The sequence below is a fragment of the Phascolarctos cinereus genome, unplaced genomic scaffold, assembly GCF_003287225.1.
Source record: "Phascolarctos cinereus isolate Bilbo 61053 unplaced genomic scaffold, phaCin_HiC Scaffold_9;HRSCAF=440, whole genome shotgun sequence".
NCBI lineage: Eukaryota > Metazoa > Chordata > Mammalia > Diprotodontia > Phascolarctidae > Phascolarctos > Phascolarctos cinereus.
Window position 1 is genome coordinate 257,847,313 of NW_027556402.1, and position 60,948 is coordinate 257,908,260.

The 60,948-nt window shown below is 55.5% G+C and overlaps 3 protein-coding genes and 1 long non-coding RNA gene across 4 annotated transcripts; 3 read left to right on the top strand and 1 right to left on the bottom strand.

Moving 5' to 3' along the window:
• The first annotated feature begins 5,198 nt into the window (after positions 1 to 5,198).
• On the top strand, positions 5,199 to 29,671 carry GRK2 (G protein-coupled receptor kinase 2). The gene is given in 22 exon segments (XM_020968170.2): positions 5,199 to 5,381; positions 5,383 to 5,885; positions 20,839 to 20,915; positions 22,257 to 22,330; positions 22,644 to 22,745; positions 22,954 to 23,028; positions 23,317 to 23,378; positions 23,958 to 24,009; positions 24,460 to 24,551; positions 24,662 to 24,761; positions 24,852 to 24,930; positions 25,016 to 25,146; positions 25,446 to 25,540; positions 25,638 to 25,745; positions 26,126 to 26,192; positions 26,462 to 26,562; positions 26,680 to 26,746; positions 26,830 to 26,925; positions 27,128 to 27,290; positions 27,383 to 27,519; positions 27,705 to 27,818; positions 28,053 to 29,671. Coding segments are annotated over 22 exon segments (2,643 nt in total). The 3' UTR covers positions 28,218 to 29,671.
• LOC144455402 (uncharacterized) lies at positions 20,578 to 24,529 on the bottom strand. The gene is made up of 2 exons (XR_013484149.1): positions 24,441 to 24,529; positions 20,578 to 24,284 (listed from the first exon to the last, which is right to left on the bottom strand). It is a non-coding gene; the product is annotated as an uncharacterized LOC144455402 (long non-coding RNA).
• A 9,487-nt stretch (positions 29,672 to 39,158) lies between the features above and the next one.
• Positions 39,159 to 49,166, top strand: ANKRD13D (ankyrin repeat domain 13D). The gene is made up of 15 exons (XM_078148733.1): positions 39,159 to 39,510; positions 40,079 to 40,214; positions 40,996 to 41,120; positions 41,874 to 41,919; positions 42,035 to 42,178; positions 42,332 to 42,521; positions 43,520 to 43,586; positions 44,154 to 44,235; positions 44,997 to 45,058; positions 45,220 to 45,350; positions 45,671 to 45,828; positions 46,492 to 46,628; positions 46,720 to 46,884; positions 48,055 to 48,146; positions 48,790 to 49,166. The coding sequence occupies exons 1-15, from the start codon at positions 39,421 to 39,423 to the stop codon at positions 49,001 to 49,003; spliced, it is 1,839 nt and encodes a 612-aa protein (XP_078004859.1). The 5' UTR covers positions 39,159 to 39,420; the 3' UTR covers positions 49,004 to 49,166.
• Positions 49,167 to 49,990: 824 nt separating this feature from the next.
• Positions 49,991 to 59,786, top strand: SSH3 (slingshot protein phosphatase 3). Its single transcript, XM_020968239.2, has 14 exons — positions 49,991 to 50,258; positions 50,882 to 50,919; positions 51,225 to 51,465; positions 53,233 to 53,351; positions 53,435 to 53,506; positions 53,945 to 54,010; positions 54,719 to 54,913; positions 55,033 to 55,126; positions 55,449 to 55,577; positions 55,672 to 55,718; positions 56,833 to 56,979; positions 57,250 to 57,450; positions 57,542 to 57,830; positions 58,430 to 59,786. The coding sequence occupies exons 1-14, from the start codon at positions 50,193 to 50,195 to the stop codon at positions 58,679 to 58,681; spliced, it is 1,956 nt and encodes a 651-aa protein (XP_020823898.1). The 5' UTR covers positions 49,991 to 50,192; the 3' UTR covers positions 58,682 to 59,786.
• The last annotated feature ends 1,162 nt before the right edge of the window (positions 59,787 to 60,948 follow it).

Here is a 60,948-nt window from a genome sequence, read left to right on the forward strand (position 1 = left end):
GTGGATCCTGGACTAGCATTGAGAGCTGTACCCATTGGGCAGCTCTTCACACATTACTCAGATTTGGGCCACAGTTCCAGGATGGAGAGGAGTGGTCAAAGTTGTGAGGGAGCAGAGGTCCTATCTGGGTAAGGACCAGAGTGCAAGATGGCAGTGAGGAGACCTTTCTTCAGATTATATCACTTATAGGCCCCCAGCCCAAGCTATGAAAGCAGCAAAAGGACATAAAAGTCAGACTATCAAATCAGACATATACAAGTCAGAATATTTAAACAGACATACCCCCATCCCCACAGATAAGCAGAGTCCCACTCTAATAAAAAGTCCAAAGTCAAAAAGTAAATTAGAAAAATTAGCGAACAACAACAACAAAAGGACCTGACCATAAAAATCTACTATGGTGACAAGGAAGCGTAAGAGACAAACTCAGAAGATGACACTGGAGTGAAAACAGCTATAAGCAAAGCATCACAGAAAAATGCAGATTGGACACAAGCTTGATAAGAATTTCTAGAAGAGTTAAAGCGATTTCTAGAAGAGCAAAAGGAGTTTAAAAATAAAATAAAGAGTGGTAGAGGGAAAGTTGGGAAAAAATGAGCAATGTATGACAATAAATGAAAGAGAATCAACAGCATGATAAAAAAAAGCACAAAAATCACTGAGAAAAATAACTCCTTAAAAATGAGAATTGGCTGAATAGTTAAAGAGGTATAAAACGTCACTGAAGAGAATAACTCCTTAAAAATTAGAACTAGTCAAGTGGTAGTTAATAACTCCAGAAGACATCAAGAAATAATAAAACAAAATCCAAAGACTAAAAAAAATAGAGAAAAGTGTGAAATATCTCATTGGAAAAACAACTGACTTAGAAAACAGATTGAGGAGAGATCACTTAGGAATTACTGGACTACTTGAAGACCATGATAAAAAAAAAGAGCCTAGACATCATATTTGAAGATGTCATAAAAGGAAACTGCTCAGATATCACTAGAAGGCAAAGTAGAAATTGAAAGAGTTCACTGTTGACCTCCTGAAAGAAATCTCAAAATGAAAACTGCCAGGAGTATTATAGCCAAATTCAAGCGCTCCCAGTTCAAAGAGAAAATACTGAAAGCAGCCAGAAAGAAACAATTCAAATATCATGGAGCCACAGTCAGGATCACATAAGATTCAGCAGCTTCCATGTTAAAGAAGTGGAGGACTCAGAATATAATATTCCAGAAGGCAAAGGCACTAGGATTGCAACCAAGAATAACCTACCCAGCAAAACTGAGCGCAATCTTTCAGTGCAATAAATGGATATTTGATGAAATAGAGGACTTTCAAGCATTCCTAAAGAAAAGATCAGGAGCAGCTATAGAGCACCGGCCCTGAAGTCAGGAGGACCTGAGTTCAAATCCAGCCTCAGACACTTGGTATTTACTAGCTAGGTGACCCTGGGCAAGTCCCTTAACCCCACTGTCTAGCCAAAAAAAAAAAAAAAAGACCAGAGCTGAATAGAAAATTTGACATTGAAACAGAAGACTCAAAAGAAGTATAAAAAGGTAAAGATGAGTGAAAAATCATAAGGAACAAACAAAGGTTAAACTGTTTCTATTCCTATATGGGAGAGAATGATACACATAACCTCTAAGAAGTTCATCATCGGTAGGGCAGTTAGGAGTCTACTTTGACAGAGGATAGAGGCATGAGCCTACTCTTCAAAAGAAGAATGGAAAGGTGAGAAAGAGGGATGAACTGGGAGAAAGGGGAGGAGAGAGGAAGAATGGAGAAATGATCTTAAGTAAAAGAGGCAGACAAGGAAGAGTTTTTACAATGGAGGGGGAAATGGGAGTTGGGGAGTGGGCTATGGTTAAATATCATTCTCATCTGATCTGGTTCAAAAAGAGAAAGATGGTGTATGTGTGTTTAGTATATGTGTGTGTGTGTGTGTGTGTGTGTAATATATATGTATATATACATACACACATACGTATATGTTCGTTTTTATACACACATAGTTGGGTATAGAAATTCATCTTCCCAATAAGGAAGTAGCAGTGGAAAGGGGAGGTAATAAGAAAGAGGATAGATGAAGGTAGGCAGTGACTAGAAGCAAAATGGACTTTTGATGAGGGGACAGGGGAAAAAGAGAAGGATAAAAAGAAGAAAATAGGATGGAGTGAAATACACAGTTAGCAATTATAACTGTGAATGTGAATAGGAAGAACTCACCTACAAAATGGAAGAGGACAGCAGAACGGATTAGAAACCAGAATCCAACAATATGTTGTTTACAAGAAACACACTTGAAACAGAAAGACACACATACAGATTTAAAATTAGAGGCTAGAGCAGACTCTACTATGCTTTGGTTGAAGTGGGAAAAAAAAGGCAAGGGTAGCAATATCACGATCTTAGAAAAAGCAAAAGTATGGGGCAGCTAGATGGCGCAGTGGATCGAGCACCGGCCCTGGATTCAGGAAGACCTGAGTGCAAATCTGGCCTCAGATACTTGACCTTTACTAGCTGGGTGACCCCCTTACCTCACCAAAAAAAAGAAAAAGCAAGAATAGATAATCTAAATCTATCTAATACATACTGTGTTAATAATAGCATACAATAGATAATAGCTAATCATCTAATTAAATAGACCTGAAGAGATAATCAGAGAAACTACATTTTACTAAAAGTTACATAGACAATGAATTATAACAATACTGAACATATATGCAGTAAATAGCAAAGAATCCATATTCTTTTTTTATTTTTGGTTTGTTTTTCGAAGGATCCAAATTCTTGAAGGAACAGCTCAGTAACTTACAGGAGGAAACAGTAAAACTGTACTAATGGGGGACTTTTTGTATCCCCAGTACCTAGCACACACATGAGCCGATGAGTGGTCCCGAGGACTTTTAGGACCAAATCCAAACCCCTCTGTTTGGCGTTTAAAACCCTCACAGGCTCATTTTAACCTACCTTTCCACATTCTTCAGTCCAGACAAACAGGCTGTCTTTCTGCTCTTCATGAACGACATTCTTTCCTGCCTGTCCCTTTACATGGGGAGGCTTCTATGCCTGGAATGCTCTCCCCCGCCTCCCCACGTTCTCTTAGAATCTCTGGTTCTCCTCAGAGCTCAGCTCAAGCAGGACCTTTAACATTAAGCCTACCTGGATCCATATTCCACCCCATCCCACTCCCCAGCCAGGAAGATCGACTTTGCAGTTACTTTGTAGGTGTTTCTACTATCATCTCCCCTGATGAATAGAAACTCCCTGAGGGGAGGGATTGCTTCATTTCTGCCTTTGTTTTCCCAGGGTCCAGCACTAGGCTGGCACACAGCAAATGCCTTATAATTGAATCAACAAATATTTATTAAGTTTCTACCATGTGCCAGGCCCTGGAGCGCAAGCTAGCAGATGAAACATTCTCTGTTCTCGACAGGAATATTCTCATTCTCTCTGGTTGTCTTGAAGGCCTGTCCTGGTGATCAAGGATTATACTTCTTCTCCTTGGCTCCAGAAGGCAGAAGAAGGTCAGGATGTGAGATCTAGGTTTGATGTCAGGGAAGAGGAGAAGGGACTCAGCATTTATTACTCACCTACTACATACACTGTGCTAAATACACTGTTCCCTCCTCATAACAACCCTTCAACGCAGGTGCTATCGCAAGGCCCATTTTACAGGATAAATTGTCAGGAAGAGTCCTACTACTACGGTGCCTGACCATGGTGTGGCGGCGACAGGAGCAGAACACAAACGAAGGAAGGCTGTCCCACACTTGAAAGCCTTCAGATAACATCCCCCTGACACAAACACAGGTCGGTTCTCTGAGGGTCTCCACCAGGTCCCCCCATTAGAGCAGGTCTGACAATCGCGGGTTGGCCTCTGCCGTGGCAACGCGCTGCACACAGATCAAGGTGGCCTAGCTTAGGGGTCAGGCAGCACCCTCCGGCTCCTGACAGTGCTGCTGGTCCCTCACCCATTGGCACCGTTTCTGGTTTCTCCTGCCTGTGTCTTGTCTACACCTGGTTGTATCTCCCAGGCGGGGAAGGAGCTCCTTTAGAGCAGAGGCTGCCTTTGCCCTTCTTTGAGTCCCTAGCACTCAGCCTTTTGCCTGGCACACAGTAGGTTAGTTTGTGGACTTCAGAGGGTGCCAGGGTGCACAGAGTTTTTCAGACTGCCTGTAAACATTCATCAGCCCCTGGTTCCATTTTAAATGTGATACCCTTGTCTACTGACCCACAGGGTGACAAATTGCAGGGATGCTGGAAACCCCTTCTCCCCCTCAATCCCTAGTGTAGTATACTCTCCTGCTCCCACTGCCTGTCTTCCCTAAGAGAATGGAAGCTCCTCGAGGGCAGGCTGCTCTCTTTCTATGCATTTCCGATTCCCAGAACAGAAGAACTTAAACCGAGGTTTGTGGAACTGAAAGCGGATGGATTGAGGCCAGGCCATGCGAAGGGCAGGGCAGCGTGTCAGTGGGCATCATGGCAGAGACGGTGGGGCCAGTCTGGGAGCAGGGGAGATGGCCAGGGTGGGGGAGGCGGGAGTCTTGATCCCCAGGGCACAGAATGGGGGAGGGGTCGGGGGAAGGTCAGGGCTCCCGGTGAAGGGGTAACATGGGGGGGTCAGGGGAAGATGGGGGCTCCTGGACCAGGCAGGCGGTCAGACGGCGGAGGGCAAGCACGGGCCGCCAGTAGCTAAGGAACGTCTGTGAAGCGCCCACTATGTGCCAGGCAGGGCCAAGTTCCAGTGACCAGCTCCGACAGGCAGGGGCAAGGTCTCGGAGCTTCGAAGTCAGAATGGGGGGCTCATGGAGGGCGGGGGGCAATGGTGAAAGGGGGTGAAAGCTGATTGACCTGGCGGCGGGAAGGCGTACACTGGGCACTGAGGACGAGTGGGGAAGTGCTGAGGGGCGGGGGTGCCTGAGAGGGGGCTGGGGTCTAGTGACCAGCGCCTGGAACGTGGGGGGACATGGGGGGGCGCATCTGCACAAGGAGGCACTCGGGTGACACCCCCCCCACACTCCGGGCATCATTGGGCAGGTCCAGGGCACAGAGGAAGAGGCGTTCTGGGGGCGGGGCTTACCCTGAAGAGGGAGCTGGGGGAGGGGCCGAGGCGCTGTAGGGGGCGCTGTGGGGCAGCTCAAGGCCCTGTGGGGAGGGCGCCATGGGGGGGCGGAGGGCTGGGGGCGGGGCTTAGCCTGTAGCTGGCGATGCGAGTCAGACCTACGGCAGTAGGTAGGGGGCGCAACTCTGGCTCTGCGCGCCCCCGCCCCTCCACAGCCGCCCCAGCGCGGACGCCGCGGACCCCGCCGGCAGGGGGCGCGGCGGCGCCCAGCGGGGGGCCGCGGCGGCGCACGACCTCGGCCGGCAGGGGGCGCAGCTCCTCCTCGGTGCGTTCCTCTTTCTGGGCGCCGGTCGGGCCCCCCCCAGTCGCCGCCCCCCCTCGCCCCGTGGCTGCTGCGGCGGCCGGGTCTGACGGGCGGGTGGTGCTCGGCTGCGCAGGCGGGGCCCGGGACCGGAGCCGGAGCGGGGCCGGGGCGGGAGCGGGGGCCGCGGCGGGGCCGGAGCGGGAGCCGGAGGAGGCGGAGCGGCGGGCGCGGGCGTCATGGGGCGGCGCCGCCGCGTGTAGGCCGGGGCCGGGGCCGGGGCCGGGGCCGAGGCCGGGGCCGGGGAGGCCGGGCCGGGCCGCGGCGGGTGGAAGGCCTCGCCGTGCGGGACGTGGAGGTCCACGAGCGCCAGGGCGGCGGCGGCCGAGACGGCCAGGGCGGCGAAGGGGGCTACAAGATGGCGGACCTGGAGGCCGTGCTGGCCGACGTGAGCTACCTGATGGCCATGGAGAAGAGCAAGGCCACGCCGGCGGCGCGGGCCAGCAAGAAGATCCTGCTGCCCGAGCCCAGGTGAGAGGCGCGCCCCGAAACCCGCTCCGAAAGGGACCCCGGGGGAAGCCCCCCTGAAACGACCCTGAAACTGGCCCTACCCGAAACTGACCCCGAAACTGGCCCTGCCTGAAATTGACCCTGCCTGAAATTGACCCTGCAACTTCCCCCAGCCTGAAACTGAGCCTAAGCTTGATCCCAGACCCTAGGCTCAAGGCTGACCCTGACCCTGACCCTAAACTCGGGACAGCCCTCACACCTCTCCCCCTCTCTCCCTCCGTCCCTGACTGTCACCCCGAGCACCCCAGTGGCCATGGCCCCCATACTTGTTTCCTTCGCCGGTCCTTCTCAGCCCTTTCTTCTTCTTCATGCCGGCCAGCCCATACTGTCCATTTTGCGCTGCCCACAGTCCGTGCTGGCTGTCAGGCCACATCCTTTACTCCTCACACCTCCCCCGTGTCCACTTCAAACTTCTCATTGCCTAGCAACCCTCATCCATCCTCAGCCCTTTATTTCACCCCATAGACTCACCTAACCCCCCACCCTCCCCTACAAGCCCCTTACAAATCGGGCTTCTTACCTCTCATCCCCTCCCACACACGTCTTACCTCCAACCTCCCCCCAAATGCTCACTCTATCTGCTACTCAGCCTTCTTTCTCCTCCTCTACTATAACTGTGTGATTTCTCCTTCTTAGACCTCCCTCTTTAACCTACTCTCTACCCTTTTACTATCAGTGATAAGCATTTATTAAGTGCTTACTCTGCAATAGGCACTGTGATAAACATTGGCGATACAAAGACAAAAATAGTACCAATTCCTGCCCTCAAGGAGCTTACATTCTAATCAAGAGAGAGTTTCCTATTGGCCTGGCCCTGAACCTGTTTAGTTTCCCCTGCCTTCCTCAATAATACCAACTCACATCATTGACTAGGACTTTCTCCTAATTCCTGCCTCTCCCTTCCCCACTAACCTTCGGCCAAAGATGGCATTTCAGGCAGTACCTGTCCTGAGGGATGACATGAAGGGGAGAAGGCACACGTTTAGTGGCCTCCTGGGGTACTTTATACCCTTGGAGTTGGGTTTGAGGAGTCTCTGTCTTTCAACCAGAGGTGAAAGCCCAAGAAAGGGGAATCTGTAGGGGATGGGGTGAGGGGATGGATGTGGCCGATGTAAATAGCACCCCCAGACTGCTGGAGGGAAAACCTCTTCCACTCGGGTGCCAGCAGGGAGTGTATGAATGCATTAGTGTGGACCCAGATGCCATATATTTGTTACACTTGGAAGAAACACCTGTGACGTCAGGCCTTCCCGTACACCTTTTGGCCTGGCTCCCCAGGGGTACCTGGAAAGGCTGGAGGCCTTCCTCCCCCTCCCTCCTGGGCCGTGTTTACAGTAGGACGGCTATTGCCTGATGATTCCATGTAGCAGCTGGGACACGGGTGCCCCAGGGGTGGCAGGTCCCTGCTGTCATTTGTAAACTGAGAGCTTGGTCTGGCCCTTTGAGAGCCCATCCCAGATAATGGGGTGTCAGGCCCAGCAGGTTCCCTGGACGCATGGTGTGTGCCTGGGTCAGGATTCTGAGGCGTGAGCTCACTCTGGGTGTGACTGTGTTTTGCCTGGACCCTTGAGCGGGCTGGCTGGGTCAAAGGGAGAGTCGTGGGTGCCGGAGTTGGCCAGTGATGAACAGTGAGCCCCTGAGGCTGGCCTGGGGTGCCCATAAGTGTGCTGGGGCGTACTCTCCTCTGCTCACAGGCATCTCCAGTCACTGGGTTTCAGATTGACTGAGCGTGAGGGACCAGAGAGGGGAATTTGCCCTCCCTTGGGGGCCCCTTTCTTTTCTGACTCTGGTGATCAGATTTCTCAAAACAGGAACTGGGGCTTACTGTGAGCACGGGGCGGCCCAGGGAACAAGGACAAGATGGGGCCCAGCAAGTTCAGAAATTGCCAAGCTGGGGAAGGAGGAAGCTGGGGACGCAGCTGTCACTTGGACCTCTGGGTGGGGACCTCTGGGATCTGATGGGATGCTGCTCAAGTGTCAGGAGCATGGGGGGGCCGCTCACTCCCCCTTGGCCTGGCTTCCCCTCTCCTTGGGCAGGTCACTTCCCTTAACTGTCTCAGTTTCCTCCTCTGTGAATGAGTGAGGGCTTGGTCGTGTCTCAGGTCCCAGCTTTAAAGCCATGCTCCTGTTCTCTCCATTGAGATGACTGAAACAGGACAGGGAAGGGAGCGATGGAGGCAGGGGGCAGGTTGGCCTCAGGGGCCTTTGAGACCCCGTCCTGCTCTGTGTCTGGGGTCCTGGGACAAGACCAACGTCTCCTGGATGCCTCTTTATATGCCTCTTGTCTCCTCTCATCCTAAAACAACCATGTGAGAGAGACAGGAATACTTTGGGAAATGCTTGTCAAGTGTCTTGTGCCTGTTTTACAGGTGAGAAAAACTGAGGCTCAGGAGCAAGTCCCACCCAGGGCCACACAGGCAGTGGCAGAGCCCCAGCCTCCGCCCTTCCAGGGTTCAGGATCCTTTCCCTCAGACACTGTGGTCTCCCTGTGCCTGGCAGACGGAGTTGTGCCCTCATCCCCCCGTCCAGACAGTGCAGCTGGCTGTTCCAGCCATGAGGGCAGCTGGCTGGAGTCCTCATTTCTTCCCCTGGATGGGCCAGCTTGCCCTGGGATTCTAGATCTCTGGGCCTGCCCTTAAACAGGGGAGTGAATGATGGTATCCTTTGCCCCTTCTTGGTATGGGCAGGGGCAGAGAGAAAGAGGCCCAGCAGCCAACCTGCATTCTCCCTCACCACTGCCTTAAGCTCCTTAGGCTCACACCTGTATGGTAGGCAGGTGCAAAATGCTGGAGACATGGGCAGAAAGGCAGCTGGAGGAGGTGGGGTCATGGATCCAGAGAGGTGCTTTCAGGAGGAAGAGGAGGGAAAGGCCACAGGAAGGAGCTCTGATCTCCATCTGTCCCTGTCTGGTGGGGACTGAGGGAATAGCTCAGCTCAGGGGGCAGCCTGGAGTGCCAGGGGCCTGGCAGAGCACCCTCTCGGTCACCTCTCTTGGACTCTGGTGACCCAGCCCACCTGGTCCCACCAGTGCTCCTCCTCTTCCTCAGAAGCTTCAGCAATCGAATTCTTGTCAGTGGCCCCCTACACGGCTCTGGAACTGAGGAGCCCGAGGGTTGCCGTCCCTTCCCTTCCCTTCCTGCTGATGTTGTTGGGACATTGCTCATGCTGTTGGCCACGACGGGCTTCCCTGGCCTTCCTTCGTCTTGGGCACTTCCTGGTCTCTCCTCCCATTTATTTCCTCCTCCTGACCTTTTCTCTATTTCCTGTCCCTCTTTTCCCTCAGTGCCTTCTCTCCTGTTAACTCTTCGCTACCTCCCAAGCTTCTGCCTCTCCCCTTTTGCCCCTGCTGGGGTGCTTTCCAGCGTCGTTCTCACCTCGGGCTCCTTCAGCAGAAGCCCAGATGTTTCCAGGCATTGTCTCCCCCCTGCCTGAGTCAGGAGTCCCTGGACCCCACCTGCCCTGGGAGGTTCTCCTTGCCACTGAGGGTGCCTCTGGTGGGCCTCGAGGGTCTGGACGGGGGCTCTTGGCAGCCCTCAGTTCTAGGAAGTTGATGTCATGGCTCCCCAATGGCAGGGGGTTGAAGATGCTCGGCAGGCTCCTGGACTTCCAGGCCTGGCTGAAATCCTGATCCATTAGTGAGCATTTATTAAATGCCTCCTGCCTGTGTAGCAGGCACTTTGCCAGGCCCTGGGGTATGGCGACTACGGAGGGGTCCTAGATCGGGGCCTTCCCACAAGAGGTTTGGTACCTTCTCTGATGCTGCACAGAGAGTCTGAGCCACTTGTCCAACATCGCCCAGCCACCGTGTCCTGGGGAGGGCCCTGCTTCTCAGCTCACTGGAGGTGTACCCCAGATAAAAGCCAGGTGTTTTGGTGGGAGGCCCAGCCGTCTCCCCCTCACTGACTGGGCAGGTAGCATTGCCCCTCTGGCCTCGTTCCCCACCCATGTGATCACCACGTGTTTCCTGCATCTGATCTTTTGCCTCTCCCCTGGACTCCTGCATAGCCCCTCCTTCATCCCCTCACTCTACCCAGTGGCATCAGATGTGGGCTCCTGTTTGCCAGCCTGGCCTAGTCCATCTTTCCACATCTTACGCTTTCCATCTCCACACCTTTGCACTGGCTGTGATCCACGCCTAGCATGCTCTACCTTCAAGACCGGGTCATCTCCTGCGTGGGCCTTGTCCTGTAGCTATGGTGCTTTCTCTTCCTAAGCGGGACTTGGTGTCTACATATGTGCGTGTATGTATTTATATGTTTGTGCTGTCTTCCCCATTAGAATGTAAGCTCCGTGTGGGCAGGAACTCTCATTTTGGCTTTGTTGCCACAAAGCTTGGTGCGTAGAAGCGCTTAATAAATGCTGGCTGGTTGGGTGAGGAGGTTTGGGCGGCCTTAGAGGTACAGTGAAGAGACAGGGAATTCTCTCCTGAAGGCAACGCAGGGAAGGATGGGACGTGGAAGGCCTTGTTTGACTGGGAAGGACAGGAGGGTGGAAAAAGGCTGCCCAGGCAGGTGGGGTCCTGTGGTTGTGATGGACGTTGTGTTTGGTCTAGAGGTACTAGGGAGCCCCAGGCGTTTAGTGGGGGACACACCTGACACGGTCAGAGCTGCGCTTCAATTGACCAAGGGCCTATCCTGTGGGGAGTTCCAAGTCTGGCCCCTGCCCCTGCAAGGAGCAGGACATTGCCTGGGAGGACGCAAGGAAGTGGTTAAGGCTGCGGGTGGCCCGGGGCAGCGGGGAGCAGTGGCGAGCAGTGGGCATGCCATTGGAGCCTTGCTTTCAGGAGAGTGATTGGAGCAGGAATTGAAAGACAGAGAGGAAAGAGACAGGAGCAGAGGGAGGGGAGATGGAGGAGAGCAGACGCCGCTTTGGTGCGGCTAGCCAGGCTCCACGTCAGGGCGACGGGCCCCAGAGAGAAGGGGAGGGCCGGGGGGCCCATGGAAAGAGCCTTGGAGCAGGGCTCAGCTCCCGCGGGAACCTTTCAGGCCTCTTTCATCCCTCTCTGAGGAGGTTGGATGACATGTAGCAGTCCCTTTTCGCACCTTCTTTCAGCCTCAGTTTCTCTTTCTGTAAAAGGAAGGCCTCTTAGTCGATGCTTAGAAGCTTTGGGTAGCTCCCCCCCCATTTTCTGCTTCCTTATCTCAATGTCTCAGGTCCCTTTTGGCTCTCAGCCTCAGTTTCCTTATCTGTAAAATGAAGCCAGACCAGCTGGTCCAGGCCTCGTCTGGAAGAGGAGAGGTTTAAAGTGGAGGACCTCTGAGGAGTGTCTCAGCCGAGGATGGCCGAGCATGGGGAAGGTTCTGGAGGCAGAGGCTCCAGGTGGAGTGGGCGTGGCTCTTGTCTCCTCTCCTGTTGCCTCCAGGGCAGGCCACCTGACTCCATCCTCCCCTCGGTGGGGAGCGCACCAGGCACCTGTGCCCTGGCTTCTCCATCTGCTGTAGCCAGGGAGAGGGCTGCCTTTCCTTCACAGTCCAGATAAATTGGGCTATGTCGGTGAGTTATTGTTCTTCTATTTTCAGTCCACACTGCCCTAAAAATGAGACGAATGGGGTGTAGCACTGATAATGTCGCCTGTCAGGCTCTGACATAGCAAGGAGTCACCTCTTTCCACAAGTGGATTTTTCTCACGTGGAAGTCTTCACGTGGCCCGGACCCAGGAAGCAGGGCTGCCTGGGAAGGGGCTTAGATTTGGAGGCGCCCCAGAAGTGGTTTTTATACCGTGTTGGACTGCAGCCGTCGGTCTTCTCTGGGCCTTGTGTCCTCGTGTTCCTGGCTCTGCCCTCTGGCCTCGGCATCTCTAGTTCAGCGAAGGCTCTCCGCGTCGCGGCCTGTGGCCCAGCTCGATGCGCTGGTGGTTTTGGGCCAGGCTGACGCCCTGCTCCCGGAATAGTACCTGGAGACTCTGCTTGTGAAAGCACCAGGGATGGAGACAGCGCCACCCCTGACGTGGGAACACGGGGTGCGTGGGCACGGGGCTGGCTTGACCCCGGATGGGGAGAGGGCTAGCCTTTCCAGGCTTCTCTTCCCCTCTGCCCGATGCCCTTTTGTTCAGATTTGTAGCCACAAGGGACCTGCAGCTGTCGAGACCAACCGTCTCATTTTACAGAGGAGGAAACTGAGGCCCACAGAGGCTAAGAGATGCACTTGCCCAGGTCGCACTAGGTGCATCTGGGCAGGATTGGAACCCAAGTCCTCTCCACGCTTTAGAGCCTCAGTTTGCTTGTCTGGAAAATGAGACACTTGGACTCCCAAGGCCCTTTTTGCTCCAAATCCCCTCATCTCCAAAATGGGAATGATCGGCCTCCAGGGTGTTTGTGAGACCTGCGAGGTGTGCGGGTCATCCTGAAGAAGGGTGCAAGGGAGTTATCCCAAGGTCTCAGGAACCATCCGACCGAGACCGCAGGGCTGGGGCCATTCTCCCTACCCAGCCAAGGAAGGCTCCTGGGAGATTCCGTCAGTCCTGAGGAGAGTCACTGAGAAATATTAATAAGCTGCCCCAGAAGATGTGGTGCTTCTGAGGAGGCGGGGTCCGGGGGGGCCCCTGGATGAAGGCAGCAGCCGTGAAGCTCCCTGGCCTTTTCTGCAGCTCTTCAGGCAGAATCCCTTGAGGTGGAGAGTCAGCCCAGATGTGAGAAGCCTGAAGGAGACTCGGGGAGCCTGGCCTGGGACGCTGCTGGGAGCTGGCTGCTGCCCAGCCCGGGGAGCACCAGAGCCACAGCCTTGGGGCAGGGAATAGCAGATCCTGAATTTGGGTTCTGGAGCCCAAAGCTGAGAAGAGGCTCTGGGTGTCGCACCTTTACACCACAGCCAGCTCATCCTTCCAGGCCAGACTGTGGGACAAGATGGCCAGAAACAATCAGGACCTCCCCCTCTTATTAAAAAAGTCAGTTTGACTTTATTTTCAGTTCCGAATTTTGTCCCTTCCACCCATTGAGAAGGCAAGGAGAAAACCATCCCAAATATGTGTAATCATGCAAAACAAATTCCTACATTAGCCATATCAAAAAAAAAAAGGAAAAAGAGAAAGCGTGCTTCAGTCTGTCCTCCGAGGCCATCCGTTCTCTCATCTGGAGGTGGGGGCTGTTCCATCGTGGGGCCTTTGGAATTTGGAATCGTGGTCGGTCATTGTGCTGACCAGAGTTACTGAGCATGATTTCAGAGTTGGCTGTCTTCCGGTATGGTTGTTGAAATTATTCTCCTGGTTCTGCTCACTTCACCTTGCATCGGTTCGTATAAGTCTTTCCAAGTCTTGTCATTTCTCATAGCACAATAATGATCTCACACTGCAGCTTGCTTAGCCATTTCCCGGTTGATGAGCATTGCCTCAGTTTCCAACTTTTTGCCACCACAGAAAGAGCTGCAGTAGATAACATTGTACCCCTTTCCTTTGCTCTCTGAGATATGGGCCTGGTAGCAGTGTTGTGGGACAAAGAGTATGCCCAGTCTGGTGGCTTTTTGGCCGCAGTTCCACATGTCTTTCTAGAGTGGCTGCACTCATTCACAGCCTCACCAGTGGTGAGCAGTGTGCCTGCTTTCCCATAGCTCCTCCACCATCTGTCCTGTTCTTTTTCGGTCACTTTAACTGGAGTTGTTCTAATGCGTATTTCTCTAATTGTTAGTGATTTAAAGCAGTCGTATCAAATCCAACGTTTCCCAGTTCCTGCCTCACTCAAGAGTTTTGCTCCTCAGGCCATTGGGCTGCAAGTTTGACACCTCTGAGTTAGAGCATTTTTAAAAAACATAGCTATTGATCGTTTGGCCTTCTGCTTCTGTAAACTGTCTGTTCCTATCTTTGGACCATTTATCAATTAGAGAATGACTCTTTTCTTGGAAATTTGACTCAGTTCCTTTTATATCTTAGAAATGAGACCTTTTTCAGAGAAACTTGTTGCAAAGTTTTCCCCCCAGTTTCCTGCTTTTCTTCTCATTTTAGCTGTATTGGTTTTCTTTGTGCAAAACCTTTTTAATTTTGTATAATCAGAACGATCCTGTTTTCCTTCCTTTGAGCCTTTTTCCCTTGTTTGGTCATGACCTCTTCCCTTCTCCGGAGACACGCCAGGCAGTTTCTTGCCCACTCCTCTGATTTGCTTCTTTCACCCTTCATGTCTAAATCACGCCCCCGTTTGGAGCTCATCTTGGTACATGGTGGGGAGTGGTGGTCTCTACCTCGTTTCTCCCAGACTGCTGCCCGGTTTCCCCAATGGTTTTTGTCAAATGGCGAGCGCCTGCTTCGGTAGCTGGGATCATTGAGTTTATCGCACACTGGGCTGCTGTGCCCGTTTGCTCCTGGGGCCCCGCGCCCCCCCATCCATCAGCTTCTCTGCTGCCGCCCAGGACCGGGTCGTTTTGATGACTAATGGATTGTAGTATAGTTTGACATCTGATAATGCGAGGTTCTCTTTCTTCCTCTTAAAAAAAAAATGACTCATTTCTTCTCGACCATTTGTTGCTCCAGATGAATTTTATGTTGTTGTTTCTAGCTCTGTAAAGTAATCCTTTAGTGGTTTGATTGGTGTGGCATTGAATCAGTAAATTAATTTATGCAGTAGTGTCATTTTTATTATGTTGGCTTGGCCTATCCATGAGCAATGACTATTTCTCCATTTATTTTGGATCCGTCTTTTATTTGTAATTGTGTTCATCTTATTCCTGTGTGTGTCTTGACAGGTAGACCCCCAAGTCTTTTATAGCATCTGCAGTTATTTTCAATGGAATTTCTCTTTCTATCTCTTCCTGCTGGGTTTTGTTGGTAATGTGCAGAAATGCTGATGATGGATGTGGGTTTATTTTGTGTATCCTGCAACTTTGCTTAAGTCCTTTTTTAAGTTGACTCTCTGGGGTTCTCTAAGTGAACCGTCATGTCATCTGCAAAAAGTCGTAGGCTTGTTTTTTCCTCTTTGCTGATGCTTGTTCCGGCCATTTCTTTTTCTTGTCTTATTGCTGTAGATAGCATTTTCTAGGACAGTATTGAGTCGTAATGGGGATAATGGAGATCCTTGCTTCCCCCCTGATCTTATTGGGAAGGCTTCTAGCTTCCTGGGGATCCCCTTCTCAGCTGCCCTCAGCCTCATAGGGCCACCTGCTTTGCAGTAGTAAGGCCTTCTTTTCCTCTTTGAGACAGAGGACAGGAAGTGCTCCTTCTTCCTCTCCCTTCCCCACCTCCGCCCACAATGGTCCCCCAAGCCCTCCTCCCCCAGTCAGTTTAACCACACACTGGGCTGGGGAGGGAGGAAGTAGTCTTTTCCCACACAGGGCAGTGCTGTGAGCTATGGGCTGTTCTCTCTCTGTGCCCCACAGCCGTGTGGGGCAGGACAGACCCCCCCAGGGGTCATGAAGAGCTGGAAGGGAGCTTGGGGTTCATTTTATGGGTGGCGAGATGTTTTATCCTAGGCTGTGGAGGGGGAGGGATCCTGACCCTGCCTCTTTCTGGAGGGGAGGGGGGATGTCTGCCTGTCACTCAGACCAGGATCCCCTACAGTAGCATAGAATATGAGGGGGACCCGAGAGGAGGGAGCAGAGTCACAGAATCTCATCCACTCCAGGCCCCACATTCTGGCCTCAGGAGCCGAAATGTCCCAGGGTCCTATGGTCGAGTCCTAGCTGGCCGAAGGAAGACGAGTGTTAGGGAGCAGGCCAGTGACCTCATGCCTGGCTTAGGTTTGAGCCGAGTGTCTGATTCTCACTCAGCCCTTATTGATTGCTGGCCTCAGGACAGGCCTTGGAAGGATGGTGTGGGAAAAATGACAAAGGCCCCTTCACTCGCCTTTGTGACAGCCCTAGAACACCACTGGGATACCAGCCTCCTCGCTGGGGGGGGGGGGTTCTCTGTGTCAAGGGGTTGATGAGAGTTCTAACCAAATGAGTGTTTTCCCGGGTTCCCAGAAGGCCCCAGCATGCTTGGGTGTGATAGGGATATGCCAGAAGGTAGGTTAGACCATGTGCTTTCTGGGAATTTGGGGAGAAGGTCTTTATTTCGTTAATCTTCTCTCTGTTTCACTTGATTCCCCCCCCCGGTATTTTTTTCTTAATTTCAGGTAAAACATTTTTAACATAATTTTTTTTTAATTTTCTGTTCCAAATTGCCTCTCTCCCTCCCTCCCTGCCTCCCATTCCTCTTCCTTGAGAAAGCAAGCAGTTTGCTATAGATTCTACGCGTGCCATCACGCAAAGCATTTCCATCCTCCCCATCCCCCGGTTTGCATCAGATGACCTCACACCCCAGAAGGGTATGGCGAAACATGAGGAAGTGTGTGAAGCCTGGGGAAGGGCCCAGGCAGGGCCCAGGGCAAAAGAGAAGAGCTCCCGCATATGCTAGAAAGAGTGGCATCGAGACTCCTCAGTTCCCTTCAGTCCAGTGCGCCCCCCCCACACACACACTAAGAATTTAAGTGCTGCAGTTATGGTGCCTCATATACTGTTCTAGGTTCTAAGCGGGCAAAGGCAGAAATGGCCCTGGCCTCAGAGAGCTTACTTTCTATCCCAGGAGACAAAATGTGCATCAGTAAGCACATACAAAGAAGGTAGAAGGCAGCGGGGGAGTGTGGGGAGCGGACCAGGAGAAGCTTCCCAGAGCCCAGCCTGGGAAGAAGCTCAAGATTCCCAGAGGCTGAGGTGAAGAGGGACTGTATCCGACCTGGACTTGTCAGCCTGTGGAGGATGGGCTGAAGAGCAGGGTGAGGGTGCTCAGGGAAGATGGAGCCGGGTGGAGCTGTGTGAGTGGGGAGCAGGGGCCAGGCCGAGCCCCAGTGACGTGAAGGATGGGGGAGCCCCTGGCACAGGAGAGCCTGGAAGAACATAACCTAGGGGGAGATGGGGAGCTTGGAGAGGCCTTTGGGACATCTCGGCACTGTGGGGCTGCACTCAGGAGAGGGTCTGGTGTTGGAAGTGTTGAACCCCTGTGAGGGTAAGAAAGGGTCTAGAGAGGGGAAAGTAGACAGACATCCACGGGCAGGCCGGAAAAGGGAGAAGGAGGAGGGGCAGTGGCCAGCAGTGTTGTGAAGGCCCAGAGAAGGAGGCTGTGCCAAGTAAAGTGAGGGAGAGTGTCAAGCGAGGCCTCATGTAGGCCACCATCACATTCCCTGCATGACCCAGAGCGCACAGCTCTTGTCATTTCCAAGTGTAGAAGAGAAATTGAGTCATCTGGATTCAACCCCCTTTTATGAAGTCCCTACCTGTAAAGCTGTGTGCCGAGGCTGGGTGGTAGAGAAGGATAGAAGGTTGCGCCATCCCTGCCCTCAAGTATCTCCTAGTCTGCTAGCGCGGGAGAAGAAATGTGCACGAATAGAACAGGTTAAGGAACAAAATGCTCTGAGAGATGGAAGGGATTGTGTCTGGCTGGAAGGCTTCAGGGCAGAGGCAGAGGAGAGGGGAGTGTGGCTCAGGCAGGGAAGCCAGCCTGACAGAGGAGACTGAAATCATTCTGAAGGTGTTTACTGAAAAAAATTATGTGAAAAGGCACGGAAGGAACTGGGCTACGAACAGCCTCCATTAGCAAATCGTCCAAGCAATTGGAGATCCATTGTGCTGGTCTAGAGAGGCAGAATTTAAGAGAGATGAATGTCAAATTCTCCAGTTGGGTTTAAGAAATCAACAGTGTGAATACAGCATGAAGAAGACACGGCTAGACAACACTGTGCTTGGAAAGGGACAAGCCCGGGTGTCCAGAGCGGCATGGCACTCGTCAGAGACTTCCTGGGGCCAGAGTCAGTAAACAGAGACCAAGTGGGTGCTGTGTGCCAGGCATGGTGCCGAGTGCCGGGCTGCCCCTGCCGCGGGGAGCACCAAGGGGCTTTTAGACGCGTGTAGGCCAGCCAAGACTTGAGATGACCTGGGGAGGGGTCGCTGAGCTGGCTGCATCTTACGGGGTGAGCCGTTCTGGCGGCAGGTGAGAAATAACGATGCAGCCTTAGTCCACACCGGGTGAACAGGTCGACTTCTGGGTGCCATTATCAGGAAGCGTTGACCAGCCTGAATGTCCAGCGAAAGGCAGCTGAGATAGCGAGGGGACTAGAGGCCGAGTCACATGAGGATGAAGAGTGGGGGCTGTGAGCTGGTGTTCTAGGGTTCAAGGAAGGCACAAAGTGGGTCAGACTCGAGCCATGTGGAAGGAACAACTTGGTTGTGCTCAGGGCTGTCCAGAAGTCAGCCATGGCTTTTAGTGGGTCTCTGAGCCTCGGCCAGGTGACCACATATGCTGTCGATCCCTATTCACGTGTGGCTTCTGAAGGGCCTTCCAGCCCTGAGGGTTTGTGAGCTACTGAAGGCGTTGGAGCAAGAAGGGGATGTGATGAGATCGGTGCATTAGGAAGGTGTTTTTGGCAGTTCTGTCAGAATAGAGACAGAGAGGCCAGCCAGGAGGCCGGACGGTAGCACGGCAGGGTGACAGGCCACAAGGGCCTGGCTTAGGGTGGCAGAGGCGCTGAGGAGGAGAGGAGAGGACAGGACAGGTGGCGTGGCAGCTGATTGCATATGGGGATGAGCAGGAGGCGGGGCTGAGCGTGACTGGCAGGATAAGGATGCTGACATTGGAGTGGGTGAGGTCACCTCGGGGAGAGTGGTGGGGGAAGCAGGTATGGGGATGTGCCAGGAGGAGCGGGTACCCTGAGAAGGCATGAGCAGCAACTGGAGGTGGAGGGGCAGAGCCCGGCCCCTCCGAGACAGTGTCCGGCAAGCGAGAGGGCTCGGAGTGAGTCGGGTGCTGCTGGAGCCAGCTTTGGGGTAAGCAGGCAGGAGAGTGAAGTGAAACGGCCCCTGCCCACGAGGAGCTTACACTCTAACAGGGAAGAAAATAGTAATATGTGCACGTCTCTGTGAAGATGAATACAAGGCAGTTTGGGCAAAGTGAAGGAGCACAGGCCTCATCTCTCCAGTAGGGCTTGACTGGAATCTGGAGGGAAATGAGGGATTCCCAGAAGCCGAGGTGAGGGATGGGCAGTGAGAGGACCCGGAGACAGAGCGCGGAATGGGTGGAGTGAGAACAGCAGCCCACAGAGGGAGGCAGGAGAGCTTCTGCTGCCTGTGGAGATCAGGATGGGGGAGGAGGAGACCGCCAGGCCACGACTGCGTGTGCCGGCAGCCTTGGGATGAGAATCCAAGCTCTAGGCTGGCTTCCTCCCCTGGCCGGCTGCTCCCTGTTGGCTGTGATCTCATGGCATGATGCCATTTTCCAAGCTAAGGATGGTCTTCTGAGGGGCCTCGGGAAGCTGAGGCCAGGAGCTTCCTGGTGTTGGGGCAGCCCTGGGCTCCTCCCAGGTTTGTCTGGTGCAGCAGCTGTCCCAGCTGAAAGGCTGAATGCCAGTGCTGATTGGGTGTGAGGCACTGGGGGGAAGAGCACGGTTCCTACCCTCAAGGTGCTTATAATCTAGTCTGTCCTGGGAGAGCCTTAGCAGGCAGAGGGCCTGGAATTCTGGTCAGATCCATCATAAGAGGAGAGCAGCTGCCCAAAGGCGTAATGGTGAGGGCTTGGTGGAGGGCTCTCTAGGCCAGGTCCTGCCTGGATTCCATCTTGGAGGCCCCTCCCTCCCAGCATGGAGACTGCTGTGTTTTGTTGAGGGCTAGGGCCCAGGGTAGCCTCAGGCCTTCCTCAGACCTGCCCCTTACCTGCATTCTTATTCCTGCCAGTGGAGCTGCCTTCTGCCAGCCATCAGGCCCCCAAGGCCCGCTTCTGCTTCTGTCCTCCTGTGTCTCTTCTCCTCCATTCCTTACTTTCCATCCCCACTGGCCCCATCCTCATCTTCTGCCTCTTGCCCAGTTGACTGTAATGACTGGATTCTCAGCCGTCATGTTCTTCCCTGACCCAGTTCAGTGGTTTTCTGCCATCCAGGCCTCTCAGCTTGGCGATCCAGGACCTCCACAAAGGGGCCTCGCCTTACCTTTTGGTACTTCCGTCCCCATACTTTCTACATGGCCCATGACGCCTTCCCTGAGCTCCCCAGGTGGGTGTGAACCCCTCGCCCCCCAAAGTTCTTGAGCTGGGTGCCGCTGCTAAGCATTGTAGAGATGCAGCACCTAGAAGTTGGGATTTGGACCTCCGCTCCCTGCTGGATGATAAGCTCCCCGAGGGCAGGAGCTGGGATGCACAAGCAGGCGCTCCCATTGGCCGGGCCAGTCTTTGGGCGCCTCAGACGTGTGCCTTGAACTCCCTGCCTCTAGCAGGAGGCTAAAGTGCTGCCCCTTCTCACCTTGGCTCTGGGCCTTCCTTCCCCACCTTCTGCAGGAGACCCCTCCCGCCTCCCCAGCACCACCACTACCAAATGGCCTTCCATCTACTCTGTGTGTGTGTGTTGTCCGTGCCGAGCTGTTTCCGCGTGCTCTCCCTCAGGAGAATGCGAGCTCACTGAGGAAAGCGACTGTTCTTGCTGTTTGCAGAATCCAGGGTTCGAGCAGGGCCTGGCACGTAGTAAGTGGATTTGGAATGGGCCGAGAGCTGTGTTCTGATCCTCGCTCTCGCCCTTCCTCACTGGATGACCTTAGGCAGTCAGTAAACCTTTCTGCCTCAGCTTTCTCCCCATAAAACGGAGGTAATGATACGCAGTGTCTGCTTCGCAGGATTCTGTGTGAGCAAGCATTTATGAAGTGCTACCTGTGTGCCAGGTCATGTGACAAACGCTGGGGATGCAGAGAAAGGCGGAAACACAGTCCCTGTTCTCGGGGAGAGTGTTGTCAGTCAGCTAATATTTATTAACTGCCTACTGTGTGCCACATGCTAGGGATACAAAGAGAGGCATGGTTTCACAGGCAGTTGTTTTGAGGGTCAGTGAACAGCACGCACATCACGCGCAGCCAGCCTTTGTGGACCGTGGTGGGCGCCGTTCTTCTCCTTGGGGAACGAGCAGGGCTCTTGGGGCCATGGGTGTATTTGGCTGATGCCCTGCCCAGCCTGTCCCCCCTTCACTCTCTGCTGTCTCCCCCACAGCATCCGTAGTGTCATGCAGAAGTACCTTGAAGACCGAGGGGAAGTGACCTTTGAGAAGATTTTCTCTCAGAAGCTTGGTGAGTGAGGGTGGGTGGCGGGAGCAGGGAGGTATGGCCTGGCTCCTGGGCCCCACTTGGAGCCACGGTGGCCCTGTGGAGCACTTGTGCCCCGGGGGGCCTGCTTCCCCACTGGAGGCTGGGCAAGCTCCTCCTTGGGTTTTTTGTTTTTCTGAGCTGCAGCTTCCCCTTGGCCAAGGCTGCAGCTGTGCTAAGGCCCGTTGGTGGGACCAACAGGAAGGGGCGGGGCCCTTCCTGTGGAGGGGGCCCAGGCTCTGCCGGCTGCTGGCCAGCTGCTCTGCTCCTGTTGCCTAGTCTCTAGCCTTTAAGGCCCATCCCATCGTTGGGGGGGGGCCCACAGATTGCTTGAGGCCTGGAGGGTCCCCCCCCAACTGCCAGGACCTATCCCCAGATGTAGCCCTCCCACACGACCTTGGCTAAGTCTCTCCCTCCCTGCCTCTCCCTGGCAAGAAATCGTGTAGAAGCCAGGAAAGCTGGCCAGCATCTGTGCCCCTTCCATGGCGGTAGGGTTCACCTCGACCTGACCTTGTGGACAGTTGGGAGCCTCAAAAAGAGGCTTGTGGGTAATGCCCACCTTCCTTGAAGAGTCTGGTCAGCAGTGTCCTGTGAACAGGAGGCAGAGGTCAGCCCACAATGGTGCCTTGGGATTGATGGCGGAGGTCAAGGAATCCTTGGCTCTCGGCCTCCCCTCTAGGCACACTGCTCAGTTAGAATGACTGTGCCCCTTTCCCCGGGTGAGGAAATTCTGAAGTGAGCCCCAGTGAGGCAGTGCGGGGCTGGGACCTGAGTCCATGCTCTGCCCTTGGTGCATGACCTTGGGCAAACCACTTCCATCCCTTGGCCCCATTTCTGTCCTCTGTAAAATGGAAGGGCTGGGCTTGGTGGTCCCTGAGGCCCCTTCCAGCTCTGATCTCTGACAGGCCCCCCTTCCTTCACCCTTTGTCCCCACATTCCTTTCCCAAGGTGCTCCTGGCTGACCGCAGGGGCCCCCCAGCCTTCTCCTCCATCCTGGGGTGGCTGCCAGAGAGGGCCACAGAGCCGGTTTCCATGTGAAAGACCCCTCTAGCGTGTCCATGGGGTGGGGGTGGGGATGTGGTAAGGATGGTGTGGATGGCTTCATGGTCTGATACCAAGAATAGACCTGGCTGTGTCCCTGTTCTCCACTGGTGTCCTGCCTGTGGGCCTCAGTTTACTCATCTGAAAGTAAGGAAGTTCATCTAGAAGTCTTCTCTGATCTATAACTTACACACACACACACACACACACACACACGCGCGCGCGCGCGCTTCCATTAAGTGGAGGATCTTCCTCACCTGTGTCTTTCCTCACCTGTACTCTCAGGCTACCTGCTCTTCAGAGACTTCTGCCTGAACCACATGGAGGAAGCCAAGCCCCTGGTGGAATTCTACGATGAGGTAGGTGGGAACCTGGCCTCAGTGGGGAGCCACCTCCTCCTTTCAGCTCTGCTCTGGCTGAGGTGAGGGGTGGGGTCCTTGCTGTCAGATGGGGCCTGGATCTCCTGGCTGTGGACCTGCCTTCCTTGTTCATTCCACCTGGCAGAAAGCCCTCTCCAGAATATATGGGACGCTGTGGCCACCGATGACATATGTTCAGGCCCCAAAGAACAGTACAGATATTAATGCTAAAGAAAGTCATGGAGGGAAACCTTTTGCATGGGCTGATACTGGAGCAGGGACCCTATATGACTCCTGGGGATTTGTTGATCAGATCAAGAAATACGAGAAGTTAGACTCAGAGGAGGATCGTGCCATCAAAAGCCGAGAGATCTTTGACTCGTACATCATGAAGGAGCTGCTGTCCTGCTCCCATGTGAGTGCCCAGCCAACCTCTGACCCTCTAATCCATACTTGCATCAGCCCTGGTAGGAGAAATATCTTTGTTGCCTTGGGCCAGGCTAACCCAGAATCTCCCAAGTGATTCTTCACTGGGAAGGGGTGGGCTTTGAGTTGGAAGAGGGGAGGGGAGCCCAGGGCTCTCGTGGACTCAGAACTGACAGTCACCCATCTCCCTTTCTTAGCCTTTCTCCAAGAGTGCCACTGAGCATGTACAGAGCCGGCTCCTGAAGAAGCAGATACCCCCTGACCTGTTCCAGGTAGGTCCTTGTGTTTTTGCCAACCATCCCCACCCTGCCTTAGCGCCCCAGCCTGCTGTAGGCCTCCTTTGTCCTTCCCATCCTAGCCCTTGACCCTGCCCCTGCCACCATCAGGTTGGTCCATATCCTTTTACACAGTGTGATTAGAGGTGGGCAGTCCCAGGCTGAGCCTTAGATAATGTCACCCTACCACACTCCAGCAGATGTCTTGGGCCATCTTAAGGTCTGGGGCCTGTACCCTATCATGAGACCCTCCCTAAGTCCTGGGCTTGGGGCCTTTTTCCTTAGCCATACATTGAGGAGATTTGCCAGAGGCTTCGGGACAACGTATTCCAGAAATTCATTGAGAGGTAAGTTTGAGGGTCAAAGTGGGAGAAGATAGAGGGGAAAGTAGAAAGTCTAGGAGAGGCAGGAAGGGAAAAAAAGCCTGGGCAGAGAGCAGAGCCTGGGTAGCACAGAGTGAGGGCCCGGGCCTTGGGAGGCCCCCTGGAGGCAGGCAGACCCATGTGGTGTCCTCTTGTCTGAGCTCTGCCAGATCTGCTCAGGGCACGCCTACGGCAGGGAGGCTCGTATTCACAACTAGGCTGTGAGCTCTTCAGACTCCAGGAGGAAGCCTTGGCAGCCAGCACATCTGCACTGGGCTGTGCTCAGGCCACAGTGCTCGACATGCTAATGGTTACAGGCTGGGGTCATATAAATGAGAATGAAGAAGGGCAGCCAGGTCCCTTCGCCGGCCTCCTGCACCCCTGGGGTGCCTCTGGACAGCAGGCGCCCCAGGAGAGGGCTGGACCCTCCCTGCCACCCTGGCCCCCCATGTCTCCCTGCTGAGACGTGAGGCTTCCTTCTCTTCCAAGGATGGGCATGGGAAGCAGGCCGGGCCGGGCCAGCAGCCTGGCTCACTGTGGCCACGGCCGCCCTCTCTGTTTCAGTGAGAAGTTCACTCGGTTTTGCCAATGGAAGAACGTGGAGCTTAACATCCATGTGAGTAGGCGCTAGGAGCCAGAGGCCCAGGGTCATGTGCGCCTCAGGGCCTTTTTCAGGGGTCACAGAGCTGAGAGGAGTCAAGCCAACCCCTCGTTTTACAGATAGGGAAACTGAGACCCAGAGAAGGGAAGGGGCTTGCCCAAGATCACACAGAGGCAGGCTTTGAACCCTGCTCTTCTGTCTCCAGAGCCATCACCTGGAGCCCAGGGGCAGCTGTTGCTCCTGTCCTTCCCTTGGGAGAAGACGGGGTTCTAGTCTGGCTCTAGGGGGTCCTGGGAAAGCAGAGGGAAGAAAGAGACAAATGCGCTGGCATTTTGGAGGCAGCGGGATGTCGGGGCCATAGGCCCCTCAGGCCCCGTGGTACTAGGGCCTCAGCTGGGGGGAGGGGGGTAAGGGGAGGGGTGTGAGGCCTCTTGGGTTACGCTCACCGAGCCTCTCCTCCATCAGCTGACCATGAATGACTTCAGCGTGCACCGAATCATCGGCCGTGGTGGCTTCGGGGAGGTCTACGGCTGCCGGAAAGCCGACACGGGCAAGATGTGAGTGGCCCTGGCTTCAGACCGGCATGCAGCCAGGAGAGGGGATCAAGGGGACCCCGAAGGGAGAGGGGAGGGAGACGCCCCTAGCTCTGGTCCCTTCCCCCTCCCAGGTACGCCATGAAGTGTCTGGATAAAAAGCGTATCAAGATGAAGCAGGGGGAGACGCTGGCCCTGAATGAGCGCATCATGCTTTCTCTCGTCAGCACTGGGGTGAGCTGGGCATCGGGACGGGGTCTCCCTGCCCCCTTGGCTCAGCGCTGGGTACCCTCCTCTCATCCTTCTCTTCTCTGCCTCCCCCAGGACTGCCCCTTCATCGTCTGCATGTCCTACGCGTTCCACACTCCCGACAAGCTCAGCTTTATCCTGGATCTCATGAATGGTGAGCTCTCCCTCCTGGGACCTCCCCTCGGGCCTGGCTGCCTGGGTCCCAGGCTCCAGCCTCTCCGTGTTCTGGCCTTCCCTAGGCGGGGACCTACACTACCATCTCTCCCAGCATGGGGTCTTCTCGGAGTCAGACATGCGCTTCTATGCTGCCGAGATCATCCTGGGCCTGGAGCATATGCACAGTCGATTTGTGGTCTACCGAGACCTGAAGGTGGGAGAAGCCCTTCCACCCCCCACAGGCCCAGCGACGCCCCCAGCCCCTGAGCAGCGTCTCGTGCCCCCTGTCAGGCTCCAGAAAGTGGCGGGAGGCCCCATGACCATGGCAGGCTCCCCGCCCTTCCTCCGTCCTTGTCCAAGCCAGCACCGTCCCTCTCATGCTGCACGTGATCCCTGGCTGCCCCGGCCAGAGCTCCTGGTGCCCCTGAGCCTCCCCTCCCCCCAGCCAGGGACCTCCCCTTCCTGGTCCCCTGCTGCCCAGCCCCTAGACAGCTGTGTGTGTCCCACCTACAGCCTGCTAACATTCTGCTGGATGAGTTTGGTCACGTGCGCATCTCTGACCTGGGCCTGGCCTGTGACTTCTCCAAGAAGAAGCCTCACGCCAGCGTGTGAGTATGGGCCCCCCTGCGTGTTCCCCAGCAGGCCCCAGGCTCCCCTCCCTCCAGCCTAGCCTGGGCTCTTACGCTGGCTCCCGTGTCCCCGCAGGGGCACCCACGGCTACATGGCGCCCGAGGTCCTGCAGAAGGGCGTCGCCTACGACAGCAGTGCCGACTGGTTCTCTCTGGGCTGCATGCTCTTCAAACTGCTGAGAGGGTGAGTGGGCAGCCCCTGACTGTGCCTTGGGAACCGTGATCCTGCAGAGCATTCTGGGAGCCAGGGAAAAAAGCTGGAGAAGGAGGCAGTAAGAATGGCCTCCAGCCTCCCTGCCCTGGGGTCCTTGCGGCCTCCCAGAGTGAGGGAGCAGGTGTGGCCTTGGGGTCCGTGGAAGGCCTGCTTATACAAACGGAGGAGCGGAGGCTCATGGGGAAGATGGTCAGGACAGCGCTAGGTTCAGAATCAGCACGGGCTCTGTCACTGCCTGGAGCTGCAGCTGCATCTGCAGGGGGAAGCTGGCCTGGCAGAGGGAGGGGAGGCTGGGGGGTGGTACTCGGTAGCCTGCTGACCTCGTGTGGCCGGCCACCTTTCCCGCCCAGGCACAGCCCCTTCCGCCAGCACAAAACCAAGGACAAGCATGAGATCGACCGCATGACGCTGACGATGGTGAGCACGGGAGGCTGGTGCCAGCCCCTCGAGGGAGGCCGCAGGGATGGGCAGCCCAAGCCCGGAGCCCCCACTGGGGCAGCAGGGTGGCCGCTTGTCTCCTGCACATACATGGGGGCAGACGGGATAAGTGCCGGTCATCGGGAGGGATCAGCCCGTGGAGACCTTCCTGGGGCCTGTGGGGTGTGCCAGTAGGGCAGGGGCTGGGTGGCGGATGCCACGTGATCTGCTGAGGACCCCCGCGGCCTCCTGCCCCTGTGTTGTTGCAGGCTGTGGAGCTGCCTGAGTCCTTTTCACCAGAACTACGCTCCCTTCTGGAAGGACTGCTTCAAAGGGATGTCAACCGGAGGCTGGGCTGCCTCGGCCGTGGGTGAGTGGGCGCGCCGAGCGTCTGCTGCAGCTCAGCTTGGGCAGGGGGCGAGGCCAGGGATGGGGGCGGGGGACAGAGTTCTAAAGGTCGTCCTGCCCCTCCCCCAATCACCAACAGGGCTCAGGAGGTGAAGGAGGACCCATTCTTTAAGAGTGTGGACTGGCAGATGGTTTTACTGCAGAAGGTAAGAGCGTGGGCGAGGCTGGGGATGGACAGCGAGCTGAGCACCCCCAGCAGGGATGGCACAGCCTGGTCTCCTTGTGACAGTATCCTCCGCCCCTGATCCCACCTCGAGGCGAGGTGAATGCTGCTGACGCCTTCGATATCGGCTCCTTCGATGAGGAAGACACGAAAGGGATCAAGGTATGGGGGCTGGGCCCTGGGGGCAGAGGGGTGGAGAGGCCCAGAAGCCCCCATGCTCAGGACCGCCTCAGCAGCTGCCGCCAGGGAGCCAGTGAATGCGGGAGTCTAGCCCCAGCGCAGAGCCACGTCCTCTTGCCATCCCGAGGCCGTGGCGTCACTGAACCGGCGCGTGAAACCTTGACGTCTGCCCTTTCTCGTGCAGCTGCTGGACAGTGACCAGGAGCTGTACCGAAACTTCCCCCTCACAATCTCAGAGCGGTGGCAACAAGAAGTGGCTGAGACAGTCTTTGACACGGTCAACTCTGAGACTGACCGGCTGGAGGCCCGGAAGAAAGCCAAGAACAAGCAGCTGGGCCATGAGGACGGTGAGCGCCTGCCCTGCCCCGGGGCTCCTGCCCAGAGGCCCCCCAGCCCGGGGCGGAGTCTCTACCACGGCCTCCCTCTCTTGTACCCCTAGATTACGCCCTTGGCAAAGACTGCATCATGCATGGCTACATGTCCAAGATGGGCAACCCCTTCCTCACCCAGTGGCAGCGGCGTTACTTCTACCTGTTCCCCAATAGGCTTGAGTGGCGGGCCGAGGGCGAGGCGCCGGTAAGGAAGGAGCAGGGCTGGGCTGGGCGGGGCCGGGCGGGGCCGGGTCGGGCTGGGCCAAGCTGGGCTGAGCCAACCCGACCCACCCGGGCCAGGCCGGTTTGGCGTCGCCCCGGACGCCCTGGGCCGGGCAGGCTGGCTGCAGTCTGAGCAGCCTCACCGTTCCCTCTGTGGGGCCTCTGCAGCAGAGCCTCCTGACCATGGAGGAGATTCAGTCAGTGGAGGAGACCCAGATCAAAGAGAGGAAGTGCATCCTGCTCAAGATCCGAGGCGGCAAACAGTTCATCCTGCAGTGTGACGTGAGTCGGGGGAGGGGCCAGGCCTAGGGGCCACGTGGTACAGAGAGAGGGGGCTGCCACTGGGCAGCCGCCTGGGACTGCCTCGGCCTCTGAAAACGAAGGAGGGGGGCGGCGGGAACGGGGCGCGCCTTCCTGGGGCCTCTGCGGGGTTGGACTTGGGACGCGAGGCTGGCACGGGGGTCTCCCCGCCTCAGCCTCCCTGGCTGACCTGGGCTGGGCCGGGGCGGGGAGCAGAGCGACCCGGAACTGGTCCAGTGGAAGAAGGAGCTGCGGGACGCCTGCCGGGAGGCCCAGCAGCTGGTGCAGCGGGTGCCCAAGATGAAGAACAAGCCGCGGTCGCCTGTGGTGGAGCTGAGCAAGATGCCGCTGACGCAGCGGGGCAGCGCCAATGGCCTCTGACCCCCGGCCCGTCTGGCCGCCTGCCCCCGCCCAACCTTTTATGAACCTCTAATTTATTTTGTGGAATTTTTATTATTTTTTTTCCCGCCAAGCGGAAAAGGTTTGATTTTCTAATTATTGTGATTTCCTGTGGCCCTGCCTGGCCCTGTGGAAGGGGCCTGCTTGTCCCCTACACCTCCTCTTACCGAGGCCATGTAGCACCGCTGCTCTGACTGTGCCCTGGGACCGGGAGGTGGCCGTTTCCGTGTCTTTCTAGCAGGGACCAGGCAGGGTTCGATCTGGGGAAAGGCCTGACGCCCCTCCTGGGACGGGAGAAGACAGTCCAGTTCTCCCCCGTCCCATCTCCCGTGGGCAAGCCTCTTCCTTTCCCTGTGAAGTGGCTGAGGCCACGTGGTCTCAGATGCCACCTGGGCACCCCAGCAGACTGAGCCGTGCGTGTGCCCATGCTGCCCCAGCCATTGCATCCCCACAGTTGTATCTGCTAGGAGAGCTAGCAGGTTTGGGTGCCCCCTAACTGTGCCACTCAGGGCTTCAGTCATGGGAGCTCGCAGGATCGGGGTCCTACCTGAAGCTCTCCACCACAGTGCCCTGATAGGACTGCTGCCCGAGCGCCCCTACAAAAGTCAGGGGACCCGCCTTTGCCCCCCTCCCCTTTTCCCTGCCCATGGGATCACCATGTGTCCTCTCCTGGCTTGCCACCTCTGCTGAGGGCATCAGCTTCCGTGTGCCAACTCCCTGGCTCTGGCACCATTCAGGAAGGCAGGCTCTGGCCTGAACTGGAGGAGCCACACGGCTGAGCAAGATTAGCCAGTCTGTGCCAAGCACCGCCGTGGTATCAACTTCACCCTTCCCCCTCCCCATGCCTACCGATGCCCCTGCCCTACCGATGCCTCTGCCTTGCTTGGCAGGAGCCTTGCAAGCTTTCCCGGATTGTGCCAAATGGACCAGGCCTCGTGCGTGTCTCAGGGGAGCAAGTCTCAGGCTTAGCCACATGTTTCACTGGTGAGCCCAGAAAGAAAACTTGTGTCCTAACCGTTCCCCCCCCCACAGGATTTAGGATCGAGGCCGCAGGAGCCCCAGTGCCCGGTGGGGCCCATAGCTAAGTGTTGAGCCCCTTCCTTGCCCAGGTTGGGGCCAGTGTTACTTTGTCACTGTCTCCCCAGGGGCTGGTGGTGCCTGTGGCCCTGCCCTGGCCCCCATGCTGAAGTCCCTTCCTGGGTGCCCACCGCATGTTCCCAGCCTCCCTCCTACCCGTCCTGCTGCTGCTGCTGCCACCGCTGCGCAGTGTGTGATGTTCTCCCCGCCCGGGGCTGGGTCTATGTGTGATGCCCCTGCTACCATCGCGCCTACCTCCCCACCACCAACACTCCATGTGCGTTTCTTTGCCGATTTTTGAATGTGATTTTAAAGAGTGAAAAAAAAAAGATTGAGTTTTTATAAAAAAAAAAAAAAGGGTACCTGTCTGCATGGTCTTTGTGACTTGTGTCTGTCTAATGTTCTCCTGACTGGGGCAGAGTGGGAGGCTCAGGAGTAATCACAGAAAGGATGAACGGGCAACTCGCCTTTGCCACGGGATGCAGTGTCCCCTCAGATGCTCAGGTGCTGGTGTCCACAATGTTGAGAGGGCATGTGAGGACCCGTGGCCGAGGGGCCAGGCCTGCTGCACACCAGCCTGCCCATCTCCATCTGCCCCAGGGGCAGCAGCCTCTCCCCCCATTCCAGGCCCACTACCCACACCCAAGAGACCTTCTTCCTTTTTCCTCCTCTACCCTTCACTCAGGGAAGAGATGCCAGAGAGTAAGGGTATGGTGGTGATGGTGGCATGATCAAAGGTTCTGGCTTCAAATCCTAGCTCCACTACCTATAAGCTGGTGCTATGGGCAAGCAGTTTCACCTCTCTTGACTCAGTTTCCTCAACTGTAAAACATGTGAGACATGTGCCAGGAAAAGAGCCCAGGGTTTGGGAGGCAGAGAATGACCTGTGTTGACTGCCTATATGATCTTGAGCAGATGCCTCCTGTGGTGGGTAAAAGATGAAACAACTGAGGGAGCAGCTTCAGCGTTTCAAACATATCAATTTTTTTTTTTTGGCTAGGCAGTGGGGTTAAGTGACTTGCCCAGGGTCACACAGCTAGTAAGTGTTATGTGTCTGAGGTCGGTTTTGAACTCAGATCCTCCTGAATTCAGGGCTGGTGCTCTATCCACTGTGCCACCTAGCTGCCCCAAGTATATCAATTAAGTAGCACATACCAATTGCCCAACAAACCGGACCAGACCTCTTCAGCTTGGGCCTAGACCCCGAGTAATGGAGGAGACAGACTTTTATACATTAAAAACAATCAAATGAGGCCAATTAATTAAAAACCAATACAACGTTAGGTAACCTGATTTCTAATTTGAGGCAAGATGAGGGACTTTCCAAGTGGGGAGGAAGAGAGCAAACAGGGGCAATTCCCTGAAATGGGAAAAAGAGGTCACCCCCTCCCCCAAAGTGCCTGCAAACGATCCAAGGGACGAGGGCACAGCTGACCCGCCAGGAGGGGCTGGTTTTCAGAGAAGGCGCTGCAGGTGGATAATCGTGAGAAAGCTGCTGGCAGCAGCCTGCCTCTGGCTCGGACCTCACCTCCTCTCCACGGCCCTGTCACCCTGTGGTTGTTTGCTTGGGAGACTGTCAGCTCTCGAGGGCAGGGATTATCACTTCATGCTTATTCCTTCTTGCCTAGCACGTTGGCTCCTGTCTGGTGCTGTTAGGCACCAAATGTTTCCTGAGCTCTGGAGAAGGGGGGGGGAGGGGTCGGTCCTCCGCCTGAGACGATGATCGGTCCTGTGCTCAGAGCTGGGGGCGGCCCTCTGCCCTTTCTCATCCACCTCCTTGCTTGTGACTCATCATTTCATCCGACAAGTGGTTACTAAGCACTGCTGTCTGACAGAGACGTCGATCCTTCCGCTGTCTGGTGCTCGACCCTCTGGCCGGTGCTCGACCCTCTGGCCGGCTCCCTTGCAGAGAGTGCTCTTGGTATGGTTTTTTGGTTTTTGGTTTGGCAATTGGGGTTAAGTGACTTGCCCAAGATCATACAGCTAGTAAGTGTCAAGTGTCTGAGGCCACATTTGAACTCAGGTCTTCCTGACTCCAAGAGAATGTTCTTGGGGCAGGAACTGCCTGCCAGAGGTTTCCCTTCCACAATACTCATGCCCCCTGCCTGGAATACCCTCTCTTCGCCTCCATCTGATAGGAATCTTGGCTTTTTTCAAAGCACAGCTCAGGCACCAGTAGCATTCTCTTCTGTTTGAAATGACTTTGTCTTGCTTTGCATACATTTTGAATTTATTTACTTAGATGTATGTTAAATCAGAACTTCTTGGATACAATGTATATCAGGTTTACTCAGATACATGTTGAATCTTCCTCTCTTCCTGAGGGCAGGGACTGTTTTATTTCTGTCTGTATCCCCAGTAACTAACGAGGGCTTGGCACACGGTAGAGGCTTAATAAATGTTTGCTGAATTGAATCTGTAAAATGATCAAATTGAACCAGTCAGTCACGTGGGTGTGCAGGGGAGGATGCACACCTCTGGCGGGAGGGCTGCCGGACCCGTCTCAGAGCTGCTCATCCACCCTTGGTGTCTTCCTGGCACTTGACTCTCCCCCGTGGCTCCAAGAAGCTGTTGGGAGAGCAGTGGCCACACCCCAATAAACAGTTTAGCAGATGGGCTAAACCAGGTTCAGGGTAACCACCTGGCATCAAAGCCATCAGTAAGTCGGGGGGGGGATGTCCACCCCAAGCACGTGGAGCTTCTCCTGTCAGAGTGGGCAGAGGAGAACAATTTGTGCCAGCGGCCATGAAGGCAGCTTGAAGCAGGTGCTGTGGAGTGCTTAGAGCTTGGTCAGACATCAGAGACCCCAAGGTCATCCCCCGCATCCAGTCATCTTGACTTTCGTCTTACCGCTGGACTCCAGAGATTCTGGAGGCCAGAGTGAGGCTGGTGACCTACCACAATGCCTCACTTAAATCCAATTCATGTGCAAGTCAAGACATCGCCCTGTGAAATCGTTAGTCCTCTTTGAAAACGAAGGACAGACAACCACCAGAGCCGCAATAAGGCACCCACTATGTGCCGGGCACTGTGCGAAGTGCTTTACAAAACTGCATCAGTGCGCTAATGCATCGCTGGCGGATCTGTGAACTATCACGGAAAGTAGTTTAGAGCTATGTCCAAAAAGCGATTCAACTGTGTGTAGCCTGCAACGCAGCAATTCTGCTACTAAGTCTATATACCCCAGAGACATCAAAGAAAGAGGGAAGGGACCCACATGTACAAAAGCATTTATAGCCACTCTTCTGTGGTGGTGGCAAAGAACTGGAATTTGATGGGAAGCCCATCCTCTGGGGAAAGGCTGAACAAGCTGTGCTATGTGATTGTGACAGAATACTATTTTGTAAGAAATGATGAAGGGGATGATTTCAGAGAAACCTGAGGAGACTTGTATGAACTGATGCAGAGCCAGGAGAACAATTTATATAATAATAACAATATTACAAGGATGATCAGCTTTGAAGGACGTTGGTCCTCTGCCCAACACAATGACCAGCCAGAATTCACGAGAACTCACGATGAAGCATGCTGCCCACCTTCTGATAGAGCGCACGCACTCAGACTGCAGGCTGCAACATATATTTTTCAGACATGTCCAATGGGGGGATTTGTTTTGCTTGACCATACATGTTTGTAGCAGGGATTTTGCCTTTCTTTTTTTCTCAATAGGGGAAGGAAAGGGAGGAGAGAGAAAATGTGGATCTTCATTTAAAAAAAAACAAAACTAAAATTAAATCAAAAACAGGTCTGACCATGTCACTTCCCTGCTCATGAAACTCTAGAATCAAATCTAAACTCCCCTGGAATTGAAAGCCCTTCAAAATCTGGTTCCAACCCATGTTTCCCAAATCATTTCATAATACCCTCCTTTACACACCCATTGATCTGGTCAAACTGTCCTTAGAGTACCACATGCATAACACTCTACTTCCCATCTCTGCCATTTGCTCTGACCATCCCCCATGCTTCGAACACCCTCCACCCTCATCTCTGCCTCTTACGATCCTTAGTGATCAGAACAAGACTCAGTGCCCCATTCTCCACATGAAATACCATGTGAAGCCTTTCCTTACCCTCCATCCCAGCTGTTAGCACCCTTCCATCACCTCATAATTAGATAGAGATGCATTATACATTATACACAAATTATACGTTACACACACACACACACACACACTGTCCACTATATGTATATAGGCTTATAGGATCATAGATTTACAACTGGAAAAGCTTGTCTAGCCCAACCTCATTTTATAGATGAGGAAACTGAGGCCCAGAAAGGTGAAGGGCCTTGACCAAAGTCATACAGCATTAGTGGTAGGATTTGAAACCAGGTCTGACGTGTTGTCTCCAATGTGTTCCAACCACTAAGATCAAGCTCATGTAGAGTGTAAGCTCCTTGAGGGCAGAGACCATCCGACTTTTTCCTCATGTCCCCAACGCTGAGCGCTGCGCCCTGTACAGGTAGGCACCTAATAAATGCTTATTGATTGATTGACAGATATCAGGGTAAGTCAACTTGAAAGGGGTCAAGGAATGAGTGGGAAGTGAGGGAGTGGAGTGGAGGGAGAGAATAGAAGCCACTCTCTACAAGTTTTCCAAGGATAGCACTTGCTCTGAAGCAACTATTCCAACCCCCACAGATGCTGACGAATCAGTTCCCCCGAGCATGGCTATTATGACTCCCCTTAGGCTTCTAAGGGTAACTCTAGGGTGTGGGGGGAGGGGAGGGATGTCTTTTCACTGTAGTCACAAGCCTCCGCCAGTGTGCTTCCCCCTCTTGATTCTCAGTAGTTGGCCAAATCTAATCAGCTTTTTTAAAAAAAGTATTCACTGTTGTGGTGTAATTGGCACAAAACCTTCCCCTTCACCAAAGTCAATGACACACTCTCACCAGCACGTCCAAAGTCGAGGGGAAGGTGGGAAGCACTTTTGGTAAAAGGGCAATCCATAGCTCCTAGAAATTCTGTTTGCAGGAGTTCCCAAGATGTTTGCTTGGAGTATAATGTAGTTTCTTGTTTTGTTTTGTCTTTTAATTTTTTTTTCCCTTCTGGGCTCTATATCCAATCTGTCCTTGTCTCCCAGCACAGACACTGCTGTCAGCTATTCCAAAGATGTGCTAAGATGTTGAGAGGAAAGCAGGAAGTCCAGCATCCTCCAGACCCTTAAAGCTCCCAAGATCCTCCTTCAGCCAAAGTGACAGGAAGGGAAGCTGAGGTAAGCCCCCAAGGGTTTCCTTCTCAGAGGTTTCTCTAAAATGCTTCCTGCTGTCTCACCACTGAGTGGAATCCCCAATGCTAACTAGTTCCACGGGCAGGTACAAGCCCCAGAGATAGTAATCAAGCCTCAAATTAGGCTGAGCAAACTTCCCTTCATACCTGTGAAGGTAGGCCTGTTCCCTTCATACCTAGTAAACTACTGAGATGTTTCTCATCTGATAACTACATCAGGGTCATCCCGGAAAGAGGGAGGAGAAGAATCTGCTTTGGGGAGTAGCAGAGGGAGTGGAAGACGATTTCAGGATGGGGAAGAATTGGATTGAGAGGACCGAAGGGAATATGAGGGTGAGAGAAGATGGGTAAGCTTCTTGCAGGGAGGAGCTGGGACATTTTTGTCTTTGCCTTTTATCCCCACCCCTGGGCACAGGGTCACACACAGACTTCTTGTACATAGGAACACAGACAGACGTAGAGCCAGAAGGGACTTGAAGTATCCCTCAGTCATAGGATCTCAGATTTAGGACTAGAAGAAAACTTAGAGGTCATCTAGTCTAACCTTGCCCCTCATTTTACAGATGACAAAACTGAGGTGATGACAAAAGAGAGAAACAAGCATTTATTAAGCACCTACTGTGTGCCAGCCACTTCACAATTACTATCTCATTGGATCCTCACAGCAACCTAGTGAGATAGGTACTATGATTATTCCCATTTTACAGTGGAGGAAATTAAGGCATACAGAGGCTTAGTGACTTTCCCAGGGTCACAAAGACAGTCAATATCTGAGGCTGAATTTGAACCCAGGTCTTCCTCACTCCAGGCCCAGTGCTCTATCCATTCTGGTGCCACCTAGCTGCTTTTTTTTTTTTTGGCAATTGGGGTTAAGTGCCTTACCGAGGATCACACAGCTAGTAAGTGTCAAGCGTTTGGTCTGAGGGCGCATTTGAACTCAGGTCCTCCTAACTTCAGGGCCAGTGCTGTATCCACTGTGCCACCTAGCTGCTCCCCCACCTAGCTGCTTTTAAGGTACTTTTCCAAGATAACACCAGGAGCTGAGGCGGGATTAGAACCCAGAATCTTCTCATGTTAAATCCAGCCACCTTTCCACTGCTGCATGTTGCCTGTAGTCTAACCTCTTCATTTCGTAGATTTCACAGAAGCCCGAAGAGGTGGGGACTTGCCCACTGTCACAAAGTGGCAGAGGTCAGATTCAAACCTGGCCCCCCTCCCCAACTTCCAGTCCCACACTCTTTCAATCAACCAATACGCATTGATTAAGCAACTACTAGACACTGGAGATCAAAGACAAAAGTGAATTAGAGCTGTCTGTCCTCTCTGAGCTGCTATTTGACAGGGGAGAGACCATATGCCCACAAAGAAGTCTACAGAAAATAAATGCATGGGCAGCAACTAGGTGGCGCAGTGGGTAGAGCACCGGCCTTGTAATCAGGAGGATCTGAATTCAAATCTAGCCTCAGAACATGTGACACTGGCTGTGAGATCCTGGGCGGGTCACTTAACCCCATTGCCTAGCAAATAAACAAATAAACAAATATATGGTGTTTTGTGCCCATCTGCTTCCCCAACCAAGGATCCTGGCTCTCAGTCACCCCCAGGTTTTAGGTTCTGAAGTTCAGGTTGTGTGAGATGGCTGAGTCCCTTTCAAGCTCACTCAGGAGGTATTTACTTTGTGATTATTGAATCTAATGGAATAGCTGTCTTCAAACACCTCATGGCAGAAGACCTAGATCAATCCCTTAGCTCGGGCTGACCTAGAACTCGTTTACAAAAGATGCAAATTTCAGTTCCCTCGGAGAGAGAGCTTCCTTACAAAGAGGACTGTCCAAAGTTGAAGGGGGAGGGGAGAAGTTTGACCTTGAATAGGAAGAAGACTCTGTGTGTGTGTGTGTGTGTGTGTGTGTGTGTGTGTGTGCGCGCGCGCGCGCGCACGCCTGCTTATGTCTTTGTCTTACAACCCTCCCCCATATCCCCACATCTCAGACCCCTTTGTACCTCCAGGGCCATACACGAATGTGAGTTCAGGGAGATTTTGTTAACAGCTGAGGGGAGATTCCTAGGGAGCTCGGCAGCAAGTCACCAAGAGTGTCCCCTCCCCTTGGGGGGCCGTGGCAGGGGCAGGGGTGCCTTTTGTACAGAAGTAGGACTAGATGGCTGCCACTCTACTGTTCTGTGCCTTCTGATCTAGCCTTGCTCAGCCCCTCTATCTTGGGAGTGGTGGGTGGGGAAAGTAAGCAGACTGAAAGCAGCATAACCTAATCAATCACTCAATCTTGGGCTCACAGATTGTGAGGTGACAGGGACCCTTGCTGTCATCCTGTTCAACTCCTTTGTTTTATAGATGAGGAAACTGAGTCTTGGAACCAGGATTTGAATTCAGGTCCTGTCCCAATCCAGTGTTTTTTCCAAAGCCCCATTCTGTTTTTTGTTTGTTTGTTTGTTTGTTTTTGTTTTTTGGCAAGGCAATGGGGTTAAGTGACTTCCCCAGGGTCACACAGCTAGTAAGTGTCAAGTGTCTGAGGCCAGATTTAAACTCAGGTCCTCCTGACTCCAGGGCCCGTGCTCTATATCCACTGCGCCACCTAGCTGCCCCAAAAGCCCCATTCTGTGAAAGCCCTAATCAATACTTATCAGGCACCTAGTATGTACCAGGGACCAAAAATACAGAGGAAAAATTGAAATGTCTCTTCCCTGGAGAGCTTACATTCCATCAAGGAAAACAACGTACAGATATACATATATATGTATATATGAATGTATGTATGTATGTATGTATGTATGTATGTATGTATCTCTATATATATGTGTATGTTTGAACACATGCACACACAGGCACTGGGGGGTGGGGGAGAATCAGGAAAAGCCCCATGGAAGAGGGGGCAGGAGCTGAGGCTTGAAGGATAATGGAGATTCCAACAGACTGTGGAGCTCGGGGAGTGCCCCGGGCACCCCGGCCTGGGGCATCGGCAGCATAAAGGCCATGTACAATCTAGACAAGGACCTCCTAGAAGGCCAGTCTGACTGCACGGTGGTTGTGGAAAAGGGAGTTCTGTGTGATAAGGCTGGAGAGCTAGAATGGGGCCTGCTTGTGAAGGGCTTTGAATGACCCCTGGGGGAAAGCCAGGGCTGGCCCCTCTGCTAAGCCTCCTCCAGGCTGCCCTGGGTGATCTTCTCCAGCCCGAAGAGACTCCTGTCCTCAGACCCCTCAGGCCTCTCTGTCTGACCTCTGCTGTGCACACAAGCATTTTCTTCCTAGCATCTTCCTTATTTGCATCAGCTCTGAAACTCCCCAGCTCAGGGACAGGGTTATTTTCCATCTTTGCAGCCCAGGGCCTAGCACAGAGCAAGCCACAGCAAGCGTGAGACACTTCCTAGGCTTGGCCAGGCAGCCTGACTCTGGCCCTCGGATCCTGAGGGCATAGCATCATATATCTGGAGCTGGAGGAACCCTTGGGGGGGTCATCAAGTCCAATCCCCTCAGTTGGCAGATGAGGAAACTGAGGCTGAGAGGGGGGGTGGCATGCACAGGGTGACAGAGCTGTAAAAGTCTGAGCAGGATTTCTGATGTCAAGCCCTGAGCTCCACCCACTGTATCGCTTGGCTGCAGTGAGGCCTGCTGGGCCTGAAGGCGGAGAACAGGCCCCTGTCCAGGGCTTTGGGGGCCAGGACTGAAGCTTGGGCCCAGCTTCCGGTATAGGCTGCTCAAAGGCACTGATTTCGACACTCCTTCCTGCTGGGCTGAGGCAAAGGGCCTTCTTCGCAAAAAAAAAAAAAATCTCTCTGTGGCAAATCCCCAGGGTGGGTGAGGATCTGGAGGATCTGTGCCCTCAGCTCTCATGCCTATCCTCCACCTTCTAGGGGACCGTGGCCTAACCCGTGCAGATGCCGCTTCCGACGTCCGGGGCTTCCACCCCAGCATAAGCACTGCCCCCCTCCCCCACCCCCAGCAGCCCCGATCCTTGTCCAGTCACTGTCCTCCTCCTGGGTCCTCGCCCCAGCCGTGGCCCAGGCTGAGGCTGAGGACGCCTCTGGGATTCTAGGCATCTCGGGGGCGGGGGGTGGGGTCCCCTGGGCCATTCCGAGAGCACGCGAGCGAGCCCCACTGGGCGCAGGGCGCTGGGCGGGGGCGGGCACAGCCAAACAGCCCTAGCCCGCCTCTGGCAACCTCTTCCTTCTCCTCCCTCAAATCTGGGGGACCAGGAGAAGACTAATGCCGCCGCCTGCTGGAGGCAGGGGGGGACACAGCGCAGCGAGGAACCCCCTCAATCTTCCGGCTCTCGGAGAGCCCCAGCCCAGTCCGGGCGCATCCTAGGGCGGGGCTCTTCGGACCGGTCTGGGCTCCTGGGTGAGACGGGGGCAGCCTCTGGTCCGTCTGTGCTCGGGTGCACTGACCCCCGAGCCGGGGGACCTGGAGAGCCCACCCCTCTCCTCCCCTGCACCCCACCTTCTGGTTCCCCCCTCCCCCCAGCAAAGGGCGGGATGCTAGCCTGACAGTCTGGGGATCCCGAGGGGGAGCTCGCCCCCCGGCGGCGGCCAGGGGCAGGACGAGGGGGAGGGGGGCCCAGGGGCCCCCGCCCCTTCCCGCCTCCCCTCGGCCCCTCCCCCTCCTCCCTCCTTCCCTGCGTCCGCCCTGACAGCCACAGCCGCGTTGTGTCTGCGGGGCCGCTGCGGCTGCGGCTGCGGGGCTGGGGGCAGCGGAGCTGCCGCGGGGGCTCCGCTCCCCGGGACCCCCGCCGGTCCAGGGTCAGGGTCAGGGCCGCCCAGCCGCGCCCCCGCCCCGTCTGGCTCCGCCCGCCCGCCCACCCGGCGGCCCCGCCGGGGATGCGGCGGAGGCGGCGGCGGAGGCGGAGGCCGTGGCTCTGAGGCCGAGCATGGCCGGCCCCGGCCCGACCTACCCGCTCCACCGGCTCGTTTGGGCCAACCGGCACCGTGAGCTGGAGGCCGCGCTGCACAGCCGCCAGGTGAGGGAGGCCCGCCGGGCCCTGACCGCCCCCTCCAGCCCAGGGCGCCCGCGACCCCCCAGCCCGGCGCGCCTGGCCCCCACCCCCAGCCTTGGCCACCCGTGCTCCCACCCCAAGTAGTCTCCCGACCCCCACCCCCACCCCCATCCCGGCCCAGGAGTACGTGGTTCACCCCACCCCTCCTCCCAGCCCGCTGACAACTGGCCCCAAAGGTCTGGCCACAGAGGCCGGGGCAAGGCTCCGGAGCCTATCTTCAAACTTTCCATCCCTGGGGGCGGGCCTCCTGCTGGCCCCTCCACCCCCGGTCACCACCTGCACCGCAGACCTCCTCTTGGTCGTCAGAGCCCAGCTCTCCACCCCATCGCTCCCCATTCCCGGTCCGGCTTTGGTAGCACACTCCACCGTACCCTCCCCCTCTCTGCAGCCAGCCAAGCTCCATGATGACTAGGTTAGGCTCTCGACTTCCTCTGCTGGGCTTCCTGGCCCCAGGGTGCTAGCCCCCTTGTCCGGGTCTGCCAGCCTCTCGCTGGGTCTCCTCGTCTCCAAGGCACTGCCTCCCTCTCTGCAGCACGACATTGAGTCAGTGGATCCTCGGGGTCGGACCCCCCTGGAGCTGGCCGTGTCCCTGGGGAACTTGGAGTCAGTGCGAGTACTGCTCCGGCACAATGCCAACGTGGGCAAGGAGAACCGCCAGGGCTGGGCAGGTACCTGATGGGGAAGCTGCTTAGGAAGGGTGAGGAGGATGGGATGCTGGGGTGGCCTTCCCAGCCTGACCCAGCCGACCTTTCCAGTCTCACCTCCTGCTTCTTCCCTTGGCACCATCCCCCCTCGCCCCAGCCAAGCGAGGTACTGGGTTGGCCTTGGAATCAGGTCGATGTGGGTTTGAATCCTGATACTTGCTAGCTGTGTGACCCTGCACAAGTGACTCGACCTCTCTGGGTCTCAGCTTCCTCAGCTGTAAAATGAGGGCATTGGACATGACCTCTGAGGTCCCTTCCAGCTCGAAAAGCACAATCTTGTGAGTGCTGGCCTGAGAGTCAGGAGACCCAGCTTCTCATCCTGCCGTTCCAGCCAATTGCCTTCTGATCTTAGACAAGCCACTTCGACTTCCCTAGGCCTCCTTCCTCCTCTAACGGGAAGGGATTGAATCAGGTGCTTTCAGAAGTCCTTCCAACTTGGCAATTCTGGGAGCTCCCTGTCCCCCTCAGGGCCTTTCTCCTTCCCAGTGTCCTGTTGAGACTTTCAAGGCACAGTTTGGATTCCAATTATTTTGTTTTCCTTTCCTCCTAGTCCCCCTGTCCCCTCCCTGGCCCTTCCTGCTTCTCCATGGCCCTTGTCACACCCAGCCCAGGAGCCTGCACTCAGGACGTCAGGAATGGACGGTTGGGTGGCTGGGAAGGCCATGGGCAGTGTGGGCCAGATGAGGGTGGGAATGGCGCTGAGGGGGCAGGTGGCAGATGCCTAACTGATGGGCCCGCTCTGTAGTCCTTCAGGAGGCTGTCAGTACCGGGGATCCTGAGATAGTCCAGCTGGTACTGCAATACCGGGATTACCAGCGGGCCACCCAGAGGCTGGCAGGCATCCCTGAGCTCCTCAACAAGCTTTGTCAGGTACAGGGGTGCCAGCTGGGCAGACAAGTGGGAACTGGCCCCAGGGAGGGAGGGAGGGGTGCATGCCTGCCCGTGCCCAGGGTGCCATTGCAAGCGTGGACAGTAACAAGACCCTGTTCTTATAGCAGCAGTCCTGAGAGAGAGGCCAGGCAAGACTCATTTCCCCATTTTACAGATGGGGAAAGTGAGGTTCAGAGAGAAGTGAAGTCCCCTAAAACCACAGAGTTTGTTGGTGTCTGGTCCTGATTGGACTCTTCCCTGAGAACAGGTTTTGCTGGGAGAAGAGAGAGATCATTAATTGTACACACACACACCCCTGTACCCCCATTTCTATAGACTCGGGAGTTTATAAGCACTTTCCTTATACCCCGGTGCAGTAGGTAGTGCAAAGATTGTTTTATACCTGAGGAAACAGGCACATAGAAAGTGTCCCTTGCCCAAAGTATATGAGGTAGGATGGGGACCTAGGTTGCTTCTGACTTCAAGCTTTTCCCCCACTGCTCCGCAGGATGAAAAGGGGCTGGATATTTCCTGGAGAGGGCAATATCAGGGAAAGGCCATGGAGTTGAGGGATGGGGCAGCTTGGTGGGAGGGGGTCAGGATCTTCTGCTGCTTCACAGTTTGCTGGTGGGGCCAGCTCTGGACCCCGGAGCAGGGGGCCGGGGAAGTCACCTCCTCTGAGCTGCCCTAACCTGCTCCTCCCAGTCTCAGGGAATCAATCCCTAACAGGTAGGTGCCTTCTGTCTATCCCAGGCACCCGATTTCTATGTAGAGATGAAGTGGGAATTCACCAGCTGGGGTAAGTGGAGACTGGGGGGGGGTGCCCCTGGGGTGGGAGTTGGCCAATGTGAGGGCCCAGCCCTGTGCCCTGTGCCAAGTCGAGCCCTCTCTAGCTCCTGACCCCATGCCCACAGTGCCCCTCGTGTCAAAGATGTGCCCAAGTGACGTGTACCGCGTGTGGAAGCGTGGCCAGAGTCTGCGTGTGGACACCAGCCTCCTGGGCTTTGAGCACATGACTTGGCAGCGGGGCCGACGGAGCTACATCTTCAAGGGCCAGGGTGAGAGAAAAGGGGAGACTGGGCAGGCCTGGCATCTGTCCCAGGCTGGGCTGGGTACCCTTCCTCCTGCCCTCTCATCTGGCCCCATTCCTACACCCCTTGGAGCCTAGGCTGGGATCACGGGCCAGGGTCACTGACTCAAGCTCCCTCCAGAGGCCGGCGCCCTGGTGATGGAGGTGGACCATGACCAGCAGGTGGTGCGCACGGAGACCCTGGCGTTGGCCCTACACGAGCCCGAGGCACTGCTGGCAGCCATGCAGCCCAGCGAGGAGCATGTGGCCAGCCGGCTTACCTCCCCCATCGTGTCTACCTACCTGGACACTCGGAATGTCGCCTTTGAGAGGTCAGCCCCAAACTAGGAGCGGGGAGGAGGGAGGGACTCCCGGGCCTGGCTGTGGGCAATGGCATCGGGAGCTGGTGACCCTCGGTGAGTGACTTTACTTTTCTATGCCTCAGTCGCCTCATTTGTAAAATGAGGTTTTTAAAAAAAAACAAAAACTTGCCCTGCCTACCTTACAGGGTTGTGAATTTTTCTAGCCAGAAAGTGCTATAAAAAGGTGACTTAAAAAAAAAAGATTGACTGAAGAAAAGGTCAGTTTCCCCATCTGTAAAATAAAGGGGTTGAACAAGGGGGCCTCTCTAATCCCCTTCCAGCTCTGTCTTTGACCTTTCACCTTATATCCCAGAGCCTCATTTTCCCTCTCTGTAAAAACCAGAGGATTATACATGATGGCCCCTGAGGCTGCTTCTGGCTCTAGCTGTCCCAGCGTAGGATCCCGTAGAGCCAGCCAGTGCTGGGCACAGGGTAAGGAAAGGGACTTCCCCAAGGGGGAGCAGTGTTCCCTGGCCTGCTCCATGTCCCCTTCTACCATGTAGAGTCCAGCTGCTGCCCCAGTAGCTAGCTATGGCTGAGGCCCAGGAGACAGGGGTCAGTGCTTAGGGATGGGCAAGCTCCTAGCCTCCTACATTCTAGCCTAAATTAATTTCTTTTTTTCTTTTTTTTTTTAAGGCAATTGGGATTAAGTGACTTGCCCAGGGTCACACAGCTAGTAATGTCAAGTGTTTGGTCTGAGGTCGGATTTGAACTCAGGTCCTCCTGACTTCAGGGCCGGTGCTCTATCCACTGCACCACTTAGCTGCCGCAATTAATTTCTCCACAGAATATCTTCTAGTATTATAAGCAGTGAGCTCGAGGCTAGCCCAAATGAGCTGGGGTAGCCTGGAAACCTTACCACTTACTATAACATTGTTTCTATAGGAAAGTGTGGGTAGGAGTGGAGGAAGAATGGACTTGAGAGTCTGGGGAGAGGATCTTCACTGAAACGCCTTGGTCCCTTATAGGAACAAATGCGGGATCTGGGGCTGGCGGTCGGAGAAGCTAGAAGTTGTCAGTGGCTATGAGGCCAAGGTAGGGAGTGGGAAGGGGCTCTGGGGGTGAGGGGATGGGGGCAGCGTCTGGCCAAAGAGCCCCACCTTTTCTACCCTGACCCTCCCTGCCCCCTAATCCCAGAGCTTCCACCAGGCAGTCTCATGCCAGTGCTGTTGCTGATACCCTGGGAAAACTGTGGCCTTCCCAAAGTAAAAATCCTGGCCCTGTCTTCCTCTCAGGGCTGGTGTGAGGACCCCTGAGATGATTGATGGGGAGGATTGGGCAAGTCACTTAATGGCCTGGCCTCAGTTTCCTCATCCGTAAAATCAGAGTCGGACTAGATGAGGCCTTCTCCAACTCTCAGTCTGTGACTATGACGGGTGCTCAGCCCTGAAACGGCCTGGTCTTCTATGGGAGTGACTGCCATCTCCTGCCTCCTGTCTTCTTCATGTGGCCACCCCAGGAGGGACTCAGACTTACCGTGGCCTGGGAATGTAGGGTGGGGAGGGGAGGGGCACTGGCTTGGGCTGAGTCTGGGGGCTGCCCCCAATCCCTGAGCCCTAGCTCATGTCAGGGTCTGTTTCTTCTCCCCCCACCCCACCCCAGGTATACAGTGCCAACAACGTGGAGCTTGTGACGAGGACCCGGACGGAACATCTCTCTGATCAGGACAAGGCCAGGACCAAAGGTAAACCCAGGTGCGCCCACCTGCCCGCCACCTTCCTAGAGCAGGACAGGCCCCTCTCAGCCACTGATATGCAGTGGGATGTTGGCTGAGGCACTTCCTTTCTCGGGCCTCACTGGCGTCATCTGATGAATGGGGCTAATGAAAACAATCACAGCAATCATAGCGGAGCACTTTCTATGTGCCAGGTACTGTGTAAGCACTTTACGATCATAATCTCATTTGGTCTTCACAACAACCCTGGGAGGTAGGGGTTATGGTTATCCCCATTTTACAGATGAGGAAACAGAGGCAAGCAGCGTTTATGGTAACTTGCCCAAGGTCCCAAAGCTAGGCTGGATTTGAACTCAGGTCTTCCTGAGTCCAGTACCAACGCTCCGTGTACTGTGGCGTCCCCTCGTGGCCCTCCATTGCACCTCTTCTGCTGGAGGAATGAAATTGGCAGGAAATCACACAAACTTGTTTTCATAAGTTCAGTTGGGTGTTCAGATTCATACTGGCATCTAGGTGGTGTCACACACCTGCCCACACCACCAAATGCACTCACTGGTTCAGTCGTGCATTTATTAAGTGCCTACTGTATACCAGACACTGAGTCCCCACCTTCAGTGAGCTTCAATTCTGCTGGTTGGGAAAGCTCCATGGCATTCCCCGTTGTCCACCCACCAGTCCCATGCCAGGCAGGGGCCCTAGCTGGAGAGCGGGAGAGGCTGGACCAGGGGGCTGAGGGAAGGCTGTTCTCATGGGCTCTTCTGTTCATGCAGGGGGGAAGACACCCTTCCAGTCCTTCCTGGGGATGGCCCAGCAGCACTCAGTCCACAACGGGGTGAGCAAGGGCCGGCCAGGCCTGTGGCCCCTTTCTCCGTGGGTGCTCAGGCCTGAGGAGTTGTGGCCGGCCCTTGGGCCAGAGAGTTGGGTGGTGGGCCTGAGGGCTGGGCGAGGGGAGTTGCAAAGGCTGAGCGCTTTTCCTGGGGTGGGCTGGGGCAGGCCCCTGTGCTGCAGTCAGCTAGTCCCACCAACCCCACGGCCATCTCCCCGGAAGAGTACTTTGACCCCAACTTCAGCCTGGAGGCAAGGAACATTGGCCGTCCCATCGAGATGTCCAGCAAAGTGCAGCGGTAGGCTTGTCCTTCCATCTCCTTGTCCCCTCCTGGCCCCAGACTTTCTCCCCCTTCCCCTTTGCATGGATCCCCAGTTCCACAATTCTGTCCTGAGTACTGCTCTAGGCCCAGCCTGGTGCCAGGCTCTGCAGAGGATAGAAACCCTGGGGCAGGAGAACAGGGCTGGGGGCCAAGCCTGGCTGGGTCAGTGGCCCTGACCAGTCTGGGAAGGTTTATCCCAGGTAAACGGATCCTGCAGCTTCCCTCAAATCTGAAACTGGCTGGGGTCTAGGGTGCAGGGTCTAAGCAGTTGTGATAGACCAAGGCTGGTCTGGCAGGTTCAAGGCCACCCTCTGGCTGAGCGAGGAGCACCCCCTGTCTCTGGGTGACCAGGTGACACCCATCATCGACCTCATGGCCATCAGCAATGCCCACTTTGCCAAACTTCGAGACTTCATCACCTTGCGCTTGCCACCAGGCTTCCCTGTCAAGATTGGTGAGGAGGGATGTAGAAAGGTGGGGTGGGATGGGCTGCAGGGGATGGGGTTTCTGTCTGTGTGGGAGTCCTGACCCCCCTGATCACTGTCACTTACCTATGTGACCTCGTATCAATTAGTAAGCACCTACTGTTTGCCCGGCATTTTATACGGTCTTGGGGATGCAGAGATGAAGGGAAACTGTCCCTGTTCCCAAAGAGCTTAGTCTGTCTAGGGAAGACAACATATCCATGTGTGGGCATATAAAAGCTAAACACAAAATGGATGCAAGGAATGGGCGAGGCATGAGAAAAGGTCTCAGGAGCTGGGGATACAAGAAAAGCAAACAGCCCCCCAGAAATATTGTAATGGGGGGCACTGCATGTAAATAACAAGGTCCACACCAGATGGAGACAGACTAGATGGGAGGGAATATGAGAGAGAGGGGCCTTAGTAGTGGGAAGAGGTGAAGGAGACAGAAGAAAACTCACCCGCAAAGTGAGATTTGTGTCCACGCCTATGCCTGGGCTGGGAACAAGCCTGGGGAGGGGAGGGAGTGACCGGGGCTGGGGGTGAGCCCCAGGGGGAGAGTGGGGGCGTGATGGGGCTGGGGGGAGCCACTTGGGGGGGGTCATGGCTCCGGTCTTCTGTTGGCTCAGGGCCTGGCTCTGCTGTCCCCTCAGAGATCCCCTTATTCCATGTGCTCAATGCCCGGATCACTTTCAGCAACCTGTGTGGCTGTGATGAGCCTCTGAGCTCTGTGTGGGTGCCGTCTCCCAGCCTGAGGTCCACAGAGTCCACCAGCCCTGCCGCCGGTATAGCCTGGGAGGGAGAAGGGGAGGATACATGGTGGGGAGGACCCTGTGAGGTGGGGAAGAGAGTGGGGAAAATTGAGGTTTTCCCTTCCCCAGGGAGCCCCCTTTCCCTGTGAGGTGGACCCCGCCGTGTTTGAGGTACCCGAGGGGTACAGCGTGCTGGGTGCTGGGCATAGTGAGCCCCTGAGGGATGAAGATGACGACCTTCTACAGTTTGCCATCCAACAGAGCCTGCTAGAGGCTGGGACTGAGACAGAGCAGGTAAAAGACAGGGTAGGACTTGGCACCCAAGTGGAGGAAGGCTAGGTGGGGATCTCTGTAGGCTGGAGGGGGCAGCAGCCAAGGGACTCTTTTTGTTCCCAGGGCCTGGAAGAGGCAAGCATGGCGGCCAGTCCAAGTCTGTCCATCCTAGCACTCGGGGGGCCCAGAGTGTGGGTGGGATGAAGGGTTTGGGATGTGGGGTCAAAGTGAGGCAGGAGACAGATCCCTGACCAAGAAACCTTCCCTTCCCTTTCCCTTCCCTTTTCCCCTTCCCTTTCTCCCTTTCCCCTTTCCCTTTTTCTTTTTCCCTTTCCCTTTCTCATTTCCTTTTCCCCTTTCCCTTCCCTTTTCCCCTTCCCCCTTTTCCCTTTCACTTCCCTTTCCCCTTTTTCCTTTTCCCTTTCCTTTTCCTTTACCCTTTCCCTTCCTTTTCCCCTCCCCTTTTCCCCTTTCACTTCCCTTCCTTCCTCCTTTCCCCTTTCCCTTTTCCCTTTTCCTTCCCTTTCCCCTTCCCCTTTTTCCCTTTCCCTTTCTCTTTTCCTTTTTCCCCTTTCCCTTCCTTTTCCCCCTTTTCCCTTTTCCCTTTCCTTTTTCCTCTTCCTTTTCCCCTTCCCTTTTTCCCTTTCACTTCCCTTTCCCCTTTTTCCTTTTCCCTTTCCTTTTCCCTTTCCCTTTCCCTTCCTTTTCCCCTCCCCTTTTCCCCTTTCACTTCCCTTCCTTCCTCCTTTCCCCTTTCCCTTTTTCCCTTTCCCTTCTCTTTCCCCTTCCCCTTTTTCCCTTTCACCTTTCCCTTTTCCTTTTTCCCTTTCCCTTTCTCTTTTCCTTTTTCCCCTTTCCCTTCCCTTCCCTTTCCCCGTTCCTTTTTACTTTTCCTTTCCCCTTTCCTTTTTCCTCTTCCTTTTCCCCCTTCCCTTTTTCCCTTTCCCTTCCCTTTCCCCCTTTTCCCTTTCCCCTTCCCCTTTCCTTTTTCCTTTTCCTTTTTCCCCTTCCCCTTTTCCCTTTCACTTCCCTTTCCCTTTTCCTTTTCCCTTTCTCTTTTCCTTTTCCTCTTTTCCTTCCCTTTCTCTTTTCCTTTTTCCCTTTCACTTCCCTTCCCTCTCCCCGTTCCTTTTTACTTTCCCTTTCCCTTTTCCCTTTCCCCTTTCCTTTTCTCTTCTCTTCTTCTTGCAGGTGACCATCTGGGAAGCTCTGACTAACACCCGGTCAGGCCCAGACCTCCACTCTCCCCCACCTGCCTATGAGGAGCAGCTGCAGCTGGAGCGGTGAGCCCCCCACCTCCTCCCATTCCTGAGGGTTTTTTCTGCCCCCTCATTGCCACCACCACCACCACCGTCAGGGGCCTGTAACTCTCCTGGGTGGAATGTTGTGGGGGCAGCTGGGGGGGGCTGTCCCACAGTGACAGTACCCCTCAATCCTCTCAAGGTCACCTCTCTGTCTCTAGGATGGGGGAGTTTCGGGGAAGGAGGATGGAAAGGAAGGTATGGCCCGAGGCTATCTGGGGGCCAGGGGTGGGACAAGACATTTATGCCCTTGAGGTAAAGGTGGACTGTCTCTCCCCCCTGTTCACCAGGGCCTTTGGGCCTTCTCTCTAACATAGGCACCTTGACTCAGCCCCCATCAACCCCTTAGTGTGAAGGAATCTGACGCGTTTGTAAAGGCTTTCCTTCAGTGCCATCTGGCCAGCTGCTAGTCTTTCTATAGAGCTACCTCTGCTTTCCCCCTTCCCAGCTCAGCGTCCTGGGTTGGCTCAGGAAGGTAGTAGGAATGGGACCCCAAGACCCTGCCTCTTCTCTTCCTCTGGGCCCTGGAGCCCTCTTAAAGGGGTCTCTCACTATAGGGAGGCAGGGAGGGGTTCCTATGCTACCCAGTCCCTGTTAGCATCTGCTCCTCTCCACACCTTGGCAGGGCCCTCCAGGAGAGCCTGCTGCCACCTTCAGAACCTGGGGGCCTGGGGTCCCCTCGCCTGACTCCTGCCTCCCTGAGCCCCCCCAGCTTCGACGAGCAGCTCCGCCTGGCCCTGGAACTGTCCTCCCGGGAGCAGGAGGAGAGAGAGAGGAGGGGGCAGCAGGAAGAGGAGGAGCTGCAGCGAATTCTGCGGCTCTCCCTCACTGACCACTGAACTGCCCAGTCAGGATGGAGGGACACTGCCCAGGCCAGGCCTCATGCCTGGCTTTTATAATTTATTTATTTATGAACTGCTGACCAGCTAGGGGAGGGGTTGGGGGTCAGGGGTTGCCCAAGATGGAGGTAGGGGATGGAAATAAATTAGAAACCAGCCTGTGGCTCGGCCGTGCTCTGTGGGACCTGGGGGAGGGTTGGGAGGGCTTCATGACTCTCTCCCTAGTATCCCGCCTGAGAACAAGGAGTCCCAGTGATTTACCAAAGCCCCCCACTGCCTCCCCAGCCCAAGAGGCCTACCAGATGTGCCTTTCTTCCCCTTTGCCTTCCTGCTCCCTCCCTATTCACAAGTGCCTACTGTGTGCAGGGCCCCAGCCCCTCCTGAGCTCCGAATACAAACAGGCATAATTTAATGACTACCTACGGAAAGAGGAAAGAAAGCGGTGGATCTCTGAGACCCTTGGGGTCAGGCCCTAAGCTCCTGATGATTCAGTCTAACCCAGTTCAGAAGAGGACTAGTGGGCTGGCCAGCCTAATTCCCTCAACCCCGGGGGCTTCCATCGAAGTGCACAGAAGCAGAGCTGGAAGAGGCATGCCAGGGCGACGGCCCTCATTTTACAGATGAGGAAACCGAGGCCCGGAGAGTTTGCGACTTGACCAGGGTCAGCAGGCGCCTAGTCAGTGGCCAGGGTTGGAAGCCCGGGCCCTCGGAGCTGTCATCAGTGTCCGAGGTGGGGAAGTTGAGGCACGGGCCGGCTGTTGTCATTGGGCTCGGTCCGAAGCTGCGCGTGCAGCAGGACAGAGCGCCCCTAAGGAGTCGAACCCGCCCAGCGCCCCGGCCCCAATTACCTGGAAAGGGGGAGGGCGGAGGCTGGCTCCGGGTGGCCCCGCCTCGGGGGGCGGGGCCTTGCCCGGAGGGAGCCAGAGCAGAAGGGGAGGGGCGGCTGCGGCGCCGGCTGCGCTGAGAGCCCGGGGAGGCCGAGCGGGCGGGGCGGCTGGCCCTTTAAGGGCCGCCCCCAAGGAGGTGCCAGGCCGAGGTGGCTCGGCCGGGCTCTGCTCCTTGCTTTCCTTCCTGGTCTGGTCTGGCCTGGCCAGGCCTGGGCTGGTTGTTGGGCTGGTCTGGTCGGGTCGGATCGGGTCTGTGGGAGGGGGCTGCGCCTGGAGCCCTCCGTCCAGCCGCGTGAGCGTGCATGGCCCTGGTCACAGTGAGCCGATCCCCCTCGGGCAGCGGCCACTCCACCCCCGTGGGCCCCGCGGTGAGTCCGCCTCTGTCCCGTCCCTGCCCACGCAGACAGTCCGCCCCCTCTCCCGCTAGGCCTGTTGGACCGGGCACCGGGCAATGCACATCTCCCCAGGGACTCCCAGCCAAGCCGAGGTCTGGCAGGGCCCCTGGACCTTCCCCAGCCCGCCTGAGAAGTGGCCCCTGAGAATCCCCTCACGGTACCTATCCAGCAGACAGCCGGTGGCCTGGCCAGCGGACAGAACTCCTGGCAGCCTGTGGGGGTGGCTGGGGAGCCATTGGTGGCTGTTTGGAGGCAGGAATCCCTCTTCCCTGGCCACTGAAGTCTAGGATGGGGGTGGGGATTAAAAGGAGAAGAGGGAAGATCAGAACCCCAACCTCTCCCATCCCCCACCCCCATGGGGAGCTTCCAGGGCTGTGTGGGCCCAGGAAAAAGAAGGGTTGGGTTCAGAAGGTCCTTCCAACGTTAGCTTCAGATCCTAGGCGTTGGTAAAAGGCCCTGCCCCACTGCTCCAGGAGTGGATCCCAAGAAGAAACAAGCTGTTAGGCCATGGGGGCCAGGGAGGGGGAGGGGATGGGACCCCCAGAGGGACCCACAGAGCCCCTCACACTGCCCCCATGGGGCTGCTTCCCTGGCAGGATGAAGGGCTGAGCAGGCGGAGCCAGCTGCAGCGCAGGTGAGGAAGCCCCCCCTTCCCCACACCCCAGGCATGAGTCATCCTGGCTTTGTGTCCCCTGGCTAGCTGGGTGCCGTTGGTGAGATCAGAGGGCACTGGGGGGCAGTAGCTGAGTTGAGGGATGCTTAGGTCCTTTGTCCCATTATAGGACCCAGTCTCTCTCTTTCTCCAGTTCTTGGCTCAGTGGATAAAAAGAGAGGGTAAGATGGCCCTTCCCAAGGGAAGCAGATGATGGCAGGGTTAAGTGCTTTGGAATCATCAGAGAGTAAGGAATCTGCCTCCAATGATGCTCTGCTCCTGGCCAGGCAGAGCTTTGCAGTGCTTCGTGGGGCTGTCCTGGGGCTCCAAGACAGAGGGGAGCCCAGCACCGGGGATCAGGACAGGTCAGATGACGAGGATGACCCAGAAGACGAGGAGCCTTCCTCAGACCAGCCTGATGGAAATGGCCAGGGAACTCCAGAGCCCTCGAGTTCTGGGAAGCAAGAGCAGAGGCGGCACCTACGCCTCATGGTGGGGTTGCTGAGGGCCCAGGACAATATCCAGCTGGTAAGAGGCGGGGCCTGGGGGCAGGGAAGGGAAAGATACCACTGTTCCAGTTCTTCTCCTACTTCTCTGATTGTGCCTTCTCTGTCTCCTCTTCCTTCTGCCTCCCCCAAAGGCTCTGTCCTCTTCCCTCTTCTCCCCTCTCTCCATACTCTCTCTCTTGGGCAAGTCCATCTCCTTGCAGGGCTTCAGCTCCCACCTCCAGGAGGAGGACCCCGACCTCCCTCTGTCACCCCGCCTATCTCAGAGCCATCTCTACCAGGATGCCCTGACACCATCTCAAACTCAACATGTCTCAAACTGAACTCAGCATCTTTCCACCGACATCCGCTCCTTCTGATCCTGCGATTTCTACACTGACTCTCTCCCCTTCCCTGACATTGCAGACCTCAGGCGTTTTGTTTTTCTCTGTCCCTCACCCTTGATCACCCAGGCACTAAGTCCCATCAGGCCTGGCCAGGTTTTCCTCCTTTCCTCCATTCCATTTCCTCTGTTCAGGCCCATCCCCTCAGATATCTCCCCAGCTCATCCCGCCTCCAATCCAGCCCACCTCCCTGCAGCACCATTTCCAATAACCCCCTCACTAAGTGCCAGTTCTAGGAAGGCTCAGCCTGGCACTGAGGGTCCTAGACCAGCTAGCCTAACTTACCTTTCCAGCCAGAATCCTCTGTTCCAGAGAACCTGGATTCAAAGCCTGTCTCAGGGCTTACATCAGTGTGATCTGCAGCAAGTCCCTTAATCTCCCTGGGCCTCAGTTTCCTCATTTGTAAAATAAAGGAGTTAGACTAGATGGCCTTAAGATTCCTGCCATCTAGGGGTGGCTAGGTGGCACAGTGGATAGAGCACCAGCCCTAGAGTGAGGAGGACCTGAGTTCAAATTCGGCCTCAGACACTTGATACTTCCTAGCCATGTGACCCTGGGCAAGTCACTTAACTCCGATTGCCTCACTAAAAAAAAGCAAAAAAAAGAAAAGAAAAGGTTCCTGCTATCTCCAAGTCTATAATCCTACCTCTTTGTAAGTCCCTTAATATCCCTGGGTCTCAGTATGAGAAGGGTCATACTAGATGATCTCTAGAGCCATGACTCCTGCTCCTCTGATTGTCACACGAAGCCTGGTCCATGCCCACTTTTAAAATTCTCCCCGTCTCTGAAGGCCTGGCACAAATGTCACCTCCTCTGGGAAGCCTCTGATTTCCCAGCAAGATGGGGCTTCTCCCTGTCTTCCTCTCTCATAGTACTTCTCAAATTCTGTCTAATCCTTTTGTTGTCGGTGTCTCTGTCTTATGTGCCCACTGAGAGAGAGTGCTCAGGCATAAATATGGTATCACACCATCACATTTGCCATGCCCCTCACTCTCTCCCATCCCACCCACCATGTCCTCCATTGAAGCTCAGGAAATGTTTCCTGCATTGAACTGGGAGAGGAGGTTGATGGGAAGGTCAAATAATGCTGAACTGATGTGTTTGGGAGGCCTCGTGGCTTAGGGCACAGAGAGCTGGCCTCAGAGCCAGGAAGACCTGAGTTCAAGTCCTGCCTATGACGGTATAACCCTGAGCAAGTCACTTCACTTAGTGTCCTAGGCAACTCTAAGACTAGGCGCAGAGAAGGCACCCACATACGTTGACAGAGGGAGTTGTCTATATCTGGAAATTCCATTAAGTACAGTTCCCCCCCCACCTGCCTCCACTCTGCCTCCACCCCCTCCATCCCCCGGAGATTGCATGTGGAATGGTATCTCTGAATCATATGCTTCCCCCACCCCCCTCAGGCAGTACAGTTGGAGACCACCCGGCCTCAGTGGCTCAGGTACCTGCTTGTGGTGTCCACTTCAGAGCTATTAAGCCAGGATGAGACTGTCCTCCTGGGGGTCGACTTCTCCCAGAGCAGGTAGGGGCACTGCTGGAAGTGGGGAGACTGGGCAGACAGGAAGGGCAAAGAGAACCAAGCTGTCTTTCCCTCTGCCCCTCCAGTTCCCCCAGCTGCACCTTGGGCCTGGTCCTACCCCTCTGGAGTGATACACAAGTTTACCTGGATGGTGATGGGTGAGAAGAAGCAACTTGATATTAGAGGGAGGGGAAGAAGGCTGCTCAGACTATCTATGCCTTGGGATCTGGGTGGGGAGGTCTTATGGGAAAAGCACTGAAGTTCTCTGGACCTCAGTTGGCACATCACACACCTGCCCTGCCTGTCTCAGAGGAGGGGCAGTTGTGATAAGAGCAGGTGAGATCATGGATAGGAAGGTGGCTCCATAGAAAGTCTGAAACCTTTGAGGAATGTACATGTGTGTGTATAATGAATGACTCATACTTGGGTACTTGGAGGAAACATAGGAGATGACCTAACCCAACCCCCTTATTTTGCTGAGGAAACTGAGGCCCCGGAGGGGAAGGGCTTTGCCCGTTTCAGTTGCTCTGACTCTGGGAATCTCCCAGCCTATACTGCCCACTCCTGACGGCTTGATCTCCGCCCTCCTCCTCCAGGGGCTTCACTGTGACATCCGGGGGTCAAACAAGAATCTTCAAGCCTATCTCCATACAGACCATGTGGTGAGAATGAGAAACAGGGGTTGAGGAGTTCAGAGGCGCTGGGGAGATGGGGAAGAAGTGGGGCGGGGAATGGGGGAGGCCTGGCCTAATGGCCTCAGAACAACCACCCATTCCTTGGAAATTCCCTGGAGTGAGTCACAAAAGCCCAGAGATGTCCACTGAGAAGGGGCAATTGTCTCATCCCCTCACCCCTGGACTATTGCAGTGGCTGCTGGGGGCTCTGCCCGCCTCCAGTCATGTCACCTCCTACTCAGTAAACTCCGGTGACTCCCTAGGACTCCCAGGATCAAATACCAGATGTTGTGCCTGGCATTCGAAGCCCCTCCTCCCTGTGCAGTCTTCTCCCACCTCACTCGCTGACATGTGCTCTTCAATCCAGAGCCCAGCCTCTGGGCTGTCCATCCCCCTGCTCTGGGCCTTCTCTCTGTCCCCACGGCTGCAAGGCCCTGACCATTGACCTCCCCGTCCCACCTCAGATCCCACCTTCTGTGGAAGCCTTCCCCACCCCCCTCAGGTCTAGCCTTCCCTCTCTTTAATTATTTCCTGTTTAGCCTGAATTTGTACAGTCTTTTGCTTGTTAGGCTGTGAGCTCCCTGAGGATAGAGACTGCCTTTCTTTGTATTCCCAGAGTTTAGCACCATGCCTGGCACATAGCAGGCGCTTAACGATGCTGAGTGACTTCCTGGCTGCACTGTTTCTCCCACTCAGGGCCACCCTCCAGGTGCTACACCAGGCATGTGAGATGGCACTGGGCAATGGCCTGGTACCCGGAGGCAGTGCCCTTGCCTGGACTGGCTACTACCAGGACCGAATCACCTCGGACCAGAGCTGCCTCAATGAGTGGATGGCCATGGCCGATCTGGAGTCTCTCCGGTCTCAGCTGCCCAGTGCAGACTCTAGTGGGTCAGTGCTCTTGGGGCAGGGAGGAAGGTGGGGGGAAGGGATGATGTGGGCCGTGGGAGCTGAGGAAGGCCAGTGGGCAGGGGCCGGGGGGGACACCGGTCTGATGGGCCCCCCCTTAGGCACTCTGAACGAGACCAGATGGAACAACTCATCCTGGCCGAGCTGTGGGATGTGTTAGACACCAGTGACCTGGAAAGTGTCACCTCCAAAGAGGTAGGTGGGAGCCAGAGCCAGCCTGCCTGCAGCTGGGAGATCCCAGGCCTGACTGGGAAGTTTCCTCTGCTGGAACAACTCTCCTCAGACCCCTTTGCCCAAAGGCCTTGGCCCCACTCCTGCCCCAACAAGTGAGCGTTCCCTTCTGTGTCTCGGTCTGGGCCTTTGCCCCCGGGCCCTGGGGAGGGCTGATAGCTTGAGTCCTGCTTGACTCTCCCTAGCCACGGGCCTGGCCTGCTCCTATCCTGGACAGGCCCGCGGAGTGGGCAGGGCGCCCTTACCCACCTACCGTGTCTTGGCTCTCCCTTGGCCCCCTCCCCAGATTCGCCAGGCCCTTGAGGGCCGCCTGGGCTGCCCCCTGCAGCAGTACCGAGACTTCATTGACAACCAGATGTTGGTGCTCATGGCCCAGCGAGATCGCGCCTCGCACATCTTCCCCCACCTGTACCTGGTGAGCTGGCCGCTGACTGGGACTGGGGAGGGATGTTGGGGTTGGGTGGGGACCTGAGGAGGGAGGCAACCACTCGCCGCTCCCTTTTTCACAGGGCTCTGAGTGGAATGCAGCCAACCTGGATGAACTGCAGAGAAACCGGTAAGGGCTGAAGAGCTGTGGGGCACCTGGGCAGTCATCTTGACCAGTACCCTCAATTTACAGAGGGGGAAACTGAGGCTGACTCCCCCGCCCCAGGGCCCATCGTCCCGTCAGGCCAGCTTCCCTCTCCGCCTGTCACAGCCTCCTCCCAAGCCTGCTCCTCCTTCATCTTCCATATTGTGGAGGCCACCTCATTGGGCTAATTGACCTCTTCCTGGCTCTTCTACTGTTCTGTCTTACTTCTGCCCCCACGGTGAAGGAAGATCAGGCAGAGCGCACAGTTCCTAGGCACTCTGCAGACCCAGGGTGGTGGCCCCTGACGCTGCCTTTTTCTACCAGAAAAAGATTTCTCTTGATGGCCCCTCTCCAAGAAGGCTCCAACTGGAAGCTAGCCACTAATCACCTATTTATTGGTAAAAGCCTCATTTGGCACCAGTTACAGAACAGAGTGAACAAAAATGCCAACCTAGAGGCGACTTCCTAAAAAACGCCAGTATCTCTTGCAGAATAAGCGATGGAATGTCGGAGCTGGAGGAAGCCTGCAGGAGGCCCAGTAGAGGTGGGAACAGAGGCTCCAGAAAGGGAAGGCACTTGACCAAGGTCACACAGTGTGGCCCAAAGGAAAGAACACTGGCTGGGTGTCAGAGGACCTGGGTTCCAACCCTGCCTCTGACACTCATCATGTGGGTGACCTTGGGCAAATCCTTTCTGCCCCTGAGGCCTCACTCTCCTCCTTCTTGAGATGAGAGGGTTGGACCAGATGACCCCTTCCAGCCCTGGCATGAGCACCTACGACCAGTGGCTGGAGCTGGGGCTCTGCCTCCCTGGCCAGCTCACTTAGCATTGCAAGCAGTACCTTCTCTTGACTTGTCCGTTAAGGCTTTATTGACGCCCTTTGTTTCTGACATCTCCGTTCTTTCTGGGATGCTCCGTACCTTTGCCACGCTGAATCTGTTCATGGGCGTTTTCAACAGAACTTTCGCGTTTTCCAGCTAAGCTCTAAAATGGTTTTGTTGCACCCTCCAGGCCTGGCCTAGCTGGGCCTTGGGCCGGTCCCAGCCTGGTCCAGGTTCCCTCAGGCCCAGCCCAACATGGCCTGGCTTCTCCTTGGCAGGGTCAGCCACATCCTGAATGTGGCCAGAGAGATCGACAATTTCTACCCGGAGCTCTTTACCTATCACAATGTCCGGCTCTGGGACGAGGAGACAGAGCAGCTCCTGCCTCACTGGAAGGAAACTCATCGCTTCATTGAGGCCGCCCGGTGGGTCAGGCTCCCTCCTCCCCCACTCCTCCCAATCCAACTTCTGCTAGGCCTGGCCCCAGCCAGACATCCACACTCCCCTCCCTGCCCCGCTTCAGCCCCATCGCCTCCCCTGCTCCTCCCCGGCTCCTCCTTTTTCAGCACCAACAGCCAGGGTCAACAGCCTGGCCTGCTGGCCCTGTGCACCTTTCTGGCCTCTGGTCAGTGTCCCCAGAAGCCAGGCAGCCAGGCCAGACTAGGGGTGGCTGACCAAGACGACCCTTTGCACAGGGCCCAAGGCTCCCGTGTGCTGGTGCATTGCAAGATGGGGGTGAGTCGCTCAGCCGCCACCGTCATGGCCTATGCCATGAAACAGTACAACTGGGGCCTGGATCAGGCCCTCCGGCACGTGCAAGAACTCCGCCCCATTGCCCGGCCCAACCCCGGCTTCCTTCGGCAGCTGCACACCTACCAAGGCATCCTCACAGCCAGGTACCAACCGCGCGGGGAGGCCCAAGGGGGGTAGCTGGAGAGCAGAGAGCAGGGAAGGGGTGGCCCAGTCACCACGCTCTCTTCCTTCTAGCCGCCAGAGCCATGTCTGGGAGCAGAAGGCTGGTGGTAGGGCCTCCCCGGAAGAGCCTCTGGCTCAAGAGGCCTCCTGGTCACCTCCCCCACCCGCCCTGGAGCCAGGGGGCAGCGGGGACTGGAAGGCTGCAGAAGGGGAGGGGCAACCGGGAAAGCGGATAGAGGGGCCTGGCCCAGAGGGGCTGAGACCCCGGCCCCGCATGGACCTCCGGGGGATCATGAGGTCCATCAGTCTGCTGGAGCCCCCAGACCTAGGGAGTCACCCCGAGACCAGTGATCTGCCAGAGGTGAGCATAGTGGGGCACCTCCAGGATATTGGGGTGTGGTCATTCAGCCAGTCCTCCAGCTAGAGGCATTGGGGTGCGGTGAGTGACAAGCCAGCCTCAGCCTCTGTCCCGCCTCCAAGTCACCCCGTGCAAGCCACAGCGTCTCATGCTCAGGTGGGAAGCAAGTATCTGCTTCGGGAGAGGGAGTTGTCTCACCGGGAGTTCCCTAGGCCAGTGAAATCATAGGAGGAAAAACAAAGGCTTTACCCAGGGTGCCCCCTCCTTCGTTTCTGGAGCTGGGGCTCCAAATGGAAGGGGCTGCCAACACCAGACAGCCACGTGAATTCACTGGTGGACAGGTTGAGGTCATAGGTGGGCAGCCGAGCCAGACTGTCCGCACCAAGGTCAAAGATCAGTGTGGGCTGAAGGGCTTGAAGAGGTGACAAGGATTGTTGGGCCTTGAACCGTGGGGGGCCAAGGGGCGCCATGAACAAAGAAGGGGAATCGGGAAGGGGCAGGACGGGCTCCTGGGAGGCGAGGGGCCGGGCCTGGCCTGTGGAGCCACGCCAAGATGGGGGCAGGCCGGGGCCAGATGCCTTTCTCTTCCTACATCCGTGCAGGTTTTTTCTTCTCCAAACGAGCCCTCCGGTGAGGCTCCCTCCCAGGCTTCCAGGGACAAAGGGGAACCGCGGCCCGCCCTGTTCCCCCGAAAGTCCGTGGCCGCCTTGCACAGCGCAGCCCTGGTGGCCAGCCGGAGCCAGGCCTTCCAGAACCTGGGCCAGGGGGAGCCTGTGGATGTAGCTAAGCCCAGGGCCCGGAGGATGGTGAGACAGGCCAGCGTGGAGAGCAGCGGAGAAGAGGGGGGGCCCTGAGCCCTTCCAGACACTAGGACGAGGTCACCAAACAGAGGGACCTCGCACTCCTCCTCCCACCTCACCCCCTTCGCCCCTGGCCTTCAGCCATCACCTCCACTGATAGTACACTGATGTCTTCCCAGGGCCTAGGCCTTACACTTCTCTCCACTGTCCATCTGGGGCTGGGGGCAGGGGGAACCTCTGGCCTCGAGACCACACGTGGCCCTCTAGGTCCTCAAGCATGGCCCTTTGAATCCAAACTAATAAAAGGATTTGTTCTGCAAAACTTGGGCTCAGTCAAAAGCCATCCCCAAGGACTTAGAAAGGCCACGTGTGGCTTTTGGGCGGTAGGTTCCCCACCCCTGATCTAGGGAAAGGGAGGCCAGGGCACAGGATTCTGCAGTATTTTTGTCTGTAATTAAGACCTCAAAGATCCAGCCTTGGGCCCCAAGACCACCTGCCCTGGCCCCTGAGCCTCTAGTGGTCTGTGGTTTTCCCTCCTTCCTAAGGGGAGTAAGTCACTCCCTCCTCCCCAAGCTGGGGCTCCCCAGGATTTAGCCAGGGTCATCTGACAGAATCTCGAAGGGGCAGGGGACTCATCTCCTAGCCCCTCCCCCCAAGGACACAGGGCATTTTCTGTTACTACCAGATGGAGGCATTTCAAGGCCTGGACACCCTGGACACCAGGGCCAAGGTCACAGCCCAACTGTGGCTGTCTGCCTCAGGCCCACCCTTCACAGCTAGCTCGAGTCTCTTGCTGAGGCCTCGGTCTGTGGACTCTTCATCCTTGGAGGGACAGGTAGCTCAGGGGCAGAAGGAGAAGCCCACCTAAGTCAGCCGGGATGGGGGCCGCTGTCTCCTTGGACTCTCCAGTCTCCCTCCACCTCTGGGCTTCTGTAACTTGGGTCACCAGACCATGGGCCAAGGGAGGCCCGAGCTGCTTTTACACACACACACACACACACACACACACACACACACACACACACACACACACACACACACAAACACACACACATGCTGCTTTCCTCCCCCATTCCTCATTAGCTAGCCAGTATGTTCTATGGTCTTTTAGTTATATGGCTTTTTATTTAGGAATAAAAAAATGAAATTTCATATTAAATTATTTTTCATTTTATGTGATAATGTTTCATAATCAAATGTTTATACTTGGTTTACAAGGGAAATCGTAACTTTTTGGATGATTTGGGTTAGGGAACCTGCAGCTTCGAGGCCACAGGTGGTGCTCTAGGTCCTCAAGTGTGGCCCTTTGACTGAATGCAAACTTCACAGGACAAATCTCCTTCATAAAATGATTTGTTCTGTCAAACTTGGACTCAGTTAAAAGGCCACACCCGAGGGCCTAGAAGTCCTTGAGACCACAGGTTCCCCCCACTGTAGACATTCAGAAGTTGTTTTTTCTTGGCTCCTCCCAATCTCCAATTGCATCTTCACTGGCCTCATTCATTCATTTGGCTAGCATTTATTAAGTGCTTACTGTATACCAGATATCATGCTAGATTCGAGGAGGATACAAAATAAAAAAAAAAAATAACAGGCCCTGTGCTCCAAGAGCTTATGTTCTATTGGATGGAACACCACATGCAGACTGGGAAATAACAAATAAGTGCTGGGGGGTGGGGGGTGTCCTTCACATACCCTGGGCTCTGGGTGACAGACCCAGAGGTCAATATTTGCTTACCTTCCTTCTGGACAGTGATGGCATCTTGGCCATTTTCCCAAAAAGGAGTCAAAAGGGTCTTTGAACAAACACTGTGCTACAGTGGGAAAAGCCTGGATTCGGAGTCCAAGGACCTGAGTTCAAATCCTGATTACCCATCTGGGTAGCACTTTGGGAAATCCACTTCCCCTCTCTGGGCCTGAGTTTGCCCATCTGTAACATGAGGGGCTTGGATTAGATGGCACCTAAGGTCTCTTCCAGCTCTGGGACTGTGATCCTATGATAATCATGCCCTTATTTTACAGCTGAGGAAGCTGTGACTTGCCTGAGGGCCCAGGAAGGCCTGAAGTCTCCTCTCTAGCAGGATCCCTCCTTTGGGGCTTTCAGGAGAAGTGCACATTGAAACTGGTGGCTGAGAGCATACCTGTGTTCTTATAATCGCAGCCTATGGCTCTTCAAATCCTCTTTTATCAGAATTGGACAATGCCAATCTGCAGGAGACTTTGCAAGGCACACAGGGCTCTTCTGGTTAATGATTACAAGCAATAATAATAATAATAACAGCTCGTCGGTCTTTCACAAGGCAGCCCGGTATGATGGAATG

Bases quoted from the DNA above. Each gene is read 5' to 3' on its own strand.
- ANKRD13D (XM_078148733.1), top strand. From the start codon at position 39,421: ATGGCCGGCCCCGGCCCGACCTACCCGCTCCACCGGCTCGTTTGGGCC. The intron at 42,522-43,519 runs GTCAGCCCCAAA...GGTCCCTTATAG, and splicing joins CGGAATGTCGCCTTTGAGAG to GAACAAATGCGGGATCTGGG. The intron at 45,351-45,670 runs GTAGGCTTGTCC...CTGGTCTGGCAG, and splicing joins ATGTCCAGCAAAGTGCAGCG to GTTCAAGGCCACCCTCTGGC.
- SSH3 (XM_020968239.2), top strand. From the start codon at position 50,193: ATGGCCCTGGTCACAGTGAGCCGATCCCCCTCGGGCAGCGGCCACTCC. The intron at 51,466-53,232 runs GTAAGAGGCGGG...CACCCCCCTCAG, and splicing joins CCCAGGACAATATCCAGCTG to GCAGTACAGTTGGAGACCAC. The intron at 53,507-53,944 runs GTGAGAAGAAGC...CTCCTCCTCCAG, and splicing joins GTTTACCTGGATGGTGATGG to GGGCTTCACTGTGACATCCG.